General features: G+C 40.0%; 1 protein-coding gene and 1 long non-coding RNA gene across 3 annotated transcripts; one reads left to right on the top strand and one right to left on the bottom strand.

Annotated features, from left to right (window-relative positions):
* Positions 1-61009: 61009 nt before the first annotated feature.
* Positions 61010-61647, bottom strand: LOC138140509 (uncharacterized). Its single transcript, XR_011162527.1, has 2 exons — positions 61549-61647; positions 61010-61498 (listed from the first exon to the last, which is right to left on the bottom strand). It is a non-coding gene; the product is annotated as an uncharacterized lncRNA (long non-coding RNA).
* A 285-nt stretch (positions 61648-61932) lies between these two features.
* On the top strand, positions 61933-70406 carry LOC138140508 (uncharacterized). 2 transcript variants are annotated; one of them, XR_011162526.1, is made up of 3 exons: positions 61933-62074; positions 62124-69500; positions 69550-70406. XR_011162526.1 is itself a non-coding variant. In XM_069061620.1 (2 exons), the coding sequence occupies exon 2, from the start codon at positions 63502-63504 to the stop codon at positions 64807-64809; it is 1308 nt and encodes a 435-aa protein (XP_068917721.1). In that variant the 5' UTR covers positions 61933-62074; positions 62124-63501; the 3' UTR covers positions 64810-70406. The 2 variants fall into 2 exon arrangements, 1 of the variants encoding a protein (XP_068917721.1); XM_069061620.1 differs by having other exon boundaries at positions 62124-70406.
* Positions 70407-72089: the final 1683 nt, after the last annotated feature.

The raw sequence follows: 72089 nt of genomic DNA, 5'->3' as shown, positions 1-72089 counted from the left end.
GTGTTTTAATTGTCATGGCCCTCATCGTGTTAGAGATTGCAAGAAACCCCGATTGGAATGCTTTGACTGCAAGCATCTAGGGCACATCGCTAAGAACTGCCCCCCAGAAAAAGAGCACCTAAACAAAACGTCAAAAGTTGAGTGAAAACGGTTAACGGGATCGATAGTGCCGCCGCAACAGCATCGAACCCCTAACTAATGAATGTTGTGTTGAACGGGCAAAAGTTTGAGTGTTTGGTGGACACCGAAAGTACTTGGACCTAGATTCGCCGTCGTGTGGCCACAAAACTAGGATTACGAATTGAAACCGGAAATACGGTATTAACAACCTTTTCTGGAACGTGCGTCGCGAGTGTAGGTGTCGCAAAAATAAAAGTACGAGTGGGACAACCAAGTGCGGTACTACAGGTGGTAGTCGTAAATGATAAGCAAATGCTACATGATTGCATCGTTGGCAGACTTCATAAATTTACCGGAAGTGATGTTGCTCAAAAATTGGTACGGAAGTACGTGTGTGTCAGTTGGACCAGATTACATCTGTCTGTGAACTGAGTTGCCGTTATGCCAGGAATAACAACGATCTTGACCTCGTCTTCGGAGACACAGTTAGTGCCGAATGTAAACTAAAGTGTAAACAACTGCTGAATGAGTTCGGCGACCGAATATCAAAGTCCATGTGTACTATCGGCGCCATCGAAATGTGAACGCCAAATTTTCCTAGTGTGTGTTGAAATATCAATCATAGGCGTGCGTTAATGTGTCAGATTTGTGACATATTTTCACAAACATAATTTGTCAGCAGATTTAATTTATTTTTAAACGATATACATGCCACGACACTTGACCGATGCGGAAAAAGCGAGGGCTGTAGCCAAACTCGGGGAAACTTGTACTAATAATAAAAAGTTATAGGTAATAGAAGTCTTTTCTTATCCCCCATACATATAGTACGCCACTGAACAAAGTTTTATTTAATCTAAACCAAAACAGAAGACGTTTCTATTGCACCAGAAATTCGTTCACATTTCCATGGCGCCGATGGTACAATGGGAAAAACTGATGCAGCAGAAATGAAAATAAGGCTGATCACGGACGAACCTGTCGTTCGAAGCCCATGTCGGATGCCGATAATTGAGAAAGAAATTCTACGGAAGCTTCTGGAGGTGTTGCTGATTAATGGGATTACTCCTGAGAAAAGTTCACGTAGTGCTTGTGAAGTGAAAACGTTGAAAGTGTTGTGTCGAAAATGTGGTCGACATAATGTACGTGTCGAACATCCGAGTGCTGTTATAGAGGTGGCATAGTTGTTGTCGATGATGATAAAACGACGTACGACTGGATTATCGGTCGTGATTTTTCAAACTCACACGCTGTATTTGGTGATAATGTTGATTACGACGATGAAGTTGAGGCCCGCATCGTATGCCGCTACCACGGTAATATAGACAGGTATTCCGACAACAGTAGCTCGCTATGTGAAATCACGGCATGCGAGTGCTCGACGGTGTGCGAAAGAGACAAGTTATGAAAGATAGCTATAAGGAGTCTCGCTTCCATTAGTTTCGCGCCTAAACTGCACGTATTCGGCAATTTTCATTGCATTTCATTAGTTATTATTTTCCTCCTGGAAGTAATTCGGATCGCTACATAAGTCATGAAAACGTGTTTTGTGCCTATGTGCAAAAGTGGCTATATAAGCCAAAAAAACATTGAAAAAGTATCATTATTTCGTGTTCCCAAGGACAAAGTGTCTGAGTGGCAAAGACTTATTCCACGCAAAGACAAAGTGTTAACTAGCAATCATTTTATATGTGAAAAACATTTTTCAGAAGAATTTATACGTCGTGAAGTAAATACCGAACTGTATTCCGTAAGTACCATTTTTGATCAAGTTTTTAATCTAATTAAGTATTATGTGGATTATTATGTATGTACAGTAGGTCAACAAATTAATGTTGTGCAGTTCCTACGAACAATTGGAAAACACCTCTTTTTTCTATTTTCTTTTGTATAAAACTGTGCTAACACGGCTCTAGATCAACGAGTCTTTGCAATAATCAAATTAGCATTTAAAAAAAAATGGAAGTTTAAGTGTAATTGCCCTTGATTGTGACGGCAAGACGACATTACTTTTTTGACACAATACTGACTTGTTGTTTTGCAAAAATGTATTATATATGAAATATTACATTTTCAGTATTCGTTGTCGTACCCTAAATTAACAGACGATGCTGTTCCTACAATTTTTCCAGGCTGTCCTTCCTACCTTAGCAGATAAGTTAAAAAAAGGATTATCTGTAAAACGGATTTGAATTTGTCAAGAAAAAAAAAAGTGAAAACGGATAATTTAGAAGGTAGTTAAATATCTTTTGTTGAAAATAATACTCCTCAAACTCTTTTATCGCACATTATAGGTACTGGTTCTACAGAAAGTAATGAAAATAATACAAACATCACATCATGTTCATTATTTCAAGATCAATTTGAATCTATATTTGTCCAAATTTTACAAAACTTAAATTCTATAGTTCTTCCTTCACCAGAATGGGCTATTCAATATGACAGAAACGAACATCACAACTTAATTTGATTTTCTGAATTGGTTATCACCGAAAAAGACAATACGGCTGTTAGAAAGAAGCTTGTATTGAGCAACTCCGATATTAAATTCTTTATATTTAATTACGAAATTAATCAAGAGGTGATTTTACCGAACAATTCCATAATTACACTCAGTACTTTTACGGATATTGTGGACAAATTTAACAATCTTGTTGTCTGTACAGGAGGACTGCCCTTAAAAGATGCTCCATCTAATTTCACTAATTCTTTATATGTAGAAGACCATTTTGCAAAAGTTTGGCGCCATAAACCTTGCTCATATTTTTTGTCTGCAGTTAATGATGCGAGTAAAAATACCACATGTGTATTTTGTGTAAAGATTAAAAAGGCTGTTAGGGATTTTAAATATTGTAGAAAAAAATATCAAGGGTACGAATGGCATTCCAACGTGCAGCGAATTTTACGGAAAAGGGCTAAATCGCTTAAAGTAAAACATCAAAAAATATTACAGGAATTAAAATCTGCCCTACAGAAAATTAGAGCACTGGATGAAGATGATATTTTGAACAAAATTAATAAACTAAATATGAGTGCTGCCCAAAAAATGCTTCTGAGCGAATGCATCAATGTATGCAAATACAAGCGTAAAACATCAAGAAGATATACATCAGAATGGTTGTTACTATGTTTGCTGTTGTATATCAGAGGTCCAGCTAGTTACAAATTTTTACAAACTAATGACATTCTACCTCTCCCAGCAATATGAACAGTAAAAGGTTATCTTTCTAGAATCAATTTGAAATGTGGTGTGGATGATAAGTTTTTCGAATTATTCAAACTAAAAATGCAAGAAAAAAACAAGTATCAGCGACACGGAATTCTTATTTTCGATGAAATACAAGTAAGAGAATCTATTGAATTAAACGTAAAAAATATGAAGCTGTACGGAATACAAGATTTTGGCGAAGATAATGTTCAAACTTCTAAGACATCGGATCAACGTGCTAATCACGCCTTAGTTTTTATGTTTTCTTCTGTAGCTGATCAGTTTTGCCAACCTGTCGCAATATATGCAGCAAAAGCTCAAGCATCTCAGCAAGAAAACTGTCCACTAGAAACATTTTTGAAAATGGGGTACGTGTCTTTTTAGCAATGTATAATGCTCCAAAATCAGAACACAATATTGACAATTTTCGATATACGCAATTCATCAAATCAACAAGACTCAACAAACCGATTCAGTTATCATCTCTTCCACCTACAAACGCAGCAGCTCAATCATGTCATCAGGAATGGGGGTGGATATTGCAAAATGACATCCTGGAGCCGACAACAACATTATTACCACCAGCACCAGAAGAACTGCTCTATAGGATATCTTGCAATTGCAAGAAAGGCTGTGGTTCGAGTTGCGGATGTAGAAAATTAAGCTTGCAATGCTCCTTAGTTTGTGGTCAGTGTAATGGACAAGCATGCCTCATTGCTTCATCATATCTAGATGATCTTAAAGAAGAAAGTGAATATGCAAGAATATAACAAACAACGAGGATGATGATAATGAATTGGAAATTCAAGTTGAGCGACCACAAGAGGAAGACGGTGACGAACAAGAGGAATATTAAGCTGCATGCTTGCTATTAATAATAAAAATAACAGAAAAAATTCCCCTCACATTTAAACTTGAATCGTAATAGATTTACGGTAATCAGTTGGTAAATAAAAAATTCATATAATTAAAATGTAGTTAAACTATTTCATTGTAATATCTTAAATGAAGTCAATATTACTAAGCAGATTTATGAATAATACCATTAATATCTAGAAATATGATATATTAATTAGTAAATAACTAAGGTTTCTTCATAATTATAATATTTTTAGTAAATAATTAGTTTTACAAATCGTAGTATCTAATATGTATTGAAGCCTAGCGTTATCACACATACGGGTAAACGCTCCCCACTCTTTGCGCTCTATCTCAAGAACGGTTAAATGTATAAAATATTGCTTCAGACCAAATTTGTAGAGAATTTCATGCTCTACAACTTTTCTAATAACTTTAAATGTCATTTAGAGCGAAGGAAACGAGATATTTACAAAAAACCGATTTTTGCGACCTTTGACCTTCAATATCTTGACTCGCATACACGAGATTCTATGAGACTTTTGAGCCAACTTATAAAATGTCAAAACAAAGGTTTATACAAATTTGCAGCTTATTATCTTTCATTCCGAGGTTGAATCCCTATTTGACTGGACTATAAGACTGGCTACTAGCGAACATAAGTGTAGAGAGGTGGACTGTCGTATTGTCGATGGTTCAATGCTGTTACTACCAAGGACAGGTGCCCGGTCCCTTTGATGGACGAACGGGTCGATCGCCTAGGTGGCAATAGGGCGAGTTGTGAGTATAAGTATGTTACAGTCCTCGATATGTTTTCGGGGTTTTGTCAGGTGGTAAGAGACGAGAACCGCGTTTATTACATTTGAGTCTCATTATGAATGTTTACGTTGTCCGATGTTTGATGAACAATAAACTCGGACGGTTGAGTGGTGTTCCTGTATGTGGACGATAAGATAATTCCATCGGCGAATGTCGAGTGGGGTTTAGAACGGTTACATTTAGTACTAGATGTTTTTCGTAGACATAATTTAACGATAAAAATGCCGAGACAAAAGCTGTGTTTCAAAGAGTATGTTATGCGACATCATAAGGTATATCGAAGACTATCCGACGGGAAAGTGGCTTGGGTGGTACCTTGTGCGGCGCGATGGCAAATTGTGAAATTATGTCATGACCAAGCACGACATTTAGGCGTAGAAAACTCACTACGAAAGATACAGCAAAACTACTAGTTCCCGAAGATGCGGCGTTTTGTTACGAAGTACATAGGGGCATGTCTGAACTGTGCTTATTACAAGAATTGTACAGGGAAGTTGCACCCAATTGAAAAGTGGCAATTCCATTCCATACGGTACACGTGGATCATGTCGGGCCCTTCCAAACTAGTAAACACGGCAATAAGTTATTGTTCGTTGCGGTAGACGCGTTCACGAAATTCAAAGTTACTGAACCCGTAAAATCAACGAAAGTCAAGCCAGTGACGCGCGTGTTGAGAGGCATTATGTGCATTTTGGTGTGTCTGTCCGAATCATAAGCGATAGAGGAAGTGCATTTACGTCACGGACGTTTAGACTTTTCTGCGAAGCATATGCAGTTAGGCATGTATTGAAAGTAATCGCGACTCCTCGAGCCAATGGGCGGTGCGAAAATTATAATAAAACGATTGTAACGATGTTAGGCTACTACTGCTGTCGATACCGACGGCGATCGATGGGTCACTCATTCATATCAGTCATATCAAAGAGTTGCAAAGTGCGATAAACACATCTTTCAACAAAGGTATAAAAACTACTCCTGTTAGCGCTCCCTTCGGCTATCAAACGCAGACGATGGCAGAAGCTAAGCTATTAAATTCACTTCGAGGTGTCGTTGATCGAATAGACCTTACGGATCTGCGAGCAAAAATCACAAAGCATCTTAGTGATGAGCAGAGGAAACAAAAACCAAGATATGATAAGACGAGTCGAGACGAGACGTCGAACAGTACGAGATCGGTGATCTCGTGTTGGTTGTGATTACCAGCGAACCATGTACTGGTTCAAATAGGAAATTGTTTTCCATCAGATTTGTGGACCCATTGAGAGTCACTAGGGTGATTTTCAAGGATAGGTGTGAAGTAAAGGGTGACGGGAGACACGTCGTAACCAACGAAGGATTGTTTCCGCCGAAAAGTTGGAGTTTTAATGAAAGTTGAAATTACTGTACGATAATTACCAAGCTTCGAAGGTCAACCGACACAAGGCGACGAAAATATTGTCCGAGACCTGGCCAGTCTGCACATTATTGGAGTCAAATTGTGGTTGACGAGGTCTGGAAGGCCTTTAAGTTAGTTGAAGTGAGTTGATACGCCACTAAGAAACTTATGTTTGTGGAGGAGACGCAGGAACGGTGAAAACAATGTCCGAAACCGTTATTGTTTCGCTGTTTGCATGTTATTAGAGTTGCGCGACTGACGACCATAAATGGTCATATCCCTGGCCTGGCAACATTTTTGTGTACGTGGCCGCGGTGGTGAAATATTGGGGATGGGGGTAGTATATAAGCTAAAAATGTTAAGAAGGGAGACATTCTCTCTTCGCCATTGTACAAGCATAACGTGAAGTCACGTGCGTTTATTGTATTCTACCAGATTTATTTTAAAAGTTAATAAATCGTTACTAAGATTTTCCATCTCGTTTAATTGTTCTTACATTAGAGTGTATTATCTTGGAAGTGGTGAACTATGTCCTGTGCAGTGACTTGTTTTACGGTGATGCGGTGATGGGGTGTGGTGACGCCGACTCGGTCCCAGACATTATCTGAGGATATTTCGGCCATCTGACGACATCTGACGTTGAAACTTTTGGGACAGTTCCGTGAGGCTATCCTGGTGGCTGTGCATAACTTGGAATTTTCGTCTGGATCAACGGGACCCTCAACAAGACTTTCTTGGAGAACCATAAATAGTTGTGCCCCTCGGGGCACGTTTTTATTTTAAAATGGCGAGCGAAACCACAGCGTAACGTCCGAGCAACAAAGTTCACAGCAATTTAATTCGGAACAATTTCCCCACATCGGTTCCGTGGTCGATTTTTGCAATTTAAACTTGGATTTTGTCGAACAATTTATCCAAAAATCCAAGGAGGGACTCGCGTTGCGTCAACATTACCAAACTTCCATCCATAACATCCGCCTCGCGTTGCGTCATATGGAGAAAACGGCAAACCCAAACTCACCAAACTTTGATGAAAGATTAAGGGAAATTGTTGAAAACGCGATTGAGTCCAAACTAAAATCAAACGAAGAGCGCGACACCCCGACGTATAGCCAAATCGCCACAAAAAATCCCGGAAACCCACCGTCGCTAAAACCGTCGAGAAAGTGCTATAAAGTAATAATAAAACCTCATGTGTCCCTGAAAAACATCAAGACGGCGGAAGACACGCGAGAAATCTTAACTTCGAAATCCCCAAGAGAACTCAACATAAACGTTGACAAAATCACTCCGTTATAAAGTAACGCAATTCTAATAGGATCAAGATGCGAGTCAATTCTGAACTTACCGAGCAGTGAGGCCTTGAAGTCACTAAAATTAGAAGCCGAGCGTGTCAATAAGTTTTGGCCAAAAATACAAATTTTTGATGTTCCTAAGGATATGGAAAAATACAAATAACGTAATTCTATAAAATCAGCTAGATAATTTGCCAAGTTTTCAATCAAACATTGACTTAACAATCGTGTCCGCGCTTCCCGCTATAAACACAAACAACTGGAAAACAGCAAATGCAACCTCTTCCGATCATAACTGAATCACATTTGACGCAGGCGGAGACTTTCTACCGGCAGCTCAATCCACACCCGTTTCCAACTTCAAATTGGATCCGAGTGCAATAAAAGATGAAATTCTTCAACCCTGCATCATAGACCTACTAATCAACAGATTAGACGAAGTTCATCAGACAATCAACTCCCCTAGGGAAATTGAATTCACAACGGATCAACTTTACCAAGGAATTGATGACATTCTTAGGACACGCGGAAAAAATATGTGGGGAGACCAGACTGGTGGAACGAGGAATTGGGCAGATTCAGGAAAATGTATCTAGTCAAAAAAAGCCTTTCTACAGGAATAAATTCAGAGAATACTCCGACCATTGTTACAGGGCGCTGTTCGCGTCCAGTTTTGTTCGTTACTTTAACTCTAACTGTGTGCTAAATTTCAAGGAGCTCTGCTAAACCGTTTTGAAAAAAACTACCTGTATCCATACCTAGCGACCCTGTATAAAAATTATAGGTGTGTTTTGGTGATTTTTTTCTTTCTAAATCACTTCTGTATAGAGGTTAGTACACGTAAAAATTAGAAGTGGGCCTTGGAAGACCTTGGAAATTAGTTTAAAACACACCACTTTTACAACATACGTTATTTATAACTTCCAGTTGCAGTTCCTTTGTGTTATTGGTATTAAATAAATCACGACCTGCTGTATTATAACCGGCCTGGTCAAAAGTGTAATTTGAGTGATCCCCGCAGAGCGCTAGTGTACGGGCGCTTTTTGGGGATATTATTCATCTTAAGTTTTTGTCACCGAGAGTTTTTCTCGTTGAAATGACATTCGAATTTAAAATCAAAAATACAAAAATACATTTGTATTCAGTATTGTTTTAGAAAGAAAATATGAACTTACTGTACTCAGCCTTAATTCTAAAATCATGGCTAAACATATTTTTCCGCATTTTTATTCTTTAGAAGCGCCCGTACTGTGGCGCCCTCATCGGCGAAAATTGGCTCTTTCTCGGAAACATTTTCGCAATGCTTTTTTAATGAAATGAACAAGCCGGTTATTATACAGCAGGTCGTGAAATAAATAATCAAAACGCTTACTGACTCGAGTCCATCACAGAAATCTTTATAAATACAGAAAACGTAGCAGGTCAGAACATAGCCCTGAGAGACAATAAGGTTCGTCTGGGCGTCCGCCATCGCCAGCGGAGAGGATGCCTTAGGTTCCCCAGGGGTTATCAAACCGCAACAAAAACCCTCTGTGTGCCCTGCGAAACAATCCGCCACCCCCGCAAGGCCCTCAGCCGCAAAAACCGCCCCCGCGACCAACAACAACGCGTCAAAAAGCTTCGCGGACACAGCCGCGTCCAAAAAGACCGCGTCCGTAGGCCACCCCCAAGCGCCCCCCCGCGATCGGTAAAGCCCTGACCGAAATTCTTCACGCGATCTAGACGTCGAACGTGCTCGCCATCATCGCCAAAATTCTTCTCGACTGTTAATGACAGTACAACAGTCAAGTGTTAAGTCGCTACAGATCGCATTCTACAATGCATGCGGTCTGCGAAGCTCCCGCAACGAGCTGGAAGTCTTCGCAGACGAGCACCATCTCGACGCGTTGTTGGTAAGTGAGACCAACTTACAACCCGGAATTTGAGACCCCAACATTCGAGGCTTCGAACTTCATCGTAGCGACCGCACTCGCGGTCCTGGAGGAGGAACAGCCATTTACGTAGGCCGAAAAATTCGACACCATCAGATCGCTCTTCACGCCCTTCTAACCTACAAAGCAGCGGTCTCTGACTCGCCTCGGAAATACGTTTTATCAATATTCGTGGACATATGAGGCGCCTTCGATAATGTCTGGTGGCCTGGCCTGTTCGACGCCCTCCGGACCAAGCAACTTCCGCATGAGATCCTGGCAATAATCAAGAACTCTCTAACTGACCGCTCGGTGTCATTTACGCAGGGAAATGTGACAGTAACAAAAAATGTCACTAAGGGCTCCCCCCAAGGGTCGGTACTAGGACCAACCTTGTGAACCTTTTACTAGATCCGTTTCTTGACTCCGCCTGGCCCGAGGGCAAAAAAGTAGTGGCATACGATCTCCGATTGCTCCTTTATGACGCCCCAATCAAACAGGTAAAAAGTGACCGTTACCTAGGAATAATCATTGACCTCAAATTCAATTTTGAAACAAACGTTGCTCACACAACGCAAAGAGCGCGGAACATCACCTTGGGCCTTCGTCGCCGGGCTGTCCATCACTGGGGACAGTCCGCCCCCGCGACTCTACGTGCAAGATACCGCGGTTCGATCCTCCCTATTTCAATCCGACGCAGTAAGGTAAACTGAAAGTACCTCTCGCTGTACGGTACCTTCGCGCGATTCCTCACCAACAGCTACGTCTCGGTCTCGACTGACGCAGCCGAAGTCCTCGCTGGAATCTTTCCGATAGACCTTGAAATCGAACGCGCCAACATACTCAGGCCGCTGAAGTGCGGTCGAGTTTCTATGTTCCAGGATAAGCTCATCTCACCAGATAATTTCGGCAGCATGGCTCATGCCGCCCAATACCTGCAACTGTGAACCGAGGATATCTGGCAAGCCCGCTGGGATAACTCAACCAAAGGTCGCACTAAAATTTATAACAAAATCTAAATTGGTGGTAATGAATGTTAAACAATTTTCACAACCGTTAACAAATTTAATTAGTGAATGTGCACAGTATGCGGCAATATACATAGAACAAACATGACAATATAGCGAATTTGGGGACGAATCAAATTCATTAATATATTTGAAAAGAAGGAGATGTTTTCAGAAAAAGACCATTATCATTTTCATCTCTGTCATCCATTGAAAAATCTTTTAAAGAAAATATTCCAAATTTCGCGAACTTTAATTTAAGAAGGCTTAAAAGTTTTAATTATTGTTGGTCTTTTTCCTGCCACCTCTAATAGGGATCCATCGTTTCTGGTCATTTTAACCGATGACTGCGAAATGTTTGACACAGACTGCTGAATGTTTTGTTGGATTAAATGACTCCCTATGAATGCATTTTTTTTTTACTTCTTCATATTTTGGAAAAGAAAAGCCGGTCACATACATTAGTACTATCGTAATTGCTTGAACAATTAATTTCAGGCATATTTAATGAAAGGAAAAAAACTCACCCAGATATATTTTTAGTGAAATTTTTAGCGCTTTTGATAAAATGATATGTTTATTATTACTCGTACATCCTAAACGGCACCAACAAAAAGTTTATTTTATACCTTTCTAATAATATATAGCTTTCACTTTTTTCATTTGTTGAAAAACACAAATTTTACGATGCACTTCAAACACAGCCAACGGCCATCCATATTAGCTGACGCTAACAGCATCAATCAATCACTTGACAATCAATTAGCGTTTTCCACTCATTTAAGAATCGTCTTCAACCTAAATTTGGTAAATATAAAAAGACTACCACCTTTAATTTATCACTTTAATTTTTCTGAATTATTTTTTACACTTTTTAAAAAGAAAACTTGCGAAAACGGAACTACTTACACGTCGCGATCAACGAACAAATAGACCATTCCGAGTTCTCGCTCGACGCACGGCGTGGACGGTCAGTCGGAACTTGTGACGTCAGATCACGTGACACAAGCTTTAGTCGCGGCCTGTATAGTCACGGAGGCTTCGCTTCAGCACAGCTTCGTCTCCTATCACCATATCCAGTCATCATTAGAACTTCTACGCTCGGTTTCACTTAAATGAGGCATTTTTATAATAAATAAATAACTGATTAATAATAGAAACTATTTTCAAAGGAAACAATGTTTATTTATTTTTGAATTAAATTTAATTTTTTTTTTACCATTCTTATGTAAACTATTATTACATGTGATACATTGTTGAATTCAGAAAAAAACTCTTTTCAAAAATCATAAAATTAAACCCTGTTGCCATTTAAAAAAATGCAAGTTAGCTTTGTATCTCGAAAACAAATGAAGGTATATAACTGAAAAAATTGCAAAGAATAAAATTTAAATGCTCTTAACTCCATACCAAATCTCAAGGATTTCGGAGAAAACATTCTCGCGATAGTTAACTTTGTAGCGACCCTGTATACACTTACCACCAAGCTTTTGCTTAAATCAGAATTTTCAATTTTCAATAAGTCTGATTAAAACACCGTATTTGATACTTTCTGAAAATGTAAACAAACTTTGACGTTTGGCCTTCCTCGTGACGTCACACGCTGTAAGACTGTGTTCTAGATGGCAATGACAGTGACCGCAAAAAATAGTCAGTAGTGTTTATAAAAAAATATGTTAGTTTTTTATGTATTTTTTAACAATAAATTGTTTAAAATGTTTCCAAGGTCTTTACTAATAACAAATAACATAAGCCATCAGACTTACACAAATTTGTTAACGAAAAAGTATTTTTAGGAGAGGGTGCAAGTGCGGGGTGCACATAGCAATCCAAGACGTGGTGTCTTGGATTTCTATGCAACTATTTGACCCTTGGTTCGGTGAGGGTTTAAGGCGCAAGCAGAAATCTCAATTCGTGAGTTTGCTAACTTTCTTGCTGCGCTACCGAGATTCCGAAGTAATCCCGAATTTCCAGAAACTGAAGAAGATTTTCAACACCTCCCACGCTCGAAGAATTTTAAACCGTGCAGAGAACGCTCTTCTGCGAAAACGCATTAATCAAACTAGAATGGATCTAGCAAATGCTGACCGCGAGCTGTCACCAGAAGAAAACAGCGTTCTAGCTAAAGGGAAAATTTGGGGAAAACTTGCCACCACACCGGGTTCAGTTGCGTTTGAGGACATAATCGCCAATGTCTGTAAGGAATCCGCTCCTTATCATAAGTTGTAGCCGATACCATCCGAATGGAAACCTCCAAGATGCAACCTGTCTACAAAAGAGATGGTTGCCTTCAAAAATTTAAACGCTGACAAGATCATTTTTCGGGCAGACAATGGAAATGCAACAGTGATGGTGAAATTGTGAAAAAAGAGGATTATGAGAAGAAGTTAACAACCCTTCCGGATCCTGACACCTACAGAAAACCGAAGCAAGACCCCACGTCAGGTATACTCCGAAAGACCAACCGGCTGACCCAACAATACTCCATGGATGATGACAATAGGAGAAAAGAAAAAAAGTCGGAAGCCCTGCCACCCAGAATATATTGCCTGCCATAGATCCACAAACCCGCTGTCCCTTTTAGCCCCATAGTTAGTGCAATTAGTTCTCCAACATACGAAATCGCCAAACATCTCACCAGCATTGTTCTCCAGCTAGATCTTCATCAAGAATTTTGCTCATTTCATCCAAGATAAAAGATATCGCTTTAGGGCCAGATGACATACTGGTGATCTTTGATGTAGTGTAACTCTTTACCAGGGAGCCCATGATAGATGCCATGGAATGGAAAAATTTGAACAGAAGGCATTGGACTGGGCCACTAAGAAGCCCGTCTGCTGGTTTCGCTGTATGGATGACACCTTCGTAATTGCAGACACGGAGCAGAAGAACTGAAACTCTTTTTTAAACATCTTAATGGTCTAAACCCCAAAATCCAATTCACCATGGAAAACGAACAGGATGGATAAATCACTTTTCTGGGCGTCTTAGTGCAGAGAAAAGCCAACGGCAAACTAGGGCACATGGTCTACCGCAAGCCTATACATACCGACAGATACTTAAACAAGTAGTCAAAGTCAAAGACACCACTAAATAAACATGTTAGAACCAGATCTGAAAATATATATTATAATTCACTTGCCAGGTGATAAGGCTTAGGGAGAGAATGCTTCAACTCCAATTGAGTGTTTTCAGCATTTTATAGACGAAGAGGTGATAGCTTATATCGTAGGGAACACAAATTATACAATCGCCGAAACAAAATGGAAAAAACTAGAAAACAAGGCGTTTTTAAATATTATATCAACAACCTGATAGGTTGCAAGGATAGCTCATTTCATTATATTCCTGTATAATAAAATATTAGCAATTCGACCACAGAATTTATTTTACACGTTTACATGTATTACCATAAAAATATTAATTTTACCATCATTCGTGATTTTCAACCGCTGTGTCATTTCGATAAGCTTATAATTTCTCTTTTGAAAGTGTCGTCTTGAAAAGGGATACAGAGGAAAATGTATCTATAAATTTAATACTGCAAATATAAAGGATGCTAAAATATTTACATCTTCCTCATACGAGGATATATTGCAGTAATTTCTGTGGCGGTCGTGAAAAAGTAGGTAAGTCGAAAATGTTAATTTTTCAGGGCAACGATTCAAAATTCCACATCATTCCTAAAATCCTGTAATTAAATAAAAACATCTTTCTACCTGTACTTGTTCTCAATATAAGTAAATTTTAAACTGTGAAAATCTGAATTATTTAACTCCATGATTTATTATTAAGGTGTAAACATCGTTAACTCATTTTTGAAATTATTTGACTTACCTAATTTTTCACGATCGCCACAGATTTATTTTCGTTGGAAAAATATTGCAGTAAAAAACTCACCAAAAAGCGAACACTATACACGCGCGAGTCGAAATGAGTCGAAGTTGAAATGTTTATAAAAATTTATTAAAAAGACAAAACACCAACGATACAAGGAGTATCATTAAAGAAGCAGCATATTTGTCTATATTCAATAGTTAGTTGATCGTAAGCTCATTTACCTGGTATAATGGTACGAGTACAAACGTGCCTTTGTCACTCTTTGCATTTATGTGCAAGTGAAACCTGTAAAATTTTGCCAAGACAATATGAAAATTTGGCTCCTGAAGTGAACAACTTTTTTAAAAACAGTTCCAAAAGGCAGGCTCAATTTGTGGAATTTCAGCACTTGTGTAATCTGGATGGAACCTCACAAAATTTTACGACCTTCACAAACTAGATGGTTGTCACTACTCATGGTTCTAAATAGACTAGTTAAGCAATCGTTCCCCTTGCAAATATAATGGGTTCTGGTAGCATCACCTATGGAAATCTTTTATTTCGAAAAACGGATGTCGCAGCGTTAAAATGTAACATAACCTCACTATAAAATAACATGACACGAATTATGATAAAAAGTAACACAATTACAATTCACGCACAAATTAATCAATTTATTAAATGAGGTACTGGAAATGTCTACATGTTTTTTTCGTAACAAGTTTCAGTCTGTTGCGTTGCGATAACTGACGTATTGAAGTGTGGGGAGCATTTTGCATTATTTCTCTTGCAGTTTCAGTAACTGCAGCAGTGCGTTCTAGCGGCTGACCTGTGGTTTTTCTTCGGTAAACGCCTCCAGTTTCACGAAACAACTTTAGACACCTGCTCAGGTTGTCTTCGAAGGTTTTCCGGTCAACAATAAAATTGAGAAATTCGGCGATAAACTCTTCTAAGCAGTTTTGTACGGAGTAGATCCATGAACCATTCACTTTCAAACCATTGCGGAAATAACTTTCAATCAAAAATAATTTGAAAATATTTTGTGGTAAATTTTATGTGTGGTACCTTCTCATTGCATGCACGTTTTTTTTTTAGGATTCTGTTATAACTCTGTTGGGAGGTATTAATAAAAATAAGACAATTTTTTTTTTGTGCAAATTTGTAACTTTTGATATTCAGTTGAAAAAGGATTTTTTTCTTAGTGTAAGTGAATTTTTTTGGCGAAAATTAAACAGACATGCTCAAATCAATCATTAATTGCCAATATTTTTTTAAGCAATGTTGTCGTTTTTAATAAAAACAGAGTCAAGTATTTATCTTGTTACCATCATCCGTGATTTTAAACCGCTGTGTCACTTCAATAAGCTTATAATTTCTTTTTTGTACTCATAGCCTTGAAAGCAACGCTTCCAACATCCAACGCTCGCTCCGAAACGAGTGCTTCCCGGTCGACTCGAATGTAAAAATTGCAAAAAACACTGGCCCTTTGAGGCATTCAAAAAAAAATCTGTCTTGATAATAATGAAATTTAGTTCATAAAATACAACTTCCCTGGGTTTTCCTCCATTAAAAAATTACGGAAAGATTTATAATCGTTGAAAATTGTTCCTACAAAATTCACAAATTATTGCAAAAATTGAAATATGAAGTGAAGAAATTGTTTCCAATAACGAAAGATCACTGCCTACTTGGTTTTATGTTCGTTTATGTTTAATGTATTAAAACAAAAAATTTTAATTTAATTTTCGTACAAAAAATATTGTACGAACCACTTGCGTGAAGACATCTTCCGTTCATTCGCGCATTAATTAAAGGCACTCGCTCCTTCGTCGCTCGTGCTTTAAAAAATGCGCTCTTGCGGGAACATCGTCTTCCCGCACTTGGTTCGTAAATAACTATTTGAAAGTTTCGACTTGTAAAGAGATGCAGAGGAAAATGTATCTATAAATTTAATACTGCAAATATAAAGAATGCTAAAATATTTACATCTTCCTCATACGTACGAGGATATACTGCAGTAATTTATTTTCGTCGGAGAAATATTGCAGTGAAAAACTCACCAAAACGCGAACATTATACACGCGTGAGTCGGAATGACAACTAGGTGTTAGGTATATTTTTCTTTTAAATCCATTTGTGGTGGTTAGTGAATGTGGGTAGTTCCTTGAAATGAATATTGTGTTCATTAATTTAATAGTTCATTATTTGACGAACGTAACGAGTTTGCTGATTCCTTAAAGAATGAACTCTTTTAACAAAGAAAAAGTTAACTTTGTAAAATGGTATTACTCCGGATTGTCTTTTAGAGAAATGCAAGCAACATTTCCTGTATTCTATCCGGAGCAACCAATTCCAAGTTTGCCAATTGTTGCCTTGGTGTAAGACCGCCTTAAGGATTTTCTAAAGAAACAGCCCTTGCTTTATAACTTACCACAAGGAGTATACACTTATGCATTAAATTCCTCCTACAAGAAGCAGGATTCTATTATATTTTGACAATATCATTTACTTCAGGAACTCAGAATGAAATTTTAGAAAAGTGTTAAAAGTACTAGGTTGAGTCAACAGTTTTCGCCACTTTCGATATAAATTTATATTTAAAAATTTATCATACTTCCTTATTAAATAATTTACTTATGTCATATGTCATTTTAAAGCGAATTTAATTTTGTTTCAAATGTTTTAACCCTCCACCCGGCGGCACGGCAATTTTGCCGGAGTACATACATTATTACGGATAATACTATCAAGTAATAGTGCAGTGCTTACCGGCGTCTCGCCTCCACATTTTGACTTTTTTGTGTTTTATGTTCTGTGTCAATGTTAAGGAATTTCCTCACGATATGACATGAGTATAATAATCAGTGTCCGGATGAAATAGTACCGGACAAGTCGACCAGTACAACTTTGCGTAAACCCTCGCTCGCACATAAACACGATTCAGCTGGTTCCGTGTTATTGAAAACGAACCAGCTGAATCGTGTTTATATGTGAGTGGGGTATTACGCAAAGTTGTACTGGTCGACTTGTCCGGTACTATTTCGTCCGGACACTGATAATAATATACCGTTTTGAATTTCAACTATCAATGTGTTCTCCAAGTCCAAAATTTTTAAATTTTTAAAAAGAGATTGCGGTACTATTTCTGTTGCTGAAATTATAAGTGGTAAAATCGATTTTTTTTCAAAACACCATAGATTTCTCATAGCAACGGAGAGTTCTAAATATTTATTAATTTTTATGTTACATGTCTGTGTTATATTGTGTGAATTTGGAACAGCTATATCTAAACGATATGCTTGCTTTTGTAGTTTATTTAAAATAATAATGTCTGGTCTGTTATGCTGAATATGAATGTCAGTTAAAACTGTACGATCAAAATATAATTTGTAATTGTCATTTTCCAAACAACTTTCTGGTTTATAAATATAATGTGGTTGCGTATCCTTTAATAAGTTGAATTTAACTGCTAAATTCATGTGTATAATTTTAGCGAATATATCATGACGTTTCTTATATTCGCTTTGAGCCAAAACGGAGCAAGAAGAAATGATGTGTTCAATGGTTTCCCCCTCAGTTCCGCAAATCCTACATTTATCAATGATCGATTGCAAACCGCATATGTGTTTTTTATAATTTCTTGTATTTATAACACGATCTTGTATTGCAAATATAAAACCCTCAGTCTCAGGGTGAATATTTGATTTTTTAAGTTATGCATGAGAAGCCTGAATATTAATTTCTGGTTGTTCCAGTCCTTTAAAATATCTCCCATGTAAAGAATTCTGTTTTATATTTGCTATAAGTGTCAGTTAGTTGGCTCAACAATATCTGAAATTATATTATCACTTAAATTTAAAGGTGTGTAACCTTTATCCGATGAAACCAAAGCATTAAAAAAGTGCTATCACGAGCTCTATTGAGAAAATAATTTTTTAGTGAAGCAATTTGATTGTCTAGATTTGAAAAACCCCTACCACCATTTTCGCGTGGAAAATTAAATCTTTCAATAGCAGATTTAGGGTGATGTTTACAAAATTTTGTAAAGAGAACTCTAGTTTCAATGTTTATATTCTGTAAATTAGTTTTGGACCATTTTATAACACCAAAAGAATAGGTCAACAATGGAACAGCATATGTATTAACTGATTTAATTAAATAATTACCGTTTAATTTTGATTTTAAAAGAGATTTAATTCTTAAATAAAATAGTTTTTCTAAATTTTCTTTTATAATTGAGTGTTGAATTTGATTTGATTGATTAATACCTAAATATTTATAAAATTCTCCTTTATTTAAATTTTTAATGATTTCTCCTTCTTTAGTTATATATTCTAAATTTTCGTAATGACCGCGACATATTGATCGCGTTTTACACTTATCAATACCAAAAATTCATGCCAATATCATTTGAGAAATTTTCAGTTATTATTAGTAAAGATAAAATGTGATTCTTTTTAGATGCATAAAGTTTTATGTCATCCATATAAAGAAGGTGATTTAATTTGGATAGTGTGGTATTATTAAGTCTAATTAATATTGAAACCATATCCAGTGCTATTTAATAGATTTGTCAACGGATTAATGGCTAGACAAAACCATAAAGGACTTAAAGAATCACCTTGATAAATTCCCCGTTTAATTTGAATAGGCTCGGTTTTTAATTTAGTATTGTTTATTGATAAATTTTAAGTAGTTTTCCAAAATGTCATAACATGGGATAAAAAGTTAATTAAATTCAAATGAATTTTATAATTTTTAAGAATTTTAAGTAACCATGAATGTGGTACTAAATCATAGGCTTTTTGTAGTCTATGAATGCCGTATAAATATTTCTATTATTTTTTCGAGCTTGTTCCATTATTATCGGATCTATTATGAGTTGTTCTTTACAACCAAAAGACTCCTTAACACAACCTTTTTGTTCTTCATTAATTATATTTAATTTTTGACAATGGTCATAAATATTATTATTACTTTAATGCAGGATGACATAATTTTATAAATTGTAGGCAAACACGTGATTGGCCTATATTTTGATGGATTTTTAGTATCGGAATCTTTTGGTTTCAGGTATGTTATACCATGTGCCAAAAACTCTGGAAATGTGTTAGGTTCCCTAATAAATCTGTTAAGGTGATCAAGTAAGTATTTATGAATACAAGTAAAATTTTTTAATCAAAAGTTATGAATTTGGTCACCTCCAGGAGATTTCCAATTATGTGAACTATTAATATTTCTTAATAAATTTTGAAGGCTAATTTGAATATGATCATTACTCTCTGGTATCTCATTTTCTAAATAAGGAATCCATTCTGCCTGGTTATTAAATTGAACTTCATTTGACCATATGTTTAACCAGAATTCCTTAATTTCATTTATATTTGGTATACCATTATTAATTTGAATTTTATTATTTGTTAAATGTTTGTAAAAGAACTTCTCATTATTTCTAAATAGTATGTTTTCAAATTTTCGTTGTTTATTATTTTTATATCTTTTTAATCGTTTAGAATAAATATTCAATTTTTGTAATAAAGTGTCTTTAATTTCTATTAATGTTTCATTATATTCGTTATATTTTAAACAATGTATTCTGTTTTTATTTAAAATCGATTGAATACAATTATTTAGATGATTAGAATTTATACCCTTTAAATATTGAGTTATTCTACCTTAATCTCGTCTGATATTATTAATACGTTTATTTAGTCTTCGTTCCCATTTTGGTAATTCTTTAGCAATATTATCGGAAATTTTTGTATTATAAAACAAAAATGTTTATGTAATTATGTTATTAATATAAGCTCTTTGTCTGGTTAATTTCTTTTGAACCATTTAATCTGATAATTGTTAGAGCTCCACTATATATAATACTGTGTAATTTTTTAAAGCTTGTGTTATTTACAAATTTAGTTAAAATTAATTGATTTAAAATTTCAATCATTGCAAAGAATTTTTTGGAGCTTTGTTGTTTACGTAATAGTGGTCTATTAAATGGTTCTATATGTTCAAATTCTTTCAGAGTTCTATTAAATTCATCTGCAATTTGTTCTTTAAAATTTTGACGGTAGTAAAAATTTTGATTAATAACATGTATATCATTATAACTCAAGTCTAAATTATTTATGTCGTTTTGTATCGTGTTGTTTGGAGTTGAACTATATTGATAACAGAAAGAGTCATTATGATTTGATAAACTTCGTAAACTTTGCGGTTCAACAGAATTTTCAACTAAGTTATTAGAAACTTCATTATTGTCAGAATAATTAATTGACAATTCTAACTTCACATCATTTTTGATCTTTTCTAAAATTGCCGAAGGGATATAGTTTTTCTTCATAATGGCTCTCCTCTGGTCAGCTAAATTTTGAATAGTAACAGGAAACTGGGGGTACTTACTTTGGAACGCTTTAAATAAATCAAGCCTTTAAGTACTCACAACATCCTTTAGTTTCGTGATCCGAAAATATTCCCGTATAATGAAAATATTCATTTCCATAGTCCATTTTTTGCGTTTTCTAACTACATACTATAATCGCCTTAAGTTGTAAACTGTTTTTTTTTTTAAATAAAATTCTGTTATTCACTAGTAGGGAAAACTTTTGACTCAACCTGTTAAATATAACTTCAATCAAAATTTAAAGTTTTCCATTCGTCTAATTTCATCAGAATATGATGACGAGGGTACTTCAAATGAGAGAATTTCCGGAAAAATAATAATTTGCCTTGACTGCAAGAAGCATATATCGAGCGATCCATTGAATTTGTTATTAAAGTTGGCGCTGGAATTGAAGCCGTAGGTCTTCTGGAATCGATACACTTATTTGTGTATAAATTAATATTACAAAATGCTATCAGTGAAGTTAAACGAAGGGCTCGTTTGTGCTTAAAACAAAATGGTGAACACTTTCAGCATCTGTTGTTACATTGTTTAATAAAATAAACATTACTATTGTAATTTTTCTCTTAATCCCTCGAATCCTTAATTCGCCATTTTCTGTTTTACAATTGTCATTAAATGTGACGTTTGTCGCAATAGTTCAAAACTAGACATGCGTTGACAGTTCCAGCGCCAACTCTAATAACAAATTCAATGAATCGTAGGATATTAGTATTTATAAAGATAATCATAAAAAACGGTGGATGATTTCTAATTTTCATTCACACTGCCAGATACACACCCGAAGTCAAGAAAAAAAGAAGAAACATCCAGGAAAATTAACACCATTAGAAAAGTTTTGTGGGATCGATCCAAAAGTCAATAAACAAATTTTGAATGAAACCGAGAATAAAACGTCGAATAAATCTAATTCCGATAATAATTCTGAGGACTCTAACTAATGGTAAGTAGTATATCGATGCAATAATTTTCTAAAGATATCTCTAATTTGATTGTTTAATAGAAATTTCAAGTAATAAATGACTATCGGCATTTTCCAATTCACGAAGAGCTCGAATTCAGGCAAAACTACGCAAACAAGCTTGCTCATTCTCTCAAAATAAAATCTACGGCTACTTCAAAATCACTGACTACGGACATGATGTTATTAATCACAATCAGTTTATCTACAATATACATTTTTCAATCTAACACAGACCTGCAAAACAAAACTTTTTAATCGATGTTTTGATTTTAATAACTGTTTTGTATAATATTGGAGCCGTGATTACAAAAATACCCTTCATTTTTTTGTATCACGTCAGGTTTTTTTACAATTAACAAAAAAAAAAATTCAGCAATTTATTTAGGAATATTAGAACGGCGACGTACGTCTCTGTGTCGAGTACCGTGATATAAATCGGAAAGCCATTAAAGAACGTTATCCGTTACCTCACATTCACGACCAGATTGATGCACTGAGCGGTGCTCGATACTTTACGACATTGGATATGAAGGCCTGATTCCACCAGATGGAAGTTGAAGAAAATTCTAAGCACTTCACCGCTTTCATCACACCTGATGGCCTGTATGAGTACAACCGTATGCTCTTTGGCCATGTAAACTCTCCCGCAGTTTACCAAAGAGCCATCGACAAGGCGCTAGGCAATTTAAAGGGGACGCAGGCCTATGTGTACATCGACGATGTGCTCATCCCATCTACTACAATCAAAGAAGGGTTGGAAAACTTAGAAAACGTTTTGGATGCTCCATCCACTGCAGGTTTTCGTCTCAACTACGACAAATGTACTTTCTTTTCTAGGAAAACGGAATATCTTGGTGTAGTGGTGAGCGAGGGAACAGTGTGTCCAAGTGCGCGAAAAGTGACCGCTCCAACACAAACGGTTACCCCCACGGACGTCAAAGGTCTCCCACAATTTTTGGGCCTGGCAAGCTATTTTCGTCGGTTTGTTGAAAAGTTTTCTGTTATTGCAGTTCCAATATCGCCTCTGTTGAAAAAGGACCGAGCTTTCGAGTGGACCAAAGAGTGCGAAGATGCCCGACAATCGATTATCAGTTCATTGACCCAACAACCAGCATTACGTATTTTCAACCCCGAACTTTACTGCCAGCTTCACACGGACGCCAGTTCTGTTGGTATCGGCGCTGTTCTGTTACAGCAAGACAAAGGTATCGTGCATCCCGTTGCGTATTATAGCAGGCGTACCAAGGACTGCGAGACCAGATATCACGCGTACGACCTAGAAACATTAGCTATTGTCGACGGCGTCGAACATTTTCGCGTATATCTGTACGGAAGACATTTCACCATATACACCGACTGTAACTCCATTCGCGCAACCGCACTAAAAAGGGACTTACATCCACGCGTAGCGCGATGGTGGATTAAACTTCAAGATTATGACTACAGCAGCTTTTCTGACGACTGTAAATACTGTTGTATAGGAACAGGAATAAAATATTTATTTATTTATTTATTTAATTATTGAATACCGACCGGGTCACAAAATGGGACATGTCGATTATCTGAGTCGAAATCCAGTAGAAACAATGTGTGTCCTGAGAACCGTGCAACGAGCTGACACCACCGAGTGTACTACATTACAAGATTTTCAATAGAGAGACGAATTTTGTGAAGGAGTCTTGAAAAATCCTAGCGGCTACAGTGATTTTTATGTGCGAGATGGTGCCGGTGTAACTGCAGGCGACTCTCCAGTGTTTTGTTCCGGTGGCGGCTCGGTTACAAACGATGCGCCAGTACCATGATAAGTCGTCTCACATTGGATGGGAAAAATGTATTTCTAAAATGAGAGAGGATCTGTTTTGGCCTAAGATGGGGAAATGCCTCAAGAAATATATCAGGAATTGTCGAGCTTGCGTTCTTGGGAAGTCCCATACAGGGCGTCGATTAGGACTATGGCAGAAAGGCGAACGACCGAAAGACATCTTAGACACGTGGCATGTGGACCACGCAGGCCCACTATTGAAATCGCACGGATGTACTCAGATTTTGGTCATTGTTGATGCTTTTTCGAAATACTGCAGCCTGAAGCCGATTAAGTCAAAAACATCGGAAGATTCAATCAAGGCACTTTTCTCAGTGTTCAAACAATTGGGAAAACCCAGACGTATAATCGCAGATAGAGGAACTGCCTTCACGTCTACCATGTTCCGAAACTTCTTGAGTGAACAACAGGTAGAACTTCATCACATCGCCACTGGTATGCCACGTGGAAATGGGCAGGTTGAAGGCGTGATGAGGACAGTTTTTAATCTATTGAGAGCCACTCTCACCGACCAAAAGGAATCGACTTGGGTTGAAGCATTAGCCGACATTGAGACTGTCATCAATTCCACGGTGCACGCAACGGCGGGGTTTGCACCTACAGTGTTGCAGTTAGGTTCAAATCCGAGGTTGCCAGCAACTGTCCAAATGTTGCCAGAGGTAGTGGCGACTGATAATTACATCGACCCAGAGGAGGCTGTCGTTCATACTGTAACCTTTCGACTTCCTTGACATTTTCTCGATGATTTTTTTTTCTCATTTGGTGTATTGTTGGTTGTCGCATTCCCTCGGATGAAATTTTGCGGAAACATACGAAACAAAAATAATGAGAAAGAAATATTTATGGATCCTACGTTGTGTTTTAATTTTCATTTTTGTTTAATTAGGTTCTAACGAGAGGCCGTACCTTCGAAAGGTTTTTCAAAATTAGAATTAAAACGATTGAGCACACTTCACTTAAATTTTATTTAACAAATAATCGAGTGTGGTGGTGTTTGGTCCCAACAAATGATAGAAACAAATAAATGAATTTAATAACGAAAGTTGGTGGCAATTTGACCCAATGAGATTTGACTCGCGGCCCTCGAATTGAGATCAGACTCATGAATAAATGGCTGAACTGGACAAATATAGGAGTTTATGGCGCGAACAGCATTATACGAGTTTGAGCTGCGAACTATGTGATCCGATTTAGATTACAATTCTTTCCCCAATTAAATTGAACCCGACGCGATGTCCTGGAATCTCATAGATCACCCCGGTCTACTCCGGTGGTCGAAAATAAAAGGGAAAAAAGGTTCTAACAGGGCCAAAGGGTACCTCTCTTCACGTGTCAGCTGGCCTATTTTGGTCGCTGGCCCCCTTGGGGGTGACGCGGCTAATTTTGTGCTCTTACGCCGGACCACAGCTTATTGAGTGCGACGGACACTGGCGGTAGCTTCCCGATCTCGGGACTCCAAAACATACATAAGGAATGATACTGTTTTATAATAATTGCATAATGATTCCCCTTGACAAGAGCACGTTTCCCCAATCGGTAAATGCAAGAAGATCACATACTTCGCGATAGAGAATTTAATTCAAGATTCTAAAGAGTCACGTGGTCATCAAAAGCTCAAAGAAAATAATATAATCTTTACTTTAGAACGATAAAGAACTAAATGCTGTTTGGCTAATTAAAGCGCGGCTACAAATAATGTACAAAAATTAGAGAAATAATTTACCTTGTAAATGTAAAGAACGTGGTCACAAAATGGCTGCTGGAAGTACTGAACGTACCTAGGGCTACTTTGGAGAGATCAAACCCCGAGTGAATCAAAAAAGCCTTGTTTCCCGTCCCGCAATCGGTTTTATCATTTCTGGCGCACCCCACTTTCGCAACCCCTACTTGACCAAAGTGACCAATCAGCTCGGTTCTATTTTACGCCGACCGCGACACCCTTTCGATATCTCTAGAACTTTTGAAATTACAGTTTCCGTTTTTCCACCATAAATTTAAATGTTTAAATTTAGACTTTTGTTAGGACCAGACCTAATGTTCTAGTTCTTTTCTACGATAAAGCGCTCTGTTTTTTAATTTGCAATTCTCGCCCTTTAATTACAAATATGCCACAAATTTGAGAATGCAAAAAAAAAGTAAATTAACCTAATGAACATTAATTTTGTTCGCTCAATTTGAAGCCTGCTAACATCAAATTCATTAATTCAATTTTCCCCTGATTTTAACTGGACCACCCAAATTGTCGAACATGTAATTACAGTAAATTTATTGCAACGCTTCTTTTCCCCTGAACACTTGTTCCCCTTGGGCTATGTTTTGCCCCGGACGCGTACCTGCATTTTCAAAGAAAGGTTGGCAGATTTCACTTGAGGAGTGTGGTGCCACTCTTGTGAACAAAGCAACAATAAAATTCACAACTGACCAGCATTTCCGTCGCAAATGAACGGTATTTAAAATATTTCGTTGAAATTATTTTTAAAATTAAAATTCTTAATTTATCGAACCTATTCGGACCGTTACAATACTCAAGTGAGAATGACAAATATTGAAGATAAGCAAGCTGAACGTTTCAATGTGACTCGGTATGCCGCAAAATTATTTTCCCTTGGCGATTTGGTTGCGGTCGAAAATTCGCAATTGGCTGGTGGTGGCAAGTTGCAATCAAAGTACAGCGGGCCGTTCACTGTTCGAGCAATCCTCCCCAATGAGCGTTATCTCTTGTGGAGAAAAGGAAAACGCACCACCGTTGCGGCTTACGAGCAACTGCGAAGCTGGCCTGAGACTCAACCGGTCTGAACACATCAAAAATTGTGAGTAGGCATTTTTCATTTATTGTCATGGTGTAACGATCTTGCACACAGTAAAAAGTAGTATGTCTTAATTGTAGCGGTTGTGGCGCTCCCACAGACCGAAAGGTATAGTGGCGGCCGGGGAAAATGGGAATGACTTAAATTATTTTGGGCTGTATTTAAATAAATCTGTAATGGTTATCATTATAAAGATTTACCACAGGGACCGATTTCTTTGAATACCTGTGTTCTTAGAAGGAACGATTTAAGAAGGGTTTTGTTTGCAGGTGGTGACAGGCAAAAATTTGGCCCTATCGTAAATCTTTATAATGATAACCATTACAGTTTTATTTGAATACAGCCCAGAGTGATTCTCTCTCATTCTCATTTTCCCCGGCCGCCACTATATGAGTATGTGGCGATCCCACATGACTAATTGTAGAACTTGTGGCGATCCCACACGACTAGTTGTTGAACTTGTGGCGTTCCCACAGACCGAAGAGTATGAGTATGTGGCGTTCCCACATGACTTTATTGTAGTTGTGGCGATCCCACAATAATAAGGGAGTACCTTAAAAATGAGTTGAAAGTATGGCGATCCCATACAATTGAGAGTTAAGAAATTAGTGACAGTCAGTAGCGATCCTACACGAATGACACTGTTAAAACCATGGCTCTCTCACAGAGTACGAGGACTTTTAAGAGCCTTCGTACCGTATGTTTCGTTACTTCAGAGTACTGCTGTTTTGCATGATTCTAGTATTTCAACGCTGTCTTACCGGTGCGAGGACGCCCCGGGAACAGGATGGCCGTGTTAGCAGTCAACCATAGACACCACCCTGCGATCTGCACCTGAGGGTTCTATCATCTCCATCTCTATGGACTTCCAGCGGAGACGTCCATGCGCAATAGACTAAGACATTTGTTTCGGTTCAATTGCCTCCTACGAAGTTTGACGGATGTTTCCGCACCCAGGAGTTTGAACCTATGACACGCCAATTGCGTGTCCGGTAGGGTTTTTTCTCTTTACGCGTAGGGGTTTCGCACAATGTGGACCGTGATTTCAAATGAGGATAGATGCTTCAGATTAATGCAAAGATGTATTGGTGTTTCTGGTTCTACATTTACTTATCAACTAACTTAAAACTAACGAAAATGTACGAAAAGTAAATTCGCACCCCCTCTCCGTCATGGGTAGTACGCTGGTGGTCTTTTGCAAGATGTGACTGAGTGGGACTTTCCCACTATTGTGAAAGAGACCACCAACGTACCGGCACCGGGGATGATTGTCGACAGGAATATTGGAAGCGGCGTCATAAACTAAATTGGACCGGCCGCTCCAACATCCCGCCCCTCATTGAAGGCTTCCTTCAATATTAAATTTAAAAGATATATACAAATCAATTATGTATGACACATCGGTCTGCACATGTACAATTGAAACTTATGACTAAAGAACAAACGACAAAACAAAAAACAAAAAAAAACGAAATGAATACAAACAAACAAAAATAAGAAAATGGGTACTGTCACTAAAAGTTCAAAAAAGTTCGAACACTCTCACTGGTTAACTGTACATAGAGGCCATGGGTAAAACACACACTTTGTTTATTGAGCGGGTCACTTCACCTTTTGAAGTTTTTAAAGTCACCACACGCACACAACCATCCTTTCCTGGGTGTAGGCGAACGACACGTGCCAAGCGCCATTGAAGGGGTGGTGAATTGTCTTCCTTGATGACCGCTAACTCGCCCACTTCGATGTTTGGAAGACGCTGGTTCCACTTACGGCGGGATTGTAATTGCGTCAGGTAGTCCACGGACCACCTTTTCCAAAAATGGTGCCGAAGTTGTTCCACATATTGCCATCGAGACAGCCGGTTGATGGGCAAAGGCGTTACGTCATGCTCCACGGGGGCAGTGAGCAGATCACCTATTAAGAAGTGGCTTGGGGAAAGGGCGATTAGGTCATTGGGGTCGTTGGAGATGGGTGTCAAAGGACGTGAATTCAGGCAGGCTTCGATCTGTGTTAATACCGTGTGCATCTCCTCATATGTTAGTGATGTCAGACCAATCACTCTTTTAAGGTGTGACTTTACGGACCGGATACCTGCCTCCCATATCCCACCGTGATGGGGACTATGGGGAGGAATGAAATGCCACCGGACCGTACGATCGGCTAGCCGGTCAATTACATCGCGTTCGAATTTTTGCGACTTTAACATTTCGCCAAGTTCGGATAATTCATTACGAGCACCCACAAAATTCGTTCCGTTGTCCGAATATAAATTTGCAACGTGCCCGCGACGGGATATGAAGCGTTTGAGAGCGCCCAAAAACGATTGAGAACTCAAATCTCCGACGAGCTCTAAATGTAACGCTTTGGTCGCAAAGCAGACAAACAGGGCGATATAACCCTTTACCGTCCTTTTGCCTCTACCTCGACCCTCTTTCAGGTACACTGGACCGCCAAAGTCAACGCCGCTGTTGAGAAAAGGTCGGGCCGGTTGAACGCGATCTTTGGGCAAATCACCCATTAATTGAGACGATGTCGTCGGGTTTGCTCGGAGGCATTTGAGGCAATTGTGAATGATTCGCCGCACCACGGAGCGCCCCGACATGGGCCAGTACCTTTGTCGCAGAGAGGCCAGTGTAGCCTGAGGGCCGGCATGTAATAATGAGATGTGCTCCGATTGAACGATTAATTCGGTGATTTTGCACTTGGGTAACACTATTGGGTGCTTAACGTCCGAATGAGCGCCGGAATTTCTTAAACGACCTCCGACACGTATGAGTCCGCTATCGTCGAGGAAAGGGTTGAGTGATATCAGACGACTTTTCTTGCTGACTTGACGACCGCCCTCGAGTTCTTTGATTTCGGTACTAAACGCTTGATGCTGTACGTTTTTTAGGATGATAAGCATTGATCTTTGTAATTCAGATACCTTCAAGGGACCGGTGTGCTTTGTGATGGGCTTTCGACAGTTTTCCGCGAATCGTAAACAGTACGACAACACGCGTTGTAGTTTGCGCAACGATGAAAATCGAGTCAAAAAATCTGGTGGTAACATTTTCTCGGAAGTTATCGCGACAGCAACCACACGTCGTTGTTCCGGCAACTCCTGGTCGTTGGCGAAGTTTGGATTCGTCTGACAGTACTTCGGCCAATGCTGTGCCTCGTCTGACAACCAGGATGGCCCGTGCCACCATAATGGAGAATCAATCAATTCGCGGGGTGAACAGCCTCGCGAAATTATGTCAGAGGGATTGTCTTTGGTGTTGACGTAACTCCAGACGCAATTTTTCGTTAACACCTGAATCTCGAAAACACGGTTTGCGACGAACGTTTTCCAAGTCGCTGGCTCGGCCGCTAACCACGACAAAACGATTTGATAATCCGTCCAACAGCATGTCTTCGCGATGGGCAAATTCAAAGATTGTCTTAGGCTAGCAATTAACTTTGATAGCAACAACGCCCCGCAGAGCTCCAAGCGAGGGAGAGTTATTGTCTTGACGGGTGCCACTCGAGATTTAGCGCAAAGTAACCGGGTTTGATGGGGTGTCGCGGTGTTTAAGGATCTGATATAGATGCATGCTCCGTAAGCGCGTTCGGATGCATCGCAAAAACCGTGGAGTTCGAATCCAATGGGATTCTGATTCGAAGTTACCTGCCGAGGAATCTCCAACTGATTCAATTCAGGTAAGCCGGCAATGAATGAATCCCAGGTTGTCAGGATCCTTATTGGGACGGACTCATCCCACCCAACATTTAACGACCATAGCGACTGGATCATTAATTTTGCAATTAGGATGACCGGACCCACAAGACCGAGAGGGTCAAAAATCTGCGCGGTGATTGATAAGATTCGTCGCTTGGTTACCCGATTTCCTGACTGGATCTGACATATGGAATATTTTAACGCGTCATGTGTGCAATTCCATAATAAACCTAATGTTTTGGAGTCGCCATGTTTATCGAAATTCACCATGACTTCATTTTCACTTAACGTGGGCAATAGCTCGGGGCAATTTGATGCCCATTTCTTTAACGGGAAACAGTCTCTGTCAAGGATTGCCACTATATTGTCGCGTAACGCGCGCGCTTCGCGAACCGTTTTTGCTCCAGTTAGCAGGTCGTCCACATACGTGTCCTGCATGATTGACCGCTGAGCTTCGGGATTATTTGAGCCTTCTTCCAGCGCTACCTGTTGTATGCATCGCGTAGCCAGGTAGGACGATGACGCCATGCCGTAGGTAACCGTGTTAAGCTCGTAAACTTGAACCGGATGGGACGGGTCGCGACGCCATAAAATTCGTTGGTACTTTCTGTCCTCTTTGTCCAATTGTATTTGCCGATACATTTTTGTTATATCCGCGGATATCACGATGTTATGCAACCTAAAACGCGTAATGATGGCGAAGAGATCCTGTTGTACCACCGGACCTACCATTAATTTGTCGTTTAGACTGACACCGTTAGAGGTTTTGGCCGATGCGTCAAAGACTACGCGCAATTTAGTGGAAACACTGGACTCTTTTACTACCGAATGATGAGGTAAAAAATACCCGTCGTTGGAGAACATTTCGCAATCTTCGATTGTTACCGGGGACATGTGATGCAACGATTGATATTCGTCCAAGAACAATTGATAGGAAACGCGCAAATCCGGAGATCTTTTTAATCGTCTTTCAAGACCGTGTAACCTTTTCAAAGCGATGTCATAAGACGACCCTAACTCTTTTGAATTGTCTTTGAATGGTAGTCTGACTGTGAATCGGCCGTCATTGTCGCGTTTGACGGTGGAGATGAAATGTGTCTCACACGCTCGATCAGCGGAAGTTAGCGCTTTGTGAACCGGAGTTTCCTCAATTTCCCAAAATTTCGCAATTCGAGCGTCGAGAGGATTCACTGCGCTGGTTACGACGTGTAAATTCGTCATGGAATTTTGCGGAAGTTTGGCAGGTAGACGCATTGCGCCCCCGGCTATCCATCCCAGGTGGGTCTTTTGGAAAACAGGGTGCACTTTGGTGGCCTTGATTTGACCGACACAGAGGAGGTCCCAAAAGATTTCAGCACCGATTAGAATATCTATGGGACCGGAATGATGAAATTGCGGATCCGCTAGCTTGATGTTATTTGGGATTTGGAGGAGACTTGCATTTATCGATTCCGCCGGCACTGAATGAGTTATGATCGGTACTACAAGACAATTCAAGTTAGCACCGAACGCATTGTGAAATGACTTGACTTGCAGACTGGCGATTTTATTGACAATGCTGCCGTTAGCATTACCAATTCCGGTGACGCGGATGTTGGTTTCTTTCGAATTGACCCTTAAACGTTTGCAAGTTTCGACCGTTACGAAGTTGGATTGAGACCCAACATCAATCAATGCACGACACGATTGATATTGGCCGGTGTTGTCTCGTACGAGAATGACTGCTGTTGATAAAAGTACCTGCGATTCGTAACTATGACAGTGATGGTTAGCTACGATCGGGGTGTCTTCAGCCGCGTTCGTTGTCACAGGTGCTGCGGGTTCCGTCAAATGGAGCAACGAGTTGTGCATTTTATTACAAATTTTACAAACTCCTGACTTGCACTGGGACGCGGAATGTGAAGTGCTCTTCAAGCAATTGAAACACAATTTTAACCTTTTGACTTCGGCGATCCGAGCCGAAACGGACAAATTTAAAAATTGTTTGCATTGATACATAAAATGGTTTTGATTGCACAACTTGCACGAGGGCTGTTGCGTAGCCAAGTTGGAGGAAGATCTCGTGAACGGCGCTTTTGATTTCTGTTGCGGAGTTGACTTGGATTGAACGTCACGGTTCTTTTCGGGGTTTTTGTGAAATTGGATCGCTTCCCATACGCGACAGCGATCTTTGAGGTACGCGTACATGTCCTTTAGCGTTGGCATCGTTTTTTTGTTGGTTGTTTCCCATTCCCGCATGGTAAATGCATCTAATTTTAATTCGATTAAATGGATTATTAAAAGATCCCATGTTTTCGTCGGCGCATCTAACGTTTTTAACACTTTCAAGTGCAAATCTACCTTGTCGATAAGTTGCCTCAGAGACGCGGGAGAATCTTTTGTGACGTTGGGTAAATCGAATAACGCGCGAATATGATTTTTTATGATCAAACGTTGATCGTCATACCTTTCTTTCAGCAAAGCAATCGCGATTGGATAATTTTCGGTGGTGATGCCTAAAGATTTGATCACGCTACTGGCTTCTCATGTGACGCACAAATTTAAATACTGAAATTTCTGTATCGGCGACAAAGATGCGTTGCTGTGAATTAGCGAATCAAATCTCTGATAAAATGAGAGCCACTGCTCCCAGCTTCCATCGAAAGAAGGTAAACTCATAGTCGGAAGCGCTACCGGTACGAAGTTCGGATTGGTAACCGATTGATTTGAATGACGAGTGTTCGCGTTTGGCGTTTCCGATTTCGCCGCGTTGAGGATTGTGTTGACGCGAGCCACCGCTGCGCTAAAATTGTTTTCGAACTCTTCGCGGTAGTTGATCTGCTCATCTAACGCGTCTCCTTCATCGACCTCAAATTCGATTTGTTTTTGGACGTTATCAAATTCGCTCTCTAAGTTTTTAAATTTCTCAAATCTCACTTGTAGTTGATCAAAATTCGGATTTTCTTGGTTGAGCTCGTCGACCATCGAAACAAACTTTGTGAGGCGGGCCTTCAATGCCCCTGTGGATTTGATTAATGCAGCTAATGATAGCTCAGGCATTTTGAAAGTTATGTACGAACGTTATGTAATGTAACCAACCGCCTTAATGACTAAATTCGTTCTGACTAAACGATGGTTTTTACTTCAAACCGCGATTTGAGGTATGCACACAATTTGGAAGGTTGGTGAGTGATAAGAAATGTGGATGAGAAGGAAGCCACTGACCTGCACTTTCCTTTGCTCTACGGGGGGTGTCGTCGCTGCCTCGGGAACCTCTGGGCCTGCAGATGGATTCGTCGCAATCTCGATTACGATCCTGGTTCGCTGCGAGGGCGCTCGATTGTTGCACTGGACTTTGATTGCACTGAAGCACTACTTTTTGATACACATCCGGCTCGAAGGACCAATAAAATGTTTCGGTTCAATTGCCTCCTACGAAGTTTGACGGATGTTTCCGCACCCAGGAGTTTGAACCTATGACACGCCAATTGCGTGTCCGGTAGGGTTTTTTCTCTTTACGCGTAGGGGTTTCGCACAATGTGGACCGTGATTTCAAATGAGGATAGATGCTTCAGATTAATGCAAAGATGTATTGGTGTTTCTGGTTCTACATTTACTTATCAACTAACTTAAAACTAACGAAAATGTACGAAAAGTAAATTCGCACCCCCTCTCCGTCATGGGTAGTACGCTGGTGGTCTTTTGCAAGATGTGACTGAGTGGGACTTTCCCACTATTGTGAAAGAGACCACCAACGTACCGGCACCGGGGATGATTGTCGACAGGAATATTGGAAGCCGCGTCATAAACTAAATTGGACCGGTCGCTCCAACAACATTATTATCATTATTATTATTATCGAGATCTCATGTACGCGGGTAGCACGGTGTGGTGGCAGGGAGGTTAATGTAATATAAGTTTGTTATTATTCAGTGTGTGTTTGTGGGTGTTCACCCCCGAAAGCTAACATATATCAGAAGAAATTAATATAAAAAAGAGTATCTTGTGTTTTCATCGCACAAAACCCTCTAACTAAAGTTAGTGTGGACCGCTTAAAACGTTTTCAGTGAAGTAATATGTTCCTATAGTTTATTTTTTAATCAAAAAACCACAACACCGCAATTTACACCCAAAATAGAGCTGACAACATTGTACACTTTTGACATAGGGTGAAAAATTTCATCATATAAAAATTGAAGTTATTAGAGATATTAGTAGCGCAGCATGTTAATAAAGTTAATAACAACTAATTTGAGAGTTTAACAAATGTCTTACTTTGGGAGGCATTTTTAATAACACGTTCAAATTTTAGCTGCGAGTTTCTGTACTTTCAAGGACATTATAAATGACAGACGTTGGCTGGTATGGCCAATAGATATCATTAAATTCCCTAAATTTAGTAAAATTTTATATTTACAAACCTAAATCAACAGGTCGTGGTTCTTTGATTAAAAAATAGACTATATCTGTTTCTTATGAACTTATATAGATTTTAGTTTTATATTTGTTAGGATATTTTTTTGTTTTGTTTAATAAATTCTGTATGCAAGTACAGATGTTACTTTTCGCTTCATAAATTAATTTGTTCCTGGTGACTGCTGTATCGAGGCGAATGAAATTTTCCAATCACTCAAAAGAAAACATTATAAAAAAAAAACAAAATAAAGAAATATAGAATGTTTTCGAGAATTACATGAATTTTTGGAATCGGATCTGAATCTCTGAATATTGTCTTAGTTGTCTTCTTTTACACTAAGCATTACTTTTGTGAATTGACTTTTTTTGTTAAATCTTACTTTAAGAACATTTTCTTTATTTGAATACACATAGGATTTTTTCCTACTTTGTATATGTCTTAATTATCTAACATTCTTATTCCCCTTTTACTTTTTTTTTCTTTTCTTTGAGGTTAAGTAGAATAGCTGTTGCTAGACTTCGCCTCATCTTTGTATTTTGTTTGTCTACATTTTTATATTGACTTTTTTTTAATGTAAGTATTGTATTGTATGCTTCTTTTTTTTCTTTAATAAAGTCATTAATTATTATTAATTGGAGGAATTGCCAGAATTATTCCGAATTGATTTGAATTACAACGGAATTAGCTGAATGAATTGATTTGCACAACAAATTTTAGATCTGTTGCCCGCTCGGCTCAAACCAATATAACGAACGAAATAATATGAAGTGCTTGTGTAAAGTTTGCAATAAAGAACTTCTGTGCAGCAGAGTAACCTGTTGAAACATGCGAAAGGAAAAAAACCATTTAGCTAACATGAGATCCGTTACGTTAACGCACTGAATTTGATTTGTGTTTACAGATACATCATAAATTGAACTTGGCAAAAATTTAAACAAACCGAAACTAAACGTGTATTTTTCGAGAAGCATAATGTTGCAACACATGTTGTGGACCATTTATTCCCACAGCTGAAGGATTCTTTTCCAGATTCCAAAATTTGTAAAAAAATGCAATTAAAACGCAGTGTTCGCATATCATAAAAAAATGTCTTGGACAAATGCGAAACCGAAAATTTGGTTGTTTATTTACGACAAAACAAATCTTCAATTTTAGTGGACAAATCAACAGACATTTCAACTAAAAAAGCATTCTGCATTTTGGTTAGGTATACGAAGGAACTAAAACTACAAACACAACTTTTAGAACTGCTAACAACAGACGGAAGCGCAGTTAATTTATATCGTCAATTTAAAGACTATTTATAAAGTCACAATATTTCTGTGACCTGTGACGAATATAATTGGGATTGCGTCAAATGGTACCAGTGTTATGAATGATAGGCAAATAGAACTCTCTTTTCACGTGTCAATCTGATGTACCTGATGCTTTGCTAATTCGCTGTGTGTGCCATTCTGCAGCCATTATCGCAAGTAGTGTTTATGAACAATAACCGCGTACACCGGAAGAATTGATTCGCAATATTTATAACTATATATCGGGAAGTGCTAAACGTTCTTTAGAGCTGTAAGAAATTCAAGAGCTTATGAACATTGAACATTGTAAAACTTTGAATATCTCCGCCACAAGATGGTTGTCCCATCATGCCTCCATTACCAGAGCAATGGGATGCTCTGCAACAATTTTTTCAGTTGGCTGCATTTCAAGACAAATTAAAATCGGCCGAAAATATACTTTGTCAAATGCAGGATGTTTATACTGGGTGCCCCAAAATTCGCGGAACAACGTAGTAGTACGTTGTTAAGTAGTCATTAAGAGATCAGGTAAAAATGTTTAAAAAAATCAATCTTCTTTTTTGTAGAAGATATGGACCTATTCGTTACACTAAATGTGGCAACATTTAAAAACATTCTATGCATCCCAATAGTCTGCAAATATTTCATTTTTGTTGTATCCATGGAAATGAGAGGAAAAAATCAAAGCCATGTTGCCGCACGCTATTTGAGGTAAAACGAACATAAAATTACTACTTGGAAATGCTGGAAATAATGAAGAAAATAATTGCAAACCTGATCACAATCGTTCAAAATTATTAGGCCACTGGTTAGTAAAAGACAAATAGTCAAAATCTTTTCTATTATTTAAAATAAATGAGATCAAAGCTGCATCTTTTGGGCCCCCATATCTTCAAATCTAAGAGGTATAGAATTTTTAAATTATTTTTCTCGTTATTTTCTAACATGAATTGACATTGCCTCATTCCCCGAATTTTGGGGCACCCAGTATAAAGTGTTATTTATTATTTTTAAAATATGTTTTAATTTTATAAATGACTTTAACGCATTATTCCAAAGTAGGTATGTTTTAATGCATAAACTCTATGAATCGCAAAACATTTTAACACAAATTTGTGCTAATTTTGTAAAAGTTGAAGTAAGTATGTTTAAAGAAAGTCTTGAGCAAAGTAACTCTCAAACATCCAAATTGCCATTTACCTTTAAATACAATAATTGTAGGAATCGAATATTCAAAGATGCTAGATGTTTTATCAGCTCAAGATAAGGAAAAATTTTGAAAAAAAAGTTTATTGTTTTATATAACAGCTGCTACAGAAATCCAAGACAGACTCCTAATTCAGAATATTTTTTTAAAACCTACGCTTCCTTGATCCCCATATTGCATTTAATCAGAAGTTACGTTCTGATTCGGGAGTCAATAGCTTTTCATTTCAAAAACCACACTAACTAACAGATTTAAGTGTGGAATAGCAAAGACTAACAGTTTTTTGAACAGGAAATAACTGGTTTTCAAGGTATGTCTGCTGTTATGCACCTACCCTATCTCGGCCCTTTGAATGTCATGATAGCGTGACTCACTGTTATGATAACGTTAGGATTCTTACAATGAACTACGAGTGTGTACCCGTATGTATTTTACAATGAGTGAGAAGATAGAAATGGTTGTGATCGCATTAGTTTTAAGCAGAGTAGTAGTAAGAAATCCTTACAAAAGATTCAGAGTAAAACGAGTCTTCAGCTTAGGTAAGTTGTATTTTATCTCCTACAAATAGGTAGATTCGTCCGTGTTTACGTGATACCCTCGAAGAACCGGAACGTTAATAAACTGGTGCAGTTGGTAGGATCCGTAAAAATTTAAATGTTAACTTCGGAAAAGAACTGCAACGCTGAAGAAAGAAGAAAACTTGGGTGGAAGAATCATCGAACATCCCATGTTTCTCAACTCTACACTAATCCAAGTTCAAATTGAGAGTCATTTTTGTTACTTTTACAAATTAAATTAATTTTCTTGTGTTTAACTTATTTTTTATTGGGTAAGATGAGCATCCTGAATCAATAATTAATGGTTTTTTAAATTAATACTAATTTCTAATTAAAGTAATGAGTATGTAAGCATTTATTAACGATTAAAAAGAAAACCGTTCGGGTGGCCGGTTTTTTTGCCGGTCATTGTATTTCTTTATTTATTTTTAGAAGAAACTGTGGGTTTGTATACAGAGCACGAGTTTCTTGAGCATTTCCGTATAAGTCGTGACCATGTAGATCAAATTCAGACGAGATTTGCTCAAAGTGACCATTTTAGACATTAAAGACATTATGGTCAATATGGAAAACTGTCTGCATCGGACCACACTACACTACACACCGCAGTTCGTAATCAGAAAAACTGTTCCAACATAAAATTATCACCTAGGACAGGACAGTTCAGTTCAGTCCTGTATCAGGCATCCGCACTACCCAATCGTGAACTAATTCGGAACCGATTTGTAACCGTTAAAAATATTTATGTTGGATCAAACCTATTATCATCATTTAACTCATCTGAGTCATAAACAGTTATGCTGGGATCCACCCTCGGTCTCGTACTCTGACTATTCTCAAGTTGCCTTTTTATTGTTTTAATTAACCATTTATCTATTATTATTATTTTTAATATACACAGTACACACAATTACACATAACCTAGACATGTCAGATTTGACAGCAGTAACAATAAGTGCAGTGACAGTCGCACATACACACAACAGGCACGACACTTTATAGCCATGGCCTTGACGCACGGTACAGAAGTATAAACTTACAATCACGAAAAATTTGAAATTGAACCGCGAAACATTAAAATAGATGAGAACATAAATCTTGCTGTTTTAAGTTTTTTTTTCGAGTTTAAAGAGTTTAATGTATGTACTGAAAAATTTATTGAATCTACAGATGTACTGAAAAATGAGTCATAGTACTGATTTCAGTACAATTGTACTGTCAAGAACAACCTTGCTTTCTATGACGCCACAAGATGGACAGGGCCCGTCCTGCTGACAGCTTCTGACACGATTCTCAAATTTACAAAATATATTCACTTTCTGACTTCTTCAGTCACTAAAATGTTAATGGATTTTAATGCCACAAGAAAAAAAAAAAAACACGTTTCTTTTTAACATTTTGAAAGGCACAACTTAAAATACGACACTTTTTAAGCTTCAGTAGAACATCCACTCTTAGCAAATTTCTAGTCTCAACTAACAATGATTCGTTCTTGTTAAACGTGAAATAACCTCGACTTTGGCGCCAAGAATGACATAAATGCCATCTCGCGGATGAAAAACGAATTTATCTTAACTCCCTTTTGATGTTCGATGCAGGATGAGTTTATGAACTCACCCATGATATTAACTAAAAATTTCTTTTTTTTATGTTACTTTAGAAATACATATGCGATATTCTAGTATTTTCTCCGACGATATCGACACTTTTAGCATCGTCATTATGAAAAATTACATCTGATTGTACGTTGAAAGACTTTTTAATGTTATGTACATACACTGCCGCTCAAAAAATTCCGGACACTTCATTTTTTTTAAATTTAAAGTTCTTAATTTATTTTTTGTGAAAATTTAAGTCAAGTAATCAATTAATTAATGCCTTAGCAGGGTTTTAAAAGAAAATGCTAATTATTATATTGTACTCTTTAGGGCAACACCTGCATTAAGTGATTTTCGCACTTTATGCGTATCTAAAATTATTCATTTACAAAGTTGCCTTATGTTTTGATTGGTTCTTTTTTCAAAGCTACATTTCAGATAACAGATTTGACTCATTTGTGTACCATGCTACCTGAAATTGCTGCTCAAATTGTAGCTTTTAACAACGATGGCCGAAGTATGCGGTATATTGCACAACACCTTAATATACCGCGAAGTACTGTGCAAGACGCACTCTCGCGGTTCCGTGAAACACATGGATTCACGAGAAGGCCGGATCTGATCATAGCAGGTCAACAACTGATCGAGATGACCGTTTTCTGTGTCTTTCTGTATTGCGAGATAGGGGATTGCCATCAACTATCCTTGCTGGACGATTAGCTGATGTTCGTGGAGTTACGATTTCAGCCCCAACAGGCCGAAGGAGACTGAAGGAAAGAGGTTTGTCTGCGAAAACACCAGCTACAGGCCCCTAGATTAACGGAGGACATCGAAGAGCTCGGCTTGAGTTTGCACACCAGTATGTGAATTGAGGCGACAGCGAATGGAAGAACGTGCTCTTCACAGATGAATCCAGATTTAATCTTAGATCACCAGACGGTTGTGAGAAGGTGTGGCGAAGACCAGGGGAGCGACACAGTCAATGCTGCATATCTCCCAGAAGTGGATATAATGGAGGCAGTATTATGATCTGGGCTGGTATATCTTTAGAGGCCCACACCGATTTGGTGTTTGTTGAAAACGGCGCAATGACGGCACATAGGTACATCCTGGAATGTGTAGAATCTCATGTGCTTCCCTATGCGCCATTTATTGGCGAGAATTTTCTTTTTATGGATGACAATGCTCGCCCGCACATGGCGAGAATTGTCGTTCGATATTTGGAACAAGTTGGTATACGACTTCTTCCGTGGCCAGCCAATAGTCCCGACTTGAATCCAATAGAGCACGTCTGGGATTTTCTTGACAAAAGAGTGAGACGTCGCCAACTCCGACCGGAGACGTTGAATGGCTTAAGAGTGGCTCTGGAGGAAGAATGTGCTCAAATACCTCAAGATTACATTGCCACTCTCATTCAAAGTATGCCAAATCGTTTAAGAGACGTTATAAGAGCTCGCGGTGGTAACACCCGTTATTAATATTGAATTAGTAGTGTTATTGTAGGTCTTAATTGCATGTTAATTGATCAAATATTTCATTATTTTTGTAAATTTAACATTTCTTCATTTCGTTTTCTCATTGTAAAGATGGTGTTACTTATTTAAACACAATTTAAGAGATTTCATGATTTTTCATGTACCACAATAACAGTTTTGTTGGTGTCCGGAATTTTTTGAGCGGCAGTGTACACCATGATATCGTGGTATAACTCACCTTTTTGTCAGCGTTGAATTTTTTGCCGATATCTTTAAAAATACGATGATTTTGTATGCCCTGAAGTTGTTCTCCAGCAAATTCTTGTCTTTCAGAAGCGGTTAAACGAAGTTTACCTACTTCAAAATCGTGCCCTACATGTGTCTGAATATAGTTGACACTAATACGACCTTCATTCTCTTCAACAATTTTTAAGAGTGCTGGGCAACTAGCGTTGATTTTATTGGATCCTCTTAATTTTAATGCCCGTTGTCTTTCAGGCTTTTGTAAGTTTAATTTGTAAAATCCACTTCTATTGCACACATAATATGTGTTTTTTTTTAACCATGCCTAGATATCGAATTTGAAAACACATATGATGAATTAGTTTCTTTTTCCAAATCTTCTTTCCAGCTTTTGAACTCATCCAATGAAGAAAAATCGTTTTTCTCATGCTTAATATAAAGTTGATGACTAGCTGTGAGATATTTATCCAGTTATTCAAAAACCCCCACTTTATTTTTGCATAAGGGGCAGACTTTCCCTTTATTCAAATTAATAAAATTACTGTGGAATTCGCTTATAATGGCCTTGGAAGGACCAAGCCAATTGGTCCATTATAACCGAGTGTCCATCTCGTCAGAATCTCAATTAAATGCATTGATACATTAATATACCATGAAATCGAAAAAATAAACAAACATACATATTTCAAAAACATCCATATGTAGAGGTACATGTATTGAATGCATCTTTTAAATAATTCATATTAATTTCCAAAAAAGTGTTATTTTCATTTGAAGACAACGAGCTTTTATATACACTTATTTTGTACTGTCATTTGAACTTTATTTAACACTGAAATAATTGTACCGTTGTGCTCTTCTTGCTGGAAATATTGTAGTAATTTTCTAGTACAGGATAATGCTTCTTCAGCTGTTACTACATTTAGGGAAAGTGTGGGTAAAACCGGATACTTAAGATTTGAAAATCTTTGTGCAACTACCCAAATGTCCGATAAATTCTGTAATTAATCTGGGTATAGTCCGTACAATATTTTATTGAAACAATACAACAAATTAAAGTTTAACATACTTTCTTTCTCATAATTTAATTTTTAGCAAATGTCTGTTTATTTCCCATTTTACCCATACTTGTTGGTAAAATGGGATAGGGTACATAACATTGAAATGACATCTCAAATACAGATTTAATGAAGCTAGTACATATCTACATTTATCGCACGTAAAGTCTGCGTCGTCACTCGCTACCCCTGCACAGGCATTGTGGACCCACTTTTCACATAATGAACAACGGATCTACCCTTCTCGGCTCTTACTTGGTTTATGCTTCTTACCAACGGTTATTTTTCTTTTCATTTTTTGTTGACACTCATTCTTGTTTCCCCTTTTCTGTTTCCCTTTTAAAGAAGCATTCAACTCATCTTTATAAGGTGTACTTGTTAGTATAGCTGCTTTGCCTCTATTTTTGCTTGTTTTCTTATTTCTTGAAGAAGTTTTTGGATACGGACATATGGTCTCTGGTAGAATTACTTGAGAAGGTCCGGGTTCAGGGGAAATAACTTTGGACGTTGAGGCTTCAGGTGAAGATGGAGAAGTTTGGTGCATCGACTGTTCTTACTCTTCTTGTATAGACGATTCCCTAGCTGTATCTTGAGTTAGGGGTGGAGTAGTTTCGTGAATTGGCTCTTGGGTCAATTCTTCCTCTTCTTCAGGTATTTCTGGTACATCAGTGCGGATAGCATTAGCAAACATATCATTCGTAAAAACATGACGATCGATTGGATACAGTCCAGTTTTTGCAAAACCGTGGATTGCGACTAAGAGAGTTGCTGCCCTCAAATATGCTTTCCTAAATAAATTGGCGATCTGATAAATTGTCACTACTTGTCCAGGATTATTTCTCATAAATGTTTCAACTTCTTGGCTATCAAACGTTGACAAAGGAGCCATAAATGAGACGTCGAGTGGTTGCATTCGGTGGCTGCAGTGAGGAGGCAAACATACAAGTGTTAGTCCATGATCCCTGGCTTTGTCAATCACTGCGATATTTTGAGTATGGGTTTTGTGGCCGTCCATAATCAGTAAAGTTGGATTTTCTTTTGATGCCCTAGTAAATGTTAGAAAGTGGTGAAACCATTTTTCAAAGAGTTCCTTTTGCATCCATTCTGATTCAGCCTTCATGCGCACACGTGGACATAAGCATGGGTGGAACGTATGCTCCTGCAGCGTTCATGCAAATTACTGCAGTGGCCCAAGTTCCACGTTCAGCTGATGTAAGGGTGCCAACTTGCTTTCTGTTCCGCAATGCAATTATTTTTGAAGGACGCCCCTGTCCCTGTACCGTAGTTAATTTAGTCTCATCAACGTTAAATATTCGTGATGGTAAAAATTTATATTGATTTTGAACAGGCTCCAATATACACTCCGCCAAAAAAGTTAAGGATATTGTTGTTTGTGACCAGCAAATGAAGAAAAGGGAACAAAATCAAAACAAATGTTTAATTCCATTCGTTTTTAGCCAAATCAATACGAAACCAAAAAAAAGTCAAATTTTTAAAAATAAAAAAAAATAAAATTAAATTACATAAATTAAATAATTTTTGTTTTGATTTCAAATAACGGGTGCTTCGTCTTCGTAGCCGTATAGCTTATCAAATACGACGTGGGATACTTCGAATTAAGTTCTCAATCTCCTCCTGGGGATCTGTTGCCACAAAATAGGAAGCAACTCACTCAATTCCCGAATATTCTCTGGATAAGGCAAATGGTCGGTCAGACCGTTTCCAAGAAGATCCCAAGGCGTGTTCAATGGAGTTGAGGTCCGGAGATCGTGCAGGTGCAAAAATGTTGAATTCCGTGCAAATCTATCGTTTCCAAAACCTATTGTGTTCTGTGCGGACGAGCCTTATCGTCCACATATACGAAGTTGTTACGAATAGCAGCTTGATTACCTGTTTTCCGTCATAGTCCTTTGGCAAACATAGAGATCAGTGCGCCCTCCAACACAGACGCTTACATACACCATAAGAGACCCATCCCGAAAAGGTGCTCTAGTTTCCATAAATCGTTGTAAACACCGTTCATTTGATCTCCCCCAACCTCGTACACGACCACTATCGCTATAAGACCAAATCGTGACTCATCCCCAACCAGAACAATGTCCCATTCCACTACCCAATTTTTATGTTTTCTTGTCCACTCTAAACACGCTGCATGATCAGCGTGTTTCTTACTGTTTCAACGTGAACTGTTGGTCCGCCAGCATGTCGTAAGGCATTTCATACTTTAGTGGAGTAACGTCAAAGAGTAACTATATAAAGAGGGCTCACTAGAAAGAAAAGTCATGTTTCTTGACAAAGATGGGAGATGTACCCCCGTTTAAATGTCCTCTCGGTTGAAATCGGATATTTTCCTACGTTATCGTGAATTCAACCAAGAATACCAAGATCAACGCTTGCAATTGGTCAATTTTCTGAACAAACACGTGGTCTGGGAGGAAAACATAACCAAAAACCAAAGTTTTTAAAGTGTCGAACTAGATAGATACGAACAGCCGTGCTATTTTATATTATCTATTTGTTAAAAGCTAAGGTGTTGACATTATGAATCCATCGAGCAAAAAATCTAAAAGGGGAGGAAATGTTTGTGCGTACAAAGGATGTACAAATAAATATTACTCTTGTTCAAGTGACATAAAGTTTTTTCACTTTCCGAGTGATGAGACAATGTACGTTGGTAGTTCTTCAAAAGTGTTATATAAATCGTGATTATTTATAAATTACCTATTAATTTTTGAAGGTGCAAGCAATGGATTAACCTTTGTGGGCGTGCTGATTTATTGTGCAAAAGTCACAAGGACCTTCGTAACTCATATCGTGTGTGCAGTGCACATTTTCATAATGAAATGTTTGTAAATATTACAAACAAAAAAAGTCTCTTGACAATGGCGATTCCAACAGCCTATTCAGTGGATGTTAGCGCAGGTATGTTCAAATGGTAGCTGGCGGAAGCAAATTTATATTATTTGTTCATCATTTTTAGCTGCTTCAAACTCACGTAAGAGACAATTAAGAGAAGAAAGTTTGGTACCAGCAAAAAAAATTAAAATAATAGAAAATACTATTCTTCGTAAGTTATTCTTTATTAAGTTATTATGTATCTATATTTATTTCAATTAATAGCGGCAGGACCGGAAATATCCAATCCAGAGATTGCTGTACCGTTGACTTCTTCAGTTGAACTCCAAACACCATGTGTACTGACAGCAAACACCCCAAGAAAAAAGAAATTGCGAAAACAAGTAAAAACTTTGGAGAAGGAGAACAATCGATTGAGAAAAGAAGTTGAGGAATTAAAGCTGCAATCATCACCTAATTTAAACCAATTTCAAAAGCTATGTGACCATTTCTTGCCAGAGCAAATTTCCAGTTTTGTTAAAGTTCAGGCAAATCAAACTAATCGAAGTGAGAATGGGAGGAGATATTCTGATGAGTTTAAAAGATTGTGTATATCACATTACTTTCTGGGCCCTAAATGCTACAAGCAGTTACAGAAAACATTCTTTTTACCGTCTCCACAAGCTTTGAGGCGTTTTGTTTCTCATATAAAATTTCCGGCGGGTTTTAACGAACATTTATTTAAGCTGTTGCAAATTAAGGTAGATAAAATGAGTGAAGAAGATAGAATCTGCATTTTATCGGTGGACGAGATGGCTCTGAAATGCAATTTGTTTTATAATTACGGTGACGATGAAATAATTGGCTTCGAAGATAATGGAATCACAAAAACGCTCAAACCTGCAAGTAGTTGTATGGTCTTTATGTCAAGGGGTTTAAAAAACAATTGGAAACAACCTTTTGGTTACATGTTTTCTGCGACAAGTTATTCAGCTGACACAAAAACCCTTTTGGAAAAATTTGTTGCTGGGCTCACCATTATAGGCTTAGACGTTAAAGCATTGGTGACAGACATGGGATCCAACTTTATTGAAATGTCCAATTTATTAGGAGTGACTGAAGAACATCCCACATTTATCTTAGATGAAAAAGAACTGTTGTACTTTTTTGACCCACCACATTTAATTAAAGCGATGAGAAACAACATGCTTCTAAATGAATTCAGGTGGCTGGACTGCAAGACCTCATGGGAATATGTTAAAGACTTTTATAGTAAAGACCAAATGTTAAAAAATCGAATGGCACCCAAATTAACTAATTCTCATGTAAATCCTAGTACATTTGAAAAGATGAGAGTAAAATTCGCTGCACAAGTCCTTAGTGCCACTGTGGCTTCAGGTATTGAAACTTACATCTCATTGGGTGCCTTGCCAAAAGATGCGACGGGGACATGGAAATTTATTTCAATAATGGACAAATTATTTGACATTTTTAATTCGTCAACTTTTGATACCGCTAAAACTTTCCGAAAGCCTTTTGCTGGCACAGAAAACCAACTAACTTTTTTAAACGAAACCTTGCAATTCTTAGAAAACGTGAGTAATTTATTTTTGACAAGATAGTAGGTACGTCTGATCAATTCTTCAAATGTTCCAGTTGTCATAAACTGTCACATTGACAATAAAGAATGAGTTATATTGAATTTTTGAAAATGTCACAAGTTTTATGTCCGTTTTTTTTTACTCCCAATTGTACCAACAACTTGCCTTGATTATTTTGATTTTCCATTCCTCAAAAACAACGTGTTCAAAAATAGGCCACTGTAATTGCCCACCATCAACAATTTTAGACGAAAATGACATAGAAGAGGATGAAACCGGGGAAAATATTTAATTTTTATAATGCACTCTTAATAAATTTGTAAATTTGTACTTTCAGCATTTCTTGTATATTTTATACGAATACCCGTCACAATGATCGTTTGAAGAGTTCTCATAACAAAGTCAGATATATAATTTCAAAAAGTGTTGTCGGAATAGTTTCACCTTTTTAACCACTAAAATAAATGCAAATCAATTAAATTCCATGTTTTTGGATTTTTGTTTTTGTTTTCGAGCGTTAATTTTTAACCTATAAAGGTTTTAGTATTTTGTATTTATGACATAAAAAAAAAAAAATTATTACAATCGGAACTCTTGCTACCGGTCCCGAAATAACGCCGTATTTTTGTCTATCGCTACTCCACTACTTGTAACGCTCGATAGAAAGGGTGCCTTCTCTTGTGAGAAGCAGATAACGATCGTGTAGAGCTGTTGTACTTCGCAGTCTTCCACTTCTGGGCCGTTATCTACCAGAATTTCTCTCAGCAAACCGATTCCGCAGTTTACTTACAATATTCTGTCTAACCCCAAAACTTTGGGCTACTTCTACTTGGCGGGATCGCCTTCAAGCATTCTAATAGCCCTATTCACTTCAAATTCACTTAAATGTATCTTCTTTCCATATTTGGCAAAAACAATACGGTACAACCGTACAGTACACACAAATCGAGATAAATGATTATTCTGTTAAGATCAACATTTCATCGAAAAAGAATTCAGTAAAAAGTGTAACAAAAGAAGAAGTTCTTTTACGCAGATTTGGTACAGAAAACTACCATGACGACGTTGTTGTGATTTTTTTTAACTTTTTCTTAATATTTCAAAAAATTCGACAATTTCCCTAACTTTTTTGGCGCAGTGTATTAAAAAAATTATCCATGTTTACTTTGTTGAAGCTTCTTGCACGGGACGCCGAAGTAGCTTCTGGAACCCTGATGGAGAGTTTATTTCCCAACCAGCCATTTTTTTTAGTATTGTTAAAGTTATGTTTACTTAACTCTATTTTTTTCGGCTAGCTGATAAGCAAGCTGACGAACTGCCGCAGTTGTCAATTCAAAGAGCATGGACTTCGTATTTTTAATGTAATTCACTAGTTGTTGTTCTAATTGAAGAGAAAATGTTAACTCCCTGCTTCCTAATCCTTTTCCCTTTACCTAAGGCGGTAATTATGTTGATTAGCACTGCACTATTACTTGATGGTAATATCCGTAATAGTGTATGTACTCCGGCAAAATTGCCGTGCCGCCGGGTGGTCGAGGGTTTGTATTATATGTTTTACATTACATTTTGTGGTGGGTATATTTCATTCTACATTCTTTGGGGAAGATGATCCATTTTGTTGCACTTTATTAATGCAATTTCTGACGAAATAAGAAGCGAAACAATTAACAGCACGTTTGACGCTCGGAAACACGGAGCATTTATTTGTTTCAATGCTCACTTTTAAGCGATGCCACGAAGGTACATACGTGTATAAAGGACAACTGTGACTTATTAATCGGTTGGTTTTATGCCAGAGGTCCTCTAGGAATAATTTATGTGCGAAAAAGTCCCGAATTCAGACTTCGATTTTTCGACTTTTGGCCACCTTTTTGGTATTATTTCCCACTGTGCGGCGCCATAATAGTGCTTTTCAGAAGTCAGAGCGCACGTGTAGTACTGCGGAAGTGCCTTCATTCGATGCGCTGTGCACTCGAAAATCGGAATGCCTTATTACGAAGGGGAATAAGTGCCGATTGTCTCGCGCCACACAGAATTGAAAATAACTGGGGGTTGCGAAAAACTTGCACGAGGCGGAAGCGACATCTTGAGTTGGCCACCGCGAGGCGGACCAGGTGTGCCGTGGTAGTACCGTGCTTTTAAAATCTGCCCTAACTTCATATTTTTTAACGTAAAGACCCAATTCTTGACGCTTGGGGGTTTGGGCTTTTCATGTGGAGACCGCCTTTCAAATTCAGTAGCATTTAAAAAAGGTATTGCCTATTTTTTCCAATATTAGAAGTGGTTAGTGTCGCACTAATTCCACACCTTATGATTTTCCCCTTGGACGGATTTTTTTCGCTCCCATTGACAGAATCAAAAATTTTGTCAAAAAGTTACAGTATCTACTTCTGTGGTATCAGCTGCTCCCCCCACTCACCAAATTTACTAACCAACAAGGTTGACGCTAACCTATTACTAAAAATTTGGGTAGCGTATTTCACCTTCATTTTACTAGCATAAATATGTTGATTAGTCAACTGTGGTAAAGATCGCATTCCCTTTAATGTATTGAGTTATGATCATCTTTTTCATACAAAATTTTTATATGCTCCCAATTAACAGTTTTCTGTATTACATTTATTTTATAGAATTTTTTTCTGTTTATGAAGTTGTTGCAAATACCCTTTGGGATCAACTTCAACAACGCATTAGACTTCGTCCAGTCCTACCAGAATTTTTTTTTTACTTTTTCAAATTAAATTTATTTTCTTGTGTTTAACTTATTTTTTATTGGGTGAGTTGAGCATCCTGAATCAATAAAGAATGGTTTTTGAAATTAATACTAATTTCTAATTAAAGTAATGACTATGCAAGCATTTATTAACGATTAAAAAGAAAACAGTTCGGGTGGCCGGTTTTTTTGCCGGTCAGTGTATTAGCCAAGAAGATAATCAATAAGTACCCGAAACCATTCCAGGACATCGATGAGGATGTAGTGATTATTGGAGATGGGTGTTTCTGTCTTACGAGCAAGCTTATTGATAGAAATAACAATTTAAACAGGCCCACCAAGTAAAAGAAACTCATGCTAAATAAAATTATACCATGTATAATTGAACAATAAATTATATATACATATGTATACTGTATTTTAGGATGTGCCAATTGGCAACCGCAAGTTGAAACTCAAAATCCTGAAACTCTCAAGAAAAAGAAAAATTTCGTCAACAGTGGGCAGTATTAATAAAAGGTAGCAAATGCTTTTGCTAGTTATTTTATAAGCAATTGCTTTAAGTGATATTAATAAAAGTGTAGTAAATGCTAGTGAGACCTGGCTAGCAAATGCTTTTGCTCGTTTTAGAAAGCATTTGCTTGACGATATTAGGATTTGCTTCCTTTACTATTAATAAGGTTTAGCATTTACTTGAAATAGTAAGCAATTGCTAGGATAAATGACATTCTCCTTCATGTGCCAAGAAACCGTAAATTTTACAAAGAAAGGAAAGAGAATCCCATTACAAGAGAAGACGATGTAAAATTGCTTCATTTCCGAAATGAAAGTGTTCAGTGGATTGCTGATTTTCTTGGGAATGATGATGAAGGAACGCGTGGTGGTGTTTTATCTTCGGTGATGAAAATAAAAATATTGTTGCAATATGTGGCTGATCCAGGAATAAAAAATAAAATTATTCATAGAGTAATAAATAGTGCTAAACTATTATGGAAGTAAGTCAACCAATTGTATCGAATGTTGTAAAATTTGTCACGGCACCTCTTTAGATACATTTTCCTGGCGCCCTGCGTTGAACGGCAAGCAATAACTTGTCAAGTAACAAGCATATGCTTTCGTCAAGAGGATTTGTTTATTAATACCAAAACAGGCAATTGCTAGAAGCAAAAGCTTTTACTTTAAAACAAACGCTAATGCTAAGTAGCAAATGCTTGGAAGCATTTGCTTATTTTTATTAATATCACCCAGTGATATAGATGAAAATTTCATTTTATTGTTGACTTGAGGGCGAGGGAGCGGCGCCCTGAAATTATGGACGACCGTGATGAACTTCCCCTCAGCTGAATGGAGCGGATTAGTGACCCGTCTGCCGGACGGTTCTGCCAATAGGTCCCTGCGCTGGGTGAGAGCGGCAATATGGGAGAACCGTTGGTGGGAGTTGACGCCCTCAGTAGTGGTATCGGCGTGTAGGGAAAGGGAGGGCGGCTTGCTCAAGTCGGGATCGGCACTAGCTAACGGACGGGGTTACGGGCGGCGTGGTGGGTTTGCACCCCATCACGACCATATGCCCAAAGTTTATTTGCAGGCCCAGTTACACGAAATAATCCTTTGTTCAACCCTGGCCCACAGGCCGGGGCCCCTGCTAGTGAGGGGGCGGCGAGAGTCGGAGGAGAGCCGCCCAGTTTCCAGTGTCCGCATTGCGATAGAGTGCTGACAACCGCCAGTGGACGTGGATTGCACGTCAAAAAGCACACCCGGCGGAAGCCAACAACGCTATTAACATCGAACGGGTTCATGCCCAGTGGTCATTGGAGGAGATTCGTTTGATGGCGAGGCTTGAGGCTGATGCCATCAGGCGAGGGGGTGAGCGATTCATGAACCAGTATCTGGTTCCGCTGTTGCCCCGAAGGACCCTGGACGCTGTCAAAGGGAAGCGGCGTACGGCCGATTACCGGAGACTCGTTCAGGAAATCCTGAGGGAGCCGGCAATGAATTTGCGAGCCCCGTCACCCGAAGGAGGAGGAGCGCCGAATCCTGACGGTGGCGAACCTTTGCGGCGGGACGATGAGGAAATTACCGACTTTCCTCCCCTGAACTATACCGGGGAGATTCGGTCTGCTCTGGAAGATCTTGCCGGAGGGGTCGACTGGACGCAGACCGGGTATGAAGGTGCCCGACTTTGTGCCATCGCATATCGGGCGCTAGGCGGGGAGAGCGTATCGGAAGCCATACTGGCCTGGCTCCGGGACGTTCTCCTAGCAAAGCGGGGAAATCCTCGTACTCCCGCACGCGACCTAGAAGGGACGCGGTCGGTTACTAACGAAGCCAAGCGACGAGCGGAGTATGCCCGGGCACAGGAGCTGTTTCGGCGGGATCCCAAAGCCTTTACCGCCAGAATCTTCAGTGGGAATAGCCAGGACGCCTCACGTCCTAAAGGCAGCCCCGAGTTCGTTCGGTTTTGGAGACAGTACGACCTCGAAACCAAAATGGCGGCGCTCTATAAAATTTGTGCTAAATTAAGGTTTGTAAATTCCATCAAGTAGAAACATTTTTGAAACAGCATTCTGTAGGACACCGACACAGGGTAAAGGAGTAGAAGGTTTCGACACGGGAAGAACAAGTTCTACATACATATACATACGAGTACAAATATAAATGTTCCTTAAGGGGAAGAATACGCCAGTGGTGAGAGCCAAATTCTAATTTTCACATTTAGCGCTCTTCACGAAATGCTGTGTTCGGTATAAAATTTTTCTACGTCGTGTTGGCTTCGCTGGTACCTTCTCATAATTGGTTTACAACAGGGCAACGACAGTTTTGTCACCAGTAAATTTACGACACTTGAAAGGACAAGTGGTGCCCAACTGCCAGACAACTTATTCTATTTTTGCGGATATATGGCATAATAATAAGTAATAGTGTAACGTTTTCACACTCCGTGGATCGACGATTTAAAGAAACACAATTAACTTATTTAATGGTTTATTTTAATTAACACCTCTAATTTACATTAGTTCGCTCTGGATCTCAAGTGTCGCTGTTCAATTACCTTTTAAAAAATTCTGAAAATATTTTTCAATAATTAAAATAAATTAGGTCAAAACTATAACCTTTCAGTCCGTATGACTTCGAGACTAAAAAAGATGGATATTTTCAAAAATAGCTATTTGTGCATTAAGTTAGGAAAAAACACTTTTCCTACGAATTGCACACATGATTTTTTTCTACTGGAGTTTGGAAAATACATAAAATTTGGATATTTTTAATATACTATTAATTATTTCTAAATTAAAAAGCAAAATCAAAATTGTTCTACTTTCGTTACCATAGAGAAATAATTTATTAATGAAAAATTGTGACGGCGTTTAAGCTTTTATCTCAATTAAATACCAGTTTTTACGTTACGTATCCCAGGAAACGACCAAAATTGAACTTTTAGTGTTGAAATATTATTTCCGCCCTTAGTAGGAAATTTTTCACTTTTCCTAACTCAAATTAGTATTACAATGTTGAAGTTTTCCAAACTCTAGTAGAAAAAAAAATTAACATTGGCATTGGCTATTTACTAGTGTCAGTAAAATTAAACTGGACGAAGTAAGTACTTTGCATGTCTGGATGGAGGCTGCAATTGAAAGTTCTAAAACAAATACCGTTCAATTTGATGTTGAGGGAAAATTTTAAAACATAACATACCTATTAAAGGACTATTATACCAATAAAATTTAATATCCTCTTTGAATTAAAGCGGGCAAAAGATGTTCCAAATAGAACGTTTTCAGTTTGGGCAGTATCCTTTCATGTAAGTCGGGATCAGTTTCAATTTTTTCTAAAATCATTCCCTTCGGTGTCCATATAATAAAATAATAAAACTGACGGGACGTTATTAAAAGCTGCCCCTGAACTTGAAAGTAGTATGCGTGAGTACGCTTCAACTTCAAATGACCATTTTCAAGTGATGCAAATTTGATTTTTTTGAAATTATTGCATTTTCAGGTGTAAAGTCCCTTGCCGTGTAGGGGCATTTTATTTCAATAAGTCCATCATCCCCAATTACTCCATCTGGACTTGCAGCTAAAAAGGGATGATGTTCACTTATGAATAATCCGCAATCTTTAATTGCCTCTCTAATATCTAGAAAAACAATATTTTTTTTTAAATATTTAAATTTGATAAAGCAAGCACTCATTTTTAGACCAACATAAAATCCAATCATCCTTTTTTACATGCATATAAAATCGTGTGTAAACGTTATTTGGTAAAATTTTAAATAAGCATAAATATAATTTTTTTATCACTGTTCAATCTTTACCTCTCTCTACCCCAACTTAGTGGTGCCGGACCCCTCAGGCTACTCCGGCTACCTGTAACTATATACGAGCCCCGTACGGCTAATTGTTTTTAAAAATACATTCACCTTTGTCTAATTCATATTTTCTATTTTCACTTACAATACCCCGAGTGTGTTGATTGTTTCCGGAAATTTTGTTCTCGTGAAATTGCCGAAAATTTTCGATCTCATTATACGAATATTTGTTTCGACGACAAATTGTCTAAGAAACAAATACGACTAAAATGTGGAGAAAAATTTCCCGTAATTTCGTACCATCGAGTTGTATTCGGCATGACAATTCCACGAAAGAAAATTTCATTTTCAACTTTTACACAATTTTTTTAATTTATACGTAGTCTGACTCTCAAAGCGTTAGTTAATTTAGTTGAAAACAACAAAAATTTTACTGTGGATCAAAAATTAGTTTAGCAAAATTCGAGGAAGGAGGAGAAAATGACAGTGATAATTCAAGGAAAAATTTCTGAAGTGTTATTATTACGCTTTATTACGAATATCAACTGTTCAGTCAATGCTCTATCAAATCAAGCTAAAAGTAAATGCAGAACGTAGATGCAGAAACTTTCTTTTTGTAAATTTCATTACGCTCCTAGTTTTACTACTCTACCTGAACGCAAATTCCAGGATGCAATAAACATTCGTGTGCAACCCCGTCCAACACAGTCGAAGTCGAGGCGCCAGGCCTTCGACGGAGACAACACGCGAAGGATAGAATGCTGATAGCTGCATTTTCACTGCGTTGTACAATCAAATTTTGTCAAGGAATTACAACGATTGTAATTACTGAACAAATTTGAAATTTCACAAACACTTCAACAACACATCAATCGAAAGATCTTGATTATTCTTGTTCTCATCTGAATAAAGTCCTGTTCAGAAAAATATTCTAAAGTAAGGCAAATTATTAGGCGTTTTCTTATTTTTTTTTGGGAAAACTAAGGCCGTCTTGAACATTTTGAATATCAAGAGCCTTCAATCTACACTAGTTTTATGGCATATATTTTTTTCAGGAAAATTTATTGATTAGTTTGGCCACAATTTGTCGACAAAAATCGCCTTAATTTGGCTCTCACCACTGGCGTATTCTTCCCCTTAACAATGAGTGAATTAAAAAAAAATTAAATCGCTAGTGAGTTAAATTTTTTTTAACTTACTCTACCTAATAAACAATTGTTACCTTGGCTGTTACGAAGTTGATGAATATGGCTTAAAACATCAGAATTGAATAAATAACTTGTATTATAAATAACAATAAACCTCCATTTTAAGTTGAGAAGGGAATTTTTGTCTTAAAAAGGGAATTTTTGCAGTTAATAACGGGAAAAATCATTATTCGAGATTGGCAACACGCCACCAACGCGTCGAAGAGATTCGCGGACGCAGCTGCGTTCAAGAAGCCCGCGGCCTCAACCCCTCGACCGGCCACCCCAAGCAAACATCCCCCGATCGGAAAGGTCATCAGTGATCACGGACCTAATCGTTTCGATTTAGACATCGAGCAGCACAAGTTACAAAGCCTGCAGCAAAAGTTGCACAACCTACAGCAAAAGGTCCAAAACCTGCAGGAAAAGTTATCAGACCTGCACCTAAATTGCAAAAAAGAAAGAAAGCAGTTCAGAACTGGCACGGACCGGGTGAATCCGACTGTGTCATTAAAACAAAGCATTGCGATGGCCTCAGCGGGTGATGACGCAATGTGATCTCTGCCCAGTGCTCCGAATGTCAACGTGAAGAAATTCAAGCAAGCGCGGGAAAACGGCGATCTTATTCAGGCCTTCCCGGGTAAGGGAGCTTACAAGCATCTACGTCCACCTCTTCGTGGTCCCGCCAAACAATAGGGTCGGCACTGATGGATGCCGGCGTCCCTCCTAATCCTGTTCGTGTCGCCGGCCACGCTGAGGTTATTGTTGACTTAGGGGTGAAGGAGCGGCGCCCTGAAATTATGGACGACCGTGATGAAATCCCCGTCAGCCGAAAGGAGCGGGTTAGCGATCCGTCTGCCGGAGGGTCCTGCCAATAGGTCCCTGAGCTAGGTAAGAGCGGCAACATGGGAGAACCGTTGGCAGGAATTGACGCCCTTAGTAGTGGCATCGTCGTGAAGGGAAAAAAAGGGTGGGTTGCTCAAGTCGGGGTCGGCACTAGCTAACGGACGAGCTTACGGGGGACGTGTTGGGTTTGCACCCCTTCACGACCTTATGCCCAAATTTACTTGCAGGCCCAGTCTTAAGAAATAAACCTATCTTCAAGCCTGGCCCACAGGCCGAGGCCCCTGCTAGCGAGGGGCGGCGAGAGTCGTCGGAGGAGAGCCGCCCAGTTTCCAGTGTCCGCATTGTGACAGAGTGCTGACAACCGCCAGTGGACGTGGATTGCACGTCAAGAAAGCACACCCGGCGGAAGCCAACAACGCTATTAACATCGAACGGGTTCATGCCCAGTAGTCATTGGAGGAGACTCGTTTGATGACGAGGCTTGAAGCTGATGCCATCAGGCGAGGGGGTGAGCGATTCATTAACCAGTATCTGGTTTCGCTGGTGCCCCGAAGTCTCTGGACGCTGTCAAAGGGAAGCGGCGTACACCCGATTACCGGAGACTCGTTCAGGAAATCCTGAGGGAGCCGGCAATGAATTTGCGCGCCCCGTCACCCGAAGGAGGAGGAGTGCCGAATCCTGACGCTGGCGAACCTTCGCGGCGAGACAATGAGGCAACTACTGACCTTCCTCGCCTAAACTATACCGGGGAGATTCGGTCTGCTCTGGAAGACCTTGTCGGAGGGGTCGACTGGGCGCAGACCGGGTATGAATGTGCCCGACTTTATGACATCGCATGTCGAGCGCTTGGCGGGGAGAACGTTACGGAAGCCATACTGGCCTGGCTCCGGGACGTTCTCCTAGCAAAGCGGGGAAATCCTCGACCTCCCGCACGCGACCTAGATGGGACGCGGTCGGTTACTAACAAAGCGAAGCGACGAGCGGAGTATGCCCCGGCACAGGAGCTGTTTCGGCGGGATCCCAAAGCCTTTACCGCCAGAATCTTCAGTGGGAATAGCCAGGACGCCTCACGTCCTAAAGGCAGCCTCGAGTTCGTTCGGTTTTGGAGACGCATCTTTGAAGGTGAGTCTCCCGATGGCTGCAAGCGCGCACGAAGAGGAAGGGCGTCGGGGGTTATGGTCCCCCATCTCTGTTGAGGAGGTGGCGCGGACCAGGGTCCGCCGGGGCACCGCCTCGGGTCCCGACGACATACCGGTGGTGGATTGGAACAATGTTCCACCTGCCATCGCACCTTTGCTTTTTAACATCTTTATGTGGATCGGCCACGCTTGCGTTTGCTGGCGACGTGATCCTCTGCGGCACCACTTCTTGGGGACTACACAGAAATCTGGAAATCTTCGAGGAGGAGCTCCGAAGAAGCGGACTTTCCCTAAACCCTGGGAAAAGTAAGTGCGTTTCCCTTGTTGCTTCTGAAAAGGAAAAGAAGGTTAAGCTAGTGATGACCCCGACGTTCAGAGCGTCGGGTAGTTGGCTTAACCAGGTCGATGGGACCACCTTGTGGAAGTACTTGGGATTAAAGTTTAGGGGTTGTGGGATGGCCGGTTGCGGTTCGGACGATGTAGCTGAGTGCTTGGAGCGGCTCACTCGTGCGCCGTTGAAGCCTCAACAGCGGATGCACTTGCTGCGGGTCTTCCTTTTGCCCAGATTTTACCACGTCTGGACATTTGGAAGACTCAATGCGACGTCTGGACATCCGTGTTCGGAATGCCATCCGGACATGGCTGCCCCTACCCCACGACGTACCGGTGGGATACTTTCACGCGCCGACTAACGGTGGACTCGGTATTCCGCAATTGTCGCGCTTCATTCCGCTGTTGCGTCTCAAGAGGTTTGAGTGTTTGACTCACTCCTCCGTCGAAAGCGTTCGGGAATGCGCGAGGACCGACACTGCCGTGGCGAAGGTCCGTGGTGTCGGGGGCGGTTAGCGGACGTCGTAGAGCGGGTCACGGATGGAACGCGGGGTTGGAGTGTTAAGAGAAAAGTCTCCTATCAGACGGTTGTTGGGGTCCGACGACCCGACATTGTCGCTTCACGGGGGCGCGAAATCGCCGTCGTGGACGTGCAAGTTGTCGCACCTAACCCTTCTCTGGACAGCGCAAACCGCAAAAAGGTCGCCAAGTATTGTGACGAGGCTCAGCTCGCCACGTGCTTGGTGCAACCAAGGAGGAGAGCGGAAGAAGAAACGCAGGTGCGATTTGCCAGCGCTACCATCTCGTGGCGAGGTGTCTGGTCTTCCGAGTCCGCGCAGTCCCTGCGTGAGTTGGGGCTGACGGACGGGAGCTGTCACAATACAACACCTACGCATTGCGCGGCTCTTGGATGAACTGGGTAAGGTTTGGTGCGTCTACGTCTTCTCGAATGGGGCGTGGGCGCCCAGAAAACCTCCGAAGATGATCGCCAAAACTATTTGGTTTCTACATCCGTCCGTTCCCTTCAGGAACGGACTAGATTTTATCGTTTTTAATTTTTGCCGTCAAGTCTGTTGCAGGTTAGTCGGATAGAGAAACGAGAAAGATCCGTTGGCAGATCCCAGTCCATATCCTTTTCCTTGTCATCGCATTTGCCCCGTCAATCCTGGCTGATATGATGATACTGGGTCTCACTCCTGAGCGCCAGATTCATTTCAATCTAGTTTAAACGCAATGAAAAAGGTTTCCAACCGGATCTAATAGCCAAATGCCTCGTCATGTAATTAGTGACGCGGATGAATGGATTAACGAGATTCCCACTGTCCCTACCTACTACCGGTGCGGCCTTACGCTCTTTGGGCAGAGAGGCTGGGGGTATCCCCAACAGCATAAACCTGTCCCTTCCTACTATCTAGCGAAACCACTGCCAAGGGAACGGGCTTGGTAAAATTAGCGGGGAAACAAGACCCTGTTGAGCTTGACTCTAATCAAGCGCTGTAAGGAGACATGACATGTGTAGCATAAGTCGGAGATGGCAACATCCCCGGTGAAATACCACTACTTTCATCGTTTCTTTACTTACTCGGTGAGGCGGAACGCGTGCGCCGTTCGCTCACGAGCGGCGGCTGTCACTGTGTTCTCGAGCCAAGCGCGCAGAGTGGCGTTCCGGGCGTCGCGGCCGGCGCCGTCCCGTGTCCGTACATTTGCGCGTGCGGTCCGGTCGGCTGTCCGAGTTTGCGCACGTTACGGGCGCCGATTAATGCTCCCGCGTGATCCGATTCGAGGACACTGCCAGGGAAACGAGTGATCGAGCGCCTCCAACACACCCATTTCGATGGGATGCTCAAATAATTACACGTTACTAGTTACATGACGATAATATGATCGAGTGGTGTCGCGCTAACCCGAAGCCTGTGGTAATTCGGATGCTTCAGTAATCCGAATTGGCTTTCTGCTCCATTGTGAATGTCGTAATCCGGATTTTATTTGATTCTGTAATCCGGATTCAATAACTTTGCTATGTTTTATGAAATAACTATACATTTCAAGGAATTGTTTTGGCTAGTGACTGCAAAAAACGCAAAACAAGTAGAAAACTTCAAATTGCATTGACTTCTATATTCTCAAACGTGCAGCATGGCACCTCGAAAACGAAATCATAAAACGTTAACACATAAAGAAAAATCAAATATCCTTGATGATTTAATGCAAGGGATAAGTGGAAAATCTTTAGCTGTGAAATATGGGGTGGGAACTTCAACAATCAGCGACATTAAGAAAAATTCTGATATAATCAAGAGGTGAATGTAAAAACTGCCTCATGTAAAGAAATCTTACGAGTTGTGTAATTTAAGATTTGTTACTCAATGTGTTTCTGGACCTGGAAAGAGAAAAACTTTTAAAAAAGCTGAATATCCAAAATTGGAGGAGAAACTTGCTTCGCTTCTTGGTTCGTAAAGCTTAGAAATCGACACGTTCCTGTTTCGTCTGAATTTTTAGCTGCTAACGCTAAACAACTTTATAGAAAATATTATGGCAACGGTCATTTTAATGCAAGCGGGGGGTGGATTGCTAATTTTAGAAAAAGAAATGGCATCTGCGGTGAAAAACTGTCTGCTGATCAATCTGCTGTAGAACCATTCATTAATGAACTAGATCAAGTTATCAAGAACCAGTCTTTAGAGCTCTCACAGATTTACAACGCAGATGAATCCGGGTTGTTCTGGAAGTTACTTCCAGATAGAACGTTGGTGACAAGCAATGAAAAAACGGTTCCAGGTAGGAAAACTAGCAAGGAGCGCATCACCTTCTTAACATGTTGCAATGCGGATGGAAGCCATCGACTAAAGCTTCTAGTAAGCGGAAAGGGAAAAAATCCTAGAGCCTTCAAAAATTCTGTGCTACCTGTGAATTACAAAGCTACGGCCAAGGCTTGGATGACAGCAGCTACTTTTAAGGAATGGTTTCATGATTGTTTTATTCTAGAACTAAGAAGATTCTTAAGGGAACAAAACTTGCCAGAGAGAGCAGTCTTCTTGTTGACAACGCCTCTAGCCATTGCAGCGAAAAGGACCTTATCAGCGACGATGGAGAGGTTTTCGTAAGGTTTCTGCCACCGAATACAACGGCATTAATACAGCCTATGGACCAGAACGCTATTAGATTAACAAAGCTATTCTATAAAAAGTCTTCTGGCCGAAATATTAACAAGTAACGAAAAGGACCTTGTAAAGTGTCTCGAAAGTATAAACCTGAAAACAGCCGTATGTTTGCTTCATAACGCATGTGAGAAGGTGCCATCTAAAACTTTGGAAAAATGTTGGAAGAAAATCTTTAAATTTAACAATGGTTATGATGTTGAAGACAATGATGACCCAGAAAACTTAATCCCTTTGAATATTTTGAGAAATACAATCAGGGATGGGCGGTGTCGACAATTTGTGTCGACTATATCATTGTCGACGCGTCGGCAATTAGCTAGATGTCGAGAAATTGGGAGCTGTCAACAATGTCAACAATGTCAAGATTCCGATAATTAAAGTTTTAATTGCATTCAGAAAACATCCTTACTCCCGAAATAAAAATAATCTAAGAAAAGTGACGGTTTTAAATGCACTCTATGTAAAGTTTGTTCTAACGGCGTATGAACGCATTTCAAAATAATAATAATAATGTCTATTTGACCAACAGTTCTGGAAGAACCAATTAGGGAGCAAAAATGACAAAAAATGACATTAGTAACACACATAATATAAAAAATAAAATAAAATCAATTCTGAAAAATAAAGTTAGGTTATGTCATGTTGTTAACGAACATCGACTACTTTCTAGAAGCCTTTTTTGCGATAAATAGGAATGTCTGATTATTATCAACGCATACAGTTTGGATAAAATTTAAAATAAAGTGGGACAAGTCTTGCTGCAGATTTTCGCTAATAGGTACAGTTGCGGCCAAATAAAACTGGGCAGCAATTTTTTCTATTGTAAATCGTAATTAAATATTAAATCACCTGAAAAATCATCTCCTAGGAGATAACATAAAAAACTATTTTTCAAATTGACATCATCCGTCACTGTTATGTTGTGCCACAGGTATGGGTATTTGGTTACCAGAGAAACTTTCATTTTAAAAGCTGTAGCGTTACGAAACGCCACAATGGCGATTGGCCGGAGTAGGAGGCCACGAGGTCCTACTTATGCTCGCGGGGCTAATAGATCGCAGTTCGAAGACCCGGAACTAGCAGTTAACGCACGGCGTTTGGCAGCGCGACGCGCCCACCCTGCCTTCAAGTTTTTTACGTCGCTCATTCCGGAAGCGGAAAGTTTCAATTTAGAGTCATTTGTGCCAGCCACCACGGGGGGGCTGGAAGAACACATGTTACCCCCGCAAATGTCAGGCTGAGGTGGCCTCACGCCTCTAGGTTGGCGAGCTGCAACCTATCTTTCAGAACCCCACTTTCACTTTCTCTTTCTCTTCACTTTCTCTTCTTCTCTTCTCAGCGATAGGTGACCGTACGGCAATGTTGGGTCCCTTTTCCTCTTTAGTAACTTGCCGGAAAGTCATCTCCTTCTTTTCAACCCCATCTTTCTTCCTGTCCTTTTTTTGACCTGCGAGTTGCGGCAATTAACATCAGGATAGACGTGCACGACTTACCGACACAATACCGTCCAAAATCTGAATTCTCCCGCTCGGTATAATTTCGAGGTAAACAAACCGACGCCATGACGGTCCACCTGTCATGACACGCGCACGTGTAGTACCACCGGAAATGCACATTTTTGATTGCGCAGTACCACGCAAGCGCAGCCCGCCTTATAGCACAACTGAATAAGGTCGAGAATCGCGCGCGTGACGATTTTCGCGATTTATGGGACTGCGGTACCGAGATTAAAAATGCGGAAGTCGGACACTTCGTCGAGAGCCGTCGAAGCGACGCCAGCGAAGCGCCTTTTAGAGTTCGTGGTCGAGTGACCCCTCGCACTATAGAGGTAATTATCGTTCAATTTTGAATTCATTTCACTAAGACCATGTATTAGGGGTGGTTCGATCCAGTTTAGAGTCAATCCCGTTTGGATGAATTGATCCAGTACCGTATCGCAACTTTAGAGTACCGAAAATTTTTGAGTAAAGGAGTGCCGGAAGGACTTCGATTTAGCGCCAAGAACCCCCTTTTTCGCTGAAAGGTAATTACCGAATCTTCCGATTTTCACAACACTAACGACAATTCGTTAGGAGTCGTTCGCAGGGCGATTCGTAGCCAGATCGTTCGCAGGGCGATTCGTAGCCAGATCGTTCGCAGGGCGATTCGTAGCCAGATCGTTCGCAGGGCGATTCGTAGCCAGATCGTTCGCAGAGGCGACCATTTTGGAGAACATCGTTCGCAGAGGCGATCGTTTATTTTGAGCACCGTATCGCCAAGGTCACACCGCAAGTCAAAAGGACGCTATTCGAGGAGACAACAGACCCGTCATAAAGCTAAGTCGCCATATTTTTTTACCGCGGCATTGCAAAATTTAGGAACGCCTCGAATTTCTCGCTTCTCGCTTTCATAATTTTTGTATGTTCACTAAATTTTTTTTGAAACTTTGCAAATGTTTAGAATTTTTTTGTAAGAACCTTTTCATTCAATCTCCAGTGTCAACTTAAAGAAATTTCAGTCAAATTTAACGTTTCGGAACTTCACCGATTTAAACTTTCCTATCAGGATCAATTTTAATTTTTTGTCAAGGTGACACCCCAATCTTGACCTTGGGTTTCATTAAGTTTACATTTAATAATTAGCTCGATCAGAAGGAAGTCTAAGTTCGGGAGGTTCCTCATCAGGAATCAAAACATCTTTTATTTCGTCGAAGAATATCATGTTTAGTTTAAGATTCGGTCACATGTGAAAGAAAAGCTTTTCTGGTTACGACCAAAGTAGATATTAAGGCCACCAAAAAGTACTGGTTCCGCATCTTTCAATTTTCATCTAGTAGTTACAAGCGAACCATTATCGCATTCGTGTGAACCAGTACCGAACCACCAAATACTGTTCTGTGGATAATTTTGCAGTAACCGAATAAACCAAAATTTGTTTAACGATCAGAAAGCGTTTGCTTTTACTTACCTTCGACGAGTAAGATCTGAGCACTTGTCCCGGCAGCTGGACAAGCAACAACCAGCTCAAGACAATAGCTGCCTGGCGCCCATTTTTTAAAAATCCGAACCCACGCCCTCTGCCCCGAAAAACCCCCTGGGAGCCCGGAGCTGTCACTGGCCAACTTTTGGTCACACAAATTTTGACGCCCAGAACGTGGGGCCCGATTTTTTGGAGCAACCACAAATTTTCGTTTATCGTTCATCTTCATTGAGGCGCAGTCACTTTTTTCAATCGGAGCAAAGGGAGTTGGTAAAGGTTTATTGAAAGTTGAATTTTTTGATTGTGTGTTAATGAGAAGCGGAAATTTAGCGGCGAATTCATTGTTTGAGTAGCGGTCTTATCTTGTACCCTCGACGACAAAAACCTTTTCTCGGAATCGACTATCGTGTTGCGCGCTGTTTTTTGGTAGTGTTTTGACCGGCGTTTTTATTGCGTTACCGACCCGTGGAATCGCGGTGAGTCTTCGTCAAAATGGACGAACAATTCAAGGTCAAGCATTTACTAGCTGACGAGCTGACGTATGAATTGCGTATACGCGGCATCACGACTAGCCGAAACCAGGACGATAAGAGGAAACTGTTAGCGAGAGCTCTGTCCAAAGAACTAGGTCGACCGGACGAATACTTTCTGTCACTTCATGACGCAGAGTATGATCACGACACCGAGGTCCAGGCCATTGAGGACACCCTTGAGAGCATACGCACGATTTTGACAGAATTTGAAGGAACGGCGGAAGACATGATCTTCAAACGGTTGAAGACCCGTCTAACGCACCTTTCATTTCGCATTCGGCGAATGAGACGCGAGCGAGATGCGGAGTATAGAAATGAGGCGTACGCGACATGTTTGTTGCTCGAAGCTGATCTTCACGACAAGGCAGCAGAAGCGAGCCCGGTTACGGTGGAAGCGCCACCAGTCGTCGCGACTACTCCCATTTACGTGCACCCTCACGCGAGATCTCCGGAACCGAAACTAGTGCCAATTCACACCTGGGGCGTATCTTTCAACGGGGAGGAAAATGGAATGACGGTGAACCAGTTCTTGGAACGGGTAGAGGAACTGTCGGTAGCGCGAAACGCAACCAACAGGGACCTTTTTAACGCGGCCATTGATCTCTTTAGCGGCAAAGCGCTGATTTGGTATCGTTCTGTTCGGAGCAGATTGAGCGATTGGGACGAAGTGGTTCAGTTGTTGAAACAGGAATTTCTTCCACCGGATTTCGATGAATTGTTGTGGGACGAAATCAAGGGCAGGCTTCAGGGCAAAAGCGAGTCGATAACCATTTACGTTGCGGTTATGGAGACGCTTTTTGCTAGACTTAGTCGACCACCGGCGGAGATAACCAAGGTAAAGACGATTCGGAGGAATTTGCTTCCATGTTACCTTAACCAGCTTAGCATCACCGAAGTTGTCACCGTACCGGAGTTGATTAAGTTGTGCAAAAAAGTGGAGGAGTTATCGGCTTTGCGGCAGAAACATCGCGCTGCACCCAAGTCATCTTGCGTGTTGGAGCCAGAGTTGGCATATGTTCGGGCGAGCGAACCCGCGAAAGCGAGTCCACGCGCCATCGTCGTGAAGGAACCCTCAGGCAATTCAGCCAGACGGAGTGAACCCGCGAGTTCGTCCTCCAGGTCGTTCAAGTGCTGGAATTGTCAACAGCCGAATCATTCGTTCATGAACTGTCGACTGAAAAGAAAGCAGTTTTGCCACCGTTGTGGGGAGCCAGACGTCACCTTGGCGACCTGCAAAAAGTGTAATCCGTCGGGAAACGCGCAGTAGGGACGCGGCAGACTTGCGGCCGTGCTACGTTCCTAAAACATCCCAAGGCCGATGTAAACGCATCGATCATCGCGAAACGTACGGACACCCAGTGGAACGCTTGGTTAGACGAAGTCAAAGAGTTTTGCAAGCCTTCTCGGGCAAATTCCGCTTCCATTTTCGTCAGCAAAACCAATGACAATAGGCCATTTATCAGACTGCGTCTAAACAATAAGGAAACTGAAGGACTCGTGGATTCCGGTTCGAATTGCACTATAGTTGGTGGAAAAGGAGCCGATTTAATTCATTTTCGCGCAGGTGGAAAAACTTTCCCATCTCGGCTAAAAAACATCAGAACTGCCGACGGAAAACAACATCCGGTAACCAAAGCTATCGAACTAGAAGCAGTGTTAGACTCGTCGAGACGGCGAATTCGTGTCTACTACGTGCCAGATCTTCAGCATAGCGTCATATTAGGGTGCGACTTTTGTAGATTATTCGGACTCAAGATAGATTTCGCGGGTCACAAAATTGAAGTAGCGTCGGATATCGTAAGAGTACCAGAATGTGACGCGGTGACGGAGTGTGGCGCGGATCGGCATGAGATCACCGAGATCATCCGGAAAAATTTAGATTTGTTGAGCAACGACGGAAAGTTAGGGAGGACACACAAAATGACAGTCACAATCGACACGGGAGAAGCATTGCCGATCAAACAACGTCCGTATTGGTGGTCTCCGTACATGCTTGCGGAAGTCAACAAAGAAATTGACCGCATGCTCGAGAACAATGTCATATCGCCTTCTGACAGTCCGTGGTCTTCTCCAATTTTGTTAGTAAAGAAATCTTCCGGTGAATACCGACTTTGCTTTGACGGTCGCAGGCTCAATGCCGTGACAAAACGTGACAGTTACCCATTACCGCGTGTCGACAGGATTCTCAGTATGTTGCGAGGAGCAAAGTACATCAGTTCGATCGATCTCAAGAACGCTTTTTGGCAAATCCCGTTAGATTCAGAGTCTAGGCCGAAGACAGCTTTTGCGATTCCCGGCAGAGGTCTTTTTCATTTTAACGTATTACCGTTCGGACTGACAAACGCAGCCCAGAGGCAGCAGTGTCTCATGGACAGAATTTTCGGACCTGAACTAGAACCTCACGTCTTTGTTTACCTGGACGATCTAATCATTATCGCCCCGACATTCGAGAAACACGTACAAGTTTTGAGGGAGGTGATACGACGTCTTCGAGACGCGAAACTCACCGTGAATGCGAAAAAGTGTCAACTTTTCCGCTCAAGTTTGAAATATTTGGGTTTCATTGTCGATGAACATGGTCTAGGTACCGATCCAGACAAAGTAGCGGCCATGGTGAGCTATCCAGTCCCGAAGACTAGTACCGAAATCAAACGTTTCGTAGGCATGTGTTCTTGGTATAGGCGTTTCATCCCTCATTTTTCGACCCTCATGTCCCCGATAAACGCGTTACTTACCGGAAAGCGAAAGCGACAGAAAACGGAGTGGACTCCTGAAGCTCAGGAAGCTTTTCAGAAAATCAAGGATGCACTTGTTTCAGCACCCGTATTGTCAAGTCCTGATTTCTCGAAACCTTTCGTGATCCAAACTGACGCTTCAAACACCGGTCTAGGAGCAGTTTTAACGCAAGATTTAGACGGAGATGAGAGAGTGATCGCGTACGCCAGCCGTTCGCTAACAAAAGCCGAGCGAAATTATAGCGTTACGGAACGAGAATGTTTAGCCGTTTTGTTCGCGTTGGAAAAGTTCAGACCTTACGTTGAGGGCACCCATTTCACGATCGTGACGGACCATTATTCATTGCTCTGGTTAAACCGAATGAAGGACCCAGCAGGCAAGTTAGCGCGATGGAGTGTCAAGCTCAATCAATTTTCATTCGATTTGGTCCATCGTAAGGGCAAGCTCAATGTAGTACCGGACGCACTATCGAGACTACCTGCAGAAATTGCTGCGGTAGACATTGACAGCTTTCTCGGCGTGAACTTGAATGATTTGGACGAGTCGTACACGCGACTTCGCGACAACATAATCGCCAATCCTCAAAGAAATCCATCATGGAAAGTCGAGAACGGTCTCGTGTATCGATTCGTACCGAACAAAATTGTACTACCCGGCAACGTCCCGGAGTGGAAGCTTTTAGTACCGCGAAATCAAAGAACAAAAATTTTAGAATCATGTCATGATGCACCGACATCAGCTCATTTCGGGTACTACAAGACACTTTCAAGGTTATCCATCAATCACTTTTGGCCGAAAATGCGTCGTTCCGTCATTCGTTACGTTCGAAACTGCAAGGTTTGCAATGAGCAAAAAGCACCGAACACCGCTCGCGCAGGGCTTATGGGAAAAGAAAAAAAAAAGGTTCAGTTTCCGTGGCAAATGATTTCCGTTGATTTGATTGGTCCATTACCGACGTCCACGAAAGGATATTCGTATCTCTTAGTGATCGTAGATTGGTTCACGAAGTACGTTGTACTATTTCCGTTACGAAAAGCTACGAGCTCAAAAGTTACAGAATGTATCGAGAACGGAATTTTTCTTGTGTATGGTGTACCGCAATTCATTTTGGTCGACAACGGCAAGCAGTTTGTCGGAAACGAATTTGTAAAGACTTGCGAGAACTACAAAGTTCAAAAGATCTGGTTCACAGCCAAGTATCACCCTCAGAGCAACCCTGTGGAGCGATACAACCGCACAGTTGGCACTGCCATACGAAGTTACGTCAAAGGCGCTCACAAAAAGTGGGATGCCGAGGTGGCAAAGATCGGGTACGCGATTCGCACAGCGGTCAACGAAGTAACCGGATTCAGTCCAGCATTTCTCAATTTTGGTAGGGTAGTACCCTGTACCGGTGAATTTTACGGCAAAGTAGCGGAAAATCCGGAAACCTTGACGACAGCTGATCGCGAAGATCACGCGAAAAATTTAGAACACCTCAAGACCATCTTGCAGGATGTAACCCAGCACCTTCACAAAGCGCACGAACGCAACGAACGCTCGTACAATCTTCGGAAGCGCGACGCTGAATTTTTTGTAGGCGACAAAGTTTGGAAACGCAACAAAGTACTTTCCAGCGCTGCGAAAGACTTTGCGCAAAAATTAGCGCCACGCTACGTGCTGTGCACGATAACGAGAAAACTATCGAAACTCGCGTACGCTCTCGAAGATGAGAACCGCGCAGATCTAGGTGTTTGGCACATGAAAGATTTGAAAGAATTCAGAGGATCTCTGGCAGAAGCCGAAGAACCGTAGCGAGCTTTGCATTTCACTTTTTCGTACCGTTCAATTTTTCGATTAATTCTTTTGTCCTCCTTTGGAATGTTGACGACAGTAAAATTTTACCGTGGAGTTTGTTCAGGAAAAGTTTATTTAAGAACCCCAAATTATGACATTTAACCGGACTTGACTTACATCATACCGCAGTACTCAAGTACTAATTGACATTGAGATTCAGTTTTCAATCGTTTGATACGCGCAGATATCGACAAGCCATTTTCGTGGCGAAACCAAAACTTTTCCAGTGATCAAATTTTGACGTTTTTTTTTGTGAAGACTTCATCTTCGTTTTTTTGTAAAAAGTAAAAGGCAACTGAGTTACCTTTTCCTTTTTCTTTTTGAGGAGGGGGGTAGTGTAGCGTTACGAAACGCCACAATGGCGATTGGCCGGAGTAGGAGGCCACGAGGTCCTACTTATGCTCGCGGGGCTAATAGATCGCAGTTCGAAGACCCGGAACTAGCAGTTAACGCACGGCGTTTGGCAGCGCGACGCGCCCACCCTGCCTTCAAGTTTTTTACGTCGCTCATTCCGGAAGCGGAAAGTTTCAATTTAGAGTCATTTGTGCCAGCCACCACGGGGGGGCTGGAAGAACACATGTTACCCCCGCAAATGTCAGGCTGAGGTGGCCTCACGCCTCTAGGTTGGCGAGCTGCAACCTATCTTTCAGAACCCCACTTTCACTTTCTCTTTCTCTTCACTTTCTCTTCTTCTCTTCTCAGCGATAGGTGACCGTACGGCAATGTTGGGTCCCTTTTCCTCTTTAGTAACTTGCCGGAAAGTCATCTCCTTCTTTTCAACCCCATCTTTCTTCCTGTCCTTTTTTTGACCTGCGAGTTGCGGCAATTAACATCAGGATAGACGTGCACGACTTACCGACACAATACCGTCCAAAATCTGAATTCTCCCGCTCGGTATAATTTCGAGGTAAACAAACCGACGCCATGACGGTCCACCTGTCATGACACGCGCACGTGTAGTACCACCGGAAATGCACATTTTTGATTGCGCAGTACCACGCAAGCGCAGCCCGCCTTATAGCACAACTGAATAAGGTCGAGAATCGCGCGCGTGACGATTTTCGCGATTTATGGGACTGCGGTACCGAGATTAAAAATGCGGAAGTCGGACACTTCGTCGAGAGCCGTCGAAGCGACGCCAGCGAAGCGCCTTTTAGAGTTCGTGGTCGAGTGACCCCTCGCACTATAGAGGTAATTATCGTTCAATTTTGAATTCATTTCACTAAGACCATGTATTAGGGGTGGTTCGATCCAGTTTAGAGTCAATCCCGTTTGGATGAATTGATCCAGTACCGTATCGCAACTTTAGAGTACCGAAAATTTTTGAGTAAAGGAGTGCCGGAAGGACTTCGATTTAGCGCCAAGAACCCCCTTTTTCGCTGAAAGGTAATTACCGAATCTTCCGATTTTCACAACACTAACGACAATTCGTTAGGAGTCGTTCGCAGGGCGATTCGTAGCCAGATCGTTCGCAGGGCGATTCGTAGCCAGATCGTTCGCAGGGCGATTCGTAGCCAGATCGTTCGCAGGGCGATTCGTAGCCAGATCGTTCGCAGAGGCGACCATTTTGGAGAACATCGTTCGCAGAGGCGATCGTTTATTTTGAGCACCGTATCGCCAAGGTCACACCGCAAGTCAAAAGGACGCTATTCGAGGAGACAACAGACCCGTCATAAAGCTAAGTCGCCATATTTTTTTTACCGCGGCATTGCAAAATTTAGGAACGCCTCGAATTTCTCGCTTCTCGCTTTCATAATTTTTGTATGTTCACTAAATTTTTTTTGAAACTTTGCAAATGTTTAGAATTTTTTTGTAAGAACCTTTTCATTCAATCTCCAGTGTCAACTTAAAGAAATTTCAGTCAAATTTAACGTTTCGGAACTTCACCGATTTAAACTTTCCTATCAGGATCAATTTTAATTTTTTGTCAAGGTGACACCCCAATCTTGACCTTGGGTTTCATTAAGTTTACATTTAATAATTAGCTCGATCAGAAGGAAGTCTAAGTTCGGGAGGTTCCTCATCAGGAATCAAAACATCTTTTATTTCGTCGAAGAATATCATGTTTAGTTTAAGATTCGGTCACATGTGAAAGAAAAGCTTTTCTGGTTACGACCAAAGTAGATATTAAGGCCACCAAAAAGTACTGGTTCCGCATCTTTCAATTTTCATCTAGTAGTTACAAGCGAACCATTATCGCATTCGTGTGAACCAGTACCGAACCACCAAATACTGTTCTGTGGATAATTTTGCAGTAACCGAATAAACCAAAATTTGTTTAACGATCAGAAAGCGTTTGCTTTTACTTACCTTCGACGAGTAAGATCTGAGCACTTGTCCCGGCAGCTGGACAAGCAACAACCAGCTCAAGACAATAGCTGCCTGGCGCCCATTTTTTAAAAATCCGAACCCACGCCCTCTGCCCCGAAAAACCCCCTGGGAGCCCGGAGCTGTCACTGGCCAACTTTTGGTCACAAAGCCTAAATTACCAAAATTTATGAAGATGACATAAAATGTAAATTTAGTGGTCGCTTTTATTTGGCCGCAATTGTAGGTAAATATTTAATATTTAATTCATTGCAATCGGTTGTAAATGTAAAGTTTTAAATTTGACACTTGTCAAAAAAAAATCCAAAACAATCAAATCGAACATGGTCTGCATTAACAATTTGGTTAAGTTGAAAATAATGCTAAAGCTGAGTACGGTTGGTGAATAAGGAGGATTGCTCTCAGCTATAATATCGCTAAATAAACAAGAAAACAACGAGAAGCCATACTACCTTGATTTGCAAAAATCACCTTTATTGACTATGACATCAGATGACTCCCTCAACGATCACTATCATTTATGAAACCAAATACGAAATTCATTTTTACCGTTGTTTTAAAATTATATTATTAGAAAAGTTTTCGCTATGGGACTGCGGCCGGTCGGGATCGAGTCAGGTAGAAAATTTCAAGGCAAAACCGAACATCTGGCTGCTTCAAAAAATTGCACCCTTCAACGCTCCAAATTGTTGTAAACAGCACCGACCCAAACAAAGCCTTTAATAAACATTTCAATGCCGAGTATGGTATGACACTTTGTATCCAATGGTTAGCAGTGCACACTTTCAATATATAGGATATTTATCTGACTCTGAAGGCCGATCTAATAAAACTATAATATTCACCACATACAGGGAGCGGCATTGTGTAGGTGTATTTCCCAAAGTATTACAATTAAATCTGAATTTACTAAGAACGATCCCTGTAATTAAAGAAATGACTGTGCGTTCGGAGTTTCTACCTGATTTGACAAGAATTATGAATGAGACAAAAATGACCCTTATGGTAAAACATTTTTAAGGTAAAATTACAACGAAACGGTCGGTACCAACATCTTCATCTGGTGTCCCATCGGTTTATTAGTCTGGCCTTCAGAGTCACATAAATATCCTAAAAGATGCTTGCAAATTTACGTTTTTAATTTTGATGCAACGCCAAGAAAACAATTTGCAGACCCTTTGACGGCTTTCAATCAGTTGTTCTCCGATGCCACTCGGCACCCGCACAAAGCTTCCGAATTTACATAGTTGCCTGTCTACCTATGACACTTATCGCTAACATTTAAAATTACAGCTCAATTAACACAGCTAATATGAAGTACGAGTAGGAGCAATTGTATTTAAAAAAATAGCTGTTCACGATTGATTTAAACACGCAGCAGGCCAAGATATTTTTTTGTTAGTTTGGCCGAAGGTCATATGACACGTTTCGTTATTAAATATTCGTCTTGTGGTCAATTCCGTAATTGATTTATGGCCCGGTTGCATAAAGCGATGTCAAGTCGTTGTTAAAGTTAATATGTCAAGCGATCTGATTGGAGGATATTTAATATTTTATTTGAATCAGCCAATCAAATGGGCGGATTTCCGACTTGACGCGTTGTTAGCTGACACGATGTTAACTTAGCTTTATACAACCGGGCCTTAG

Source organism: Tenebrio molitor, chromosome Y, assembly GCF_963966145.1.
Source record: "Tenebrio molitor chromosome Y, icTenMoli1.1, whole genome shotgun sequence".
NCBI lineage: Eukaryota > Metazoa > Arthropoda > Insecta > Coleoptera > Tenebrionidae > Tenebrio > Tenebrio molitor.
Note: the sequence above shows the minus strand (reverse complement) of the source record. Positions and strands in the feature narration are given on the sequence as shown.

Coding starts and splice junctions, on each gene's coding strand:
- LOC138140508 (XM_069061620.1), top strand. CDS start 63,502: ATGGACGAACAATTCAAGGTCAAGCATTTACTAGCTGACGAGCTGACG.